Consider the following 72089-nt stretch of genomic DNA (forward strand, 5'->3'; position numbering starts at 1 on the left):
GACCGCAGGCGCGAGCCTGTGGAGCAGCACTACAGCTTCTGCAGTACACGCATCACACGTCTCCCTTCTGTGTGACTGCACACGTCTTTTATTTTAACATGTTACCTCACATTTCACAATCAGTGAGGAAAAATTACGTTTATTATAATGATACATGCGAAATTACTTTTATTTCATTTATTTAATCTACCGTATTTACATGCATTTACAACAATAGCTTGCCAGCGATCGTGGCATTGCCGCCACTAAATAGTTCGCATTTACTTGTAAACGGAGACAGATATGAGTGTCACTGACGGACGGAAATGCGTCCCTACCACATGACAATGCATTTTAAAGTCATGCTGTGGCACGTTACTGTAAGCTGTTGTCTGTGACATCTTTTTGCGATGTTCTTACTTTAATGAATGCAGAATAACATATACACGACATTAACTTGTGTCCATCAATTTGTTATCAGAAATTCGGCTAGTATGACAGTAATGATGCAGTTTCCAGATTATGGGACGAAGTAACCAAGGAGTGTGTTTCAGATAGTACACACAAATATAAATTATTTTCCTTTATAATTTTATTTGTTTTATTTACAGTGAAATGAGATACACAAAAATACAGTAAATAGCTAAGTACTTTCAATTCCAAAATTTATTTTTGAAAGGTTTTTAATTATTTTAAGTTGGATTTTTAACGAAATATTCAACAAAAGTGTTGCTGACAGTTTTCGAACGTAATGTCGAATTTCTGTTGAATGTGGCACCAGCTGTCTGCATATCAGCATTGTTACAAAACTTTTCAGCTTCAACATTGCATCCTTCTCTGTCAATGACAATATTGTGAAGTAGACAAATGCACTTGACTATGTGATCAGTTACATCAATGGATGTTTCAATTTCATTCCTCAGTATTCTCCGTTTATTGGTCATTATACCAAATGCACATTCGACAACTTTTCTTGCTCTGGAATGCATATCATTGTATAGAATCTTCTCGTTGTCCAAATTTCTGCGAGGAAAAGGTCTCATCAAATTCTCTAATAAGGGGTAAGCTTCATCTCCCAAAATGGCGTACGGTAGTTCCTGACACATTCCTTCAAGTCTTGTTGATGGCGGTAATAACAGCTCCCCATTTGTAAGTTTCTTATATAACATACTTTCTTTAAACACGCCTGCATAGGACTGTTTACCGTAGGCACCAACATCTACAGCTATAAATTTGTAATTTGCATCAGCAACTGCTTGGAGTACAATCGAATAATACTGTTTGTAATTGTAAAACATGCTGCCAGAAAGTTTAGGACATTGGACACGTATGTGCTTCCCGTCTATACATCCAACACAGTTTGGAAATCCCCATCTCGTATGCATTTCACTGGCAAATTTCTTTAAATCGAGAAACAGTTGGCGTTGGTAAATGAATGGGATCAAGTGACTCCCATATGGCCATACAAACGTCTTTCACCACCACTGATACGGTGGACACTCCTAATCGGAATGACGATGCTAGTGCATGAAAGGAGATGCCAGTGGACATATACCTGAGAAAAAAATCGTAAAATGTGTTACTCAAGTGTGGTGTTGGGCGAGGGTTTTACAGTTTTGTTTGCACAGTAGATATTTACTTAGTCCATGTCATTTCACAGCTATACAACAATCAATAATTAAAGAGACATTTTCTTGCACCCTTCTATATTCTTTCAATTAAAATAGTGAAATTGAAATGCAAAGGCCGGCCGGAGTGGCCGAGCGGTTAAAGGCGCTACAGTCTGGAACCGCACGACCGCTACGGTCGCAGGTTCGAATCCTGCCTCGGGTATGGCTGTGTGTGATGTCCATAGGTTAGTTAGGTTTAAGTAGTTCTACGTTCTAGGGGACTTATGACCACAGCAGTTGAGTCCCATAGTGCTCAGAGCCATTTTTGAAATGCAAAGACCAGAGAGACAGTTACAGAGAATAACTTGTATAACTTGGCAAAATAAGGTCATGTGATCCAGGGAACAGTATATTAAAATGCAATTCCACTCGGGATGTGTTCTGTCATATGATTTTCCTAAGTTCCAAGAGCTATGCACAGTTCCTTATCAGTGGAAATAGAACCACTGAGTCAAAGGGCATTATCTCAAAACTCTTCGCCTATCAATCTGTCTGTCTTACAAGGTAATGAAAAGAATTCTGTGAGGTCATCAGTGGCTCCACATGATGAACCATCACCACTGCCATGCGCTGCATCATGAAGAAAAAAGTAGAAGAAAGTTGGAAAATTCTGAAGGAGTATTCCTGCGATTCTTCGTTGAAGGCACAGCAAGACATTACCCAAAATGACGAGCTAATTACTTACTAATGATTCTCAGGACTCCCATAAACTCTCTTCCCCTCAGAGGTAAGCGTTTGTGAAATTTAAAATACAAAAGCATGACTACAATTAATTGGAGGTAGTGAATGCTGCACAAAGTTTTACTGCAAACCAAAAAGTGTGTACTAAAGAATCTTACCTTATCGTTATACACAATTTTTCTTCTGCTGTTGTACTTCCGCGAAAATTTGTGTTCTGTTTCTAAATTTTGTCTTGAATGTTCTGCAGCACATACTGAAATGTATTGTGATTCATTCTGTAATATGAATAAAATTTTTCAGGATAGTTTTTAAGTTCTTCATGTAAAGAAAAAAACTCTCCTAAATGTCTGTCGCTATTTATAGGATGAATCCATAACCTCCTAGTTCTTCTGTACTTCAAACCTCGACGAGTTACTGCAGAGTCAAAACAATACCAATAAAAGAGTGAAGACATTGTTCTACACGACAGCACAGACTAGCTAAAGGCGAGCAGCTGTTGACTGCAGCTGTGTTTTCTACTGACTTGCTTGTCAGCTGTCAAAGGGAGCGGATTTTTTTAAATTTATTTATTTGGCCTCAGGCAACTAACAGCCATTTAGCCAAAGAGTGGGGATTACCTTGACAGTGCAGCGCAGCCCGCCAAGGAAGAAAAAAAACAATGAAGAACAATGAAACGCACATCTGTGTCGATCTGCAGTAGTTTCGTTAACTCTCCATTATTTTTTCTGTCAAAGTAGATAACGAGACTACACAATTGCGCTTCAGTTTCTGCAGTAAACGTATCACAAATCTCCAGTTTGTTTTTGTGATTAGTTTTACACCAAATTTTATCAGACCTAAGTCATTGACACTTCTACCTGTACATGTACTAAACCAAGCTGTAACCGCGCGAATTCCGTGGCTTGCGGACGCGGCACTGATGCCACTGAATAGCTCGCATTATTTGTGACCAGAGACAGATATCAGTATCATTATCATTTCAAAAACTTTTTGGTACTTTTAGCTACATTTCATTCCCAACAATGTATGGTCTAAAACGGATCTAACAGTAAGCTACCCGCTACATAACTTTTTCACTACAAGATTCGTAAATCAAGTGCACAACGTTTACAAATAGCATCATTTCACAATGACTGTTAAGAAATATGGAAAGATAAATGATTCAATACGAAGCTAAGATGTTACACTACCACGTGTACAAAAATCAGATTTTTTAGCAGCATACTTTCTTCAAAATCGGTTGGGTAGCGTTACGAAACTAAGAAATCACGCGAAACGAAAAGGAGACTTGTGCACGTCATACCGGCCCGGCCCGGCCGGCAGTGTGAACGCAGCCGCGTTCACACTGCCGGCCGGGCCGGGCCGGGCTGACGCGTACTGGCTCGGCTCGTGCCTAGCCAGCTCAGGCCGACGTGTAGTGCATTCACACTGCGCGCCGCGCCGAGCCGGGTCGGCGAAATGGGGGAAAATCCACTTCTCCGATTTTCATGTTCTAAAAATTCTTAGAGGTATATAAGACTGCGCCACATCGTTTTATGAACTCATTTTTTCCTTAAAAGCGTTACTTACGTCGTGAAAAAAGAAGAAGTCTACTTTTCGTTTCGCGTGATTTCTTAGTTTCGTAACGCTTCCCAACCGATTTTGAAGAAAGTATGCGGCTAAAAAATCTTATTTTTGTACACGTGCTAGTGTAACATCTTAGCTTTGTATTGAATCATTTATCTTTTCATATTTCTTAACAGTCATTGTGAAATGATGCTATTTGTCAACGTTGTGCACTTGATTTACAAATCTTGTAGTGAAAAAGTTATGTAGCGGGTAGCTTACTGTTAGATCCGTTTTAGACCATACATTGTTGCGAATGAAATGTAGCTAAAAGTACCAAAAAGTTTTTGAAATGATAATGACACTGATATCTGTCTCTGGTCACAAGTAATGCGAGATATTCAGTGGCGTCAGTGCCGCGTCCGCAAGCCACGGAGTTCGAGCGGTTACAGCTTGGTTTAATGTAGTCATATTATGCAGGACAGAAAAAAATTAATTACTAGTGATCAGTGGTGTAAAACTAATCACAAAAACAAACTGGAGATTTGTGATACGTTTACTGCAGAAACTGAAGCGCAATTCTGTAGTCTCGTTGTCTACTTTAACAGAAAAAATAATGGAGAGTTAATGAAACTACTGTACATCGACACAGATGTGCGTTTCATTGTTTTTCATTGTTTTTTTTTTTCTTCCTTGGCGGGCTGCGCTGCACTGTCAAGGTAATCCCCACTCTTTGGCTAAATGGATGTCAGCTGCCGGAGGCCAAATAAATAAATTTTAAAAAATCCCCACCCTTCGACAGCTGACAAGCAAGTCAGTAGAAAACGCAGCTGCAGCCAACAGCTGCTCGCCTTTAGCTAGTTTGTGCTGTCGTGTAGAACAATGTCTTCACTCTTTTATTCGTATTGTTTTGAATCTGCTGTAACTCGTCGAGTTTTGAAGTACAGAAGAACTAGGAGGTTATGGATTCATCCCATAAATAGCGACAGACATTTAGGAGAGTTTTTTTCTTCATATGAAGAACTTAAAAACTATCCTGAAAAATTTTATTCTAATTACAGAATGAATCATAATACATTTCAGTATGTGCTGCAGAACATTCAAGACAAAATTTCTAAACAGAACACAAATTTTCGCAGAAGTATAACAGCAGAAGAAAAATTGTGTATAATGATAAGGTAAGATTCGTTAGTACAAAATTTTTGGTTTGCAGTAGAACTTTGTACAGCATTCGCTACCTCCAGTTAATTGTAGTCATGCTTTTGTATTTTAAATTTCACAAACGCTAACCTCTGAGGGGAAGAGAGTTTATGGGACTCCTGAGAATCATTAGGAAGTAATTAGCTTCGTCATTTTGGGTAATGTCTTGCTGTGCCTTCAACGAAGAATCGCAGAAATACTCCTTCAGAATTTTCCAACTTGTTTCTTCTTTTTTCTTCATGATGCAGCGCTTGGCAGTGGTGATGGTTCATCATGTGGAGCCACTGATGACCTCACAGAATTCTTTTCATTACCTTGTAAGATAGACAGATTGATAGGCGAAGAGTTTTGAGATAATGCCCTTTGACTCAGTGGTTCTATTTCCACTGATAAGGAACTGCCACAGCATGACTTTACAATGCATTATCATCTGGTAGGGACACATTTCCGTCCCTCAGTGACACTCATATCTGTCTCCGTTTACAAGTAACTGCGAACTATTCAGTGGCGGCAATGCCGCGATCGCTGGCAAGCTATTGTTGTAAATGCATGTAAATACGGTAGATTAAATAAATGAAATAAAAGTAATTTCGCATGTATCATCATAATAAACGTAATTTTTCCTCACTGATTGTGAAATGTGAGGTAACATCTTAATATAAAAGACGTGTGCAGTCACACTTGTGAAGAAAGCAGAAGGGAGACGTGTGATGCGTGTACTGCAGAAGCTGTAGTGCTGCTCCACAGGCTCGCGCCTGCGGTCGGCTCGCGCCGGCAATATTAAACACTCGGAATGTCGTCGGCTCGGCTCCGGGAGGCTCACGCCGTGTCGGCGCAGCCCGGCCGCCAGTGTGAACATCGCAATTCAAAACCATGTGTTTGATATCGAAGCGGGCGGCGGCCCGGCCAGGCTCGGCTCGGCCCGGCCGGCAGTGTGAACACAGCCTAATGGGAGGGGCTGGCTGGCCAGTGCATCACGGAGACTGTGCACCAGCTACCGAGCCTCCGCCAGTTCGGCTCGGAGCACCGCCCTCTCTTCCGCCATTTGAGGGCAGCAATTTCTACGTCAGCGGCGGCGCGGACCCTGTCACACGCCTCGCTGACTGCGTCCGGTTGAACAGCCGCGTCATCGACGACCGCCGGGGGCGGGGAGTGGCAAGGATGCAACGGCCGCCGTTGTGTCCGCCTTCTTGGCGGTCTTGCATCTCCGTCTTGTCTTCTCACCACGACTCCAGTTCTTGATATAACTGCAGCCTCGGTAATTCGCTGCTTGAGCACCGCCACAGTTGGCGCAGCAGCGTGTGGCGTCCTTCTTAGTACAGTGGCGCGAATCGCGTGCTTGCGCACAGCGAAGGCACGCCACTGGGTTCCGGCAGTACCTGGCCACGTGGCCAAGTTTTTGGCATCCGAAGCACTGCTCCTTCCGTTCCGTCGTCTTCTTCTTCTTATTCTTGCGTTACCGATGCTCTGATGTACCGAGCACGAGGCCCAGCAACTGCAGCAGGGCGGCGCTTTGCCTCACTTTCCACGTCGTCCAGGTATGCTGGAGAGCGACAACGTGGGTAGCATGCGAGCGCTTAGTGTGCAGTGATCCGCTCGTCCCCGACAGGTTCGCTGACGCTGAAAAGACGAGCCTATCCTTGGCTCGAGGTGGTGCAATTTAGACAAAATTTGTTATTCCTGCGGTTCCTGTAAAAGAGACAAAGATATATTACCACTCTTATTGATTGGTCCTAGCTGGTGTAACCTGAAAAAGAGAAAGACACACTCTGTTGAGGGATTAGTAAAACTTAATCCCTCAGCAGGTCAGGCCAGTGCGTGGTTGGCCTGTGATGAGATTGTTGGCCCAGTCCACGGATGAGCCGGTTGCGGGAGCGTCCGGTCTTCTCGTAGAACTTCCTGTCTCGGAGAGGCAGGATCTCGGTGTCCTCGTGGAGTTGGCGCGTCGAGAAGCGCCTCGGAAGATGCATAGCAGTCTTCAGGGCGCGGTTCTGTATCCGCTGCAGAGTCACAATGTGAGCAATGCGGCTTTCCCCCAGACCATGGCCTCATGCTCTAACAGTGGGCGAACCAATGTTAGGTAAAGCGTGATGCCGTGTTGCGGTGGCAATGACGACTGCGGGTTTAGCAGCGCATACAGGGCGCGAAGGCGTCCTATTGCTCTCCCTTTCACATCACGGATGTGATGCTTCCAGGTGAGCCTGCGGTCTAGGGTAACCCCTAGGTATTTCGCCGTCCCACTCCATGGAACAGGTTCTCCCAGAATTTCGACCGGCGTAAGCCCTGGCGGCAGAAGTCATCTTCGGGCGAATTTCAGCCGCCACTTTGTTGCCCATGAGCCCAAGGCGTCGCACTCGCATTGTAGGCGGTTTCTCAGCATTTGGGCGTTCATGCTGCGAGTCAACAGGGCTGTATCATCAGCGTACATACGGCGCCAGTTCGACTCCTGCCACTTTCGGCGCGTCAGCAGTGTACAAGGAGCACAGCGAGGGGCCGAGAACCGACCCCTGCGGTACACCTGCACGTATCTGCCGGTCTGTGGACGTACCGTCGTCAGCCCTCACGTGGAAGGTTCGTTCGGACAGGTACGACCGCAGCAGCGTCATGTGGGACGTCGGTATCCCTTGTTCAAAAAGTTTGAACTCGAGACCGTCGGGCCACACCGAGTCAAACGCTCGGGGGACGTCGAGTAACACTGTCCCAAAGAATTCCCTTGTTTCCAGTGCCCTCATCGCCGGTTCTACCGCCCGCAAGAGCTGGTGGGAAGTGGCATGTTCTTCTCGGAACCCGAACTGCTCGTCCGGGATGATGCCCTCCTGGGTGACGTGTCGCATCAGTCTTCTCGCGTACACCCTCTCGAAAACTTTCGAACGGGAGCAGGCTGATGGGTCGGTAGCTCGATGCCTGGCGTGGGTCCTTGCCGGATTTCAGAATGGCCACGACCTCCACGTGTTTCCACGCAGAGGGGTAGCCCGACGGCTTCACGCCTCGGCGCCGGTCGGGCCAATCAGGCGTGAGCGGAATCAGCACGGCGGCGCGGGGTGCGGGGAGCCGCGGCCGCCGCGTCCTGGCGTCTCGGCTCGGTGCGGCCTGTTTATTCCATCCGCCGCCAGCGACCTGCCTCCATCGGTGCGCTCTCGTCTGATTCTTGACAATTTTGTGTTCCACGCAGTGCTGAGTGGGAAGCCAGTATCCCGATTGAGCAGGTTATCACTGACCCGTATCTCCACTGCCTCTTTTATTATATACAATCCCAGAAACCTTTCGCTCCACACAGTCTCTTGGTTTCTTCAAATTGAAACGTGTGTTCTTCACTGAGACTGTGCTCCGCTACCGCGGATTTTTCTTTTTGTCCAAGGCGAACGCTTCTCACATGTTCAGAGATGCGTTGTGTTATGCAACGCTGCGTCTGTCCAATATATTGTTACCCACATTCGCAGGAAATGCTGTAGACACCAGGTGTTCTTGTATCCAAGTTGTCCTTCATTGAGACCAGCATATTTCTGATTTCATTGCAGGATGGAAGATGGTTTTTATCTTGTTCTTCTCCAGTATCCTGGCAATGTTCCCAGTAGGCGGCCCTGCGTACGGGAGGAACGCCAGACCTTTGTTGTTCTCTTCTTCCTGAAGGTCCTCCTCCTTCTTCTTCTTGCTCATCTTGAGAGCGCGTCTAAACTGCGTTTCGGTGTATCCATTCTTCTGGAAGGTTTTCTTCAAGTGCTGAATCTCAGTAGATAAACTGTCCTTCCCGCATTGGCCCGACCGGCGCCGATGATGCAGAGAAGCCCGTGGTCCAGCGGCTATAAAGATCCGGACGAGGCATGAACCCGACACTTCGCCTGAAGATGGCAAGTAAGAAACTTGCTGAAACGTTGCTAGAGAACAACGGTTTGACTCGGCTGTCCACACGACAAGATTTTAACATATGGCGAAGATTGTTTATCACATACTAGAGTTTCTGGCTGGTTCAGGCGTTTCAAAGATGGCCGAGAAGAAGTTGAATATTACTCACTCCCGGGCCGCCCTTCATGATGGAAAACGGATGAAAACATCGAAAAAGTAGGAATGGACAAAGAATGCGCAAACTTTTACGCAACCAATTTAACGTGAGAAAAGTGTGTGCGAAACTGATGCCGTAAATTCTCACGATCGAACAAAAAGAAGCTCGCGAAAATGTCTGTACTGAAGCTTTGAATATCATCGAAAATGACCATAATTTTTTGGAAAGAGTGGTAACATGTGACGACTAATGGTTTTTCATTAATGATACAGAAACTAAGCGCCAATCCATGACCTGGAAGGGCCCAGCTTCGCCGAGGGCGAAAAAAGCTACGATGAGCAAATCAAGATTCAAAGGGGTGATGATTGCTTATTCGATATTCATGGAATTTTATATGTTCACTCAGTTCCTGAAGGTCAAACTATTAATCAACATTTCCACGTTGAGTTTCTTACTCAATTCCGCCAGAAAATGAGAAAAAAAGACCCGAATTGTTTAAGAACAAGTCATGGTTCTGCATCAAGGCAATGCACCGGCTTAAACCGCAGTGTCTGTTAAGACGTTTCTAACGAAGTACAGGATCCTCGTATTAGACCAGCCACCTTATCCGCCTGACTTAGCACCGTGTGACTTTTACCTATTCACCAAGGTCATATCTACATTAAAATAACAAGATTTCAGGCCGTGAAGCACTGAAAGGGAAAGGGCACGCGTCGTCAAGGAACTCACAGAGTATGACTTCCAGCACTATTTACATCAATGGAAAATTCTTATGGAGCGTTGCAGCGATAGAAAAGGGTATCAGTAACAAAATATCTATGTTTTCTTAAATACATTGTTTTACAGCAATAGTCCCGTCATTTTATAGCTACACCTCGTATGTGTAGCAACATAACTGGTAATCATGAGATAAACACGTTAGAAGTACCGAGTGATTAGAGACAGGTATTTGCAATAAAGTTGAAAAGGAAGACAATAATAAATATCACCGGAACCTTTAAAGTAAACTGTGACCCATATTTAATAACAGAATGGATACGAGAGTATAAGCAGTTCGTAAGGAGTATAATGGAAAAGTACATGAGATGCACAGGACTGTAACGGAAGCGGCTAGTAGTCACCGGGATGGAAACATAGATGATGCTAGCATATGATAACAAGCTTACGTGGTGTACCGCGAGTATGTGAACAAACAAGTCCAGGTGCTGATCCCGTCTCCCATAAAAGAACAGCCAATAGACAAGGCAAATTAGAAAGATTAGGTGGAAAACAATAAATACATAAATGAATCGGTTGCAATTGTTGAGTACATCGCAAATAATGAAATAACGGGTAGAGAGAGATGCGTGATGTACAGTCCGATCATGAGGACGTATTACAGCAGGATAGTGAAAAGCCGTTAAGCGTGAATGACGTATAAACTCTTTCAACACAAATTAAAGTACAGTGTAGTCGCCGTAATAATCAAATGAAACCACAAAGTGATCAACTGGTTAGCACTGCAGTAGTCTTGTTAATCAGATTAACGCACAAGTAAGTATCATTGATAATTGACTCATGACACGGGTAAGTTTGTAACGACAACTGTACATATAATAATTTTTTTCTTTATGAATTAAGATAAATTAATGTAATCAATGTTTTGAACTTCTTTTTCGGTTAGTATCGTTATGTTAAAGAAACTGTGAGTAACTTTTGAAATGAATATTATTATTTATGTTAGATTTCAAATAATGTGGTAATCAAAGGGAAGTGTATTTAATGTTAAAACTATTGTAAGATGTGAAAATTGTAATTTATACACTTGGTCCATACGTAGGTAATCCAGTAGGATATGTGTAGTAGAAAACCTGTGGTGAATACCCTACCTGTAGGGGAGCGGGAAAAGGTGGAGGCAGGCGAGGCGGGAAAACGCACACTGGCGCGGTTCGGCACAACAGGCTCAGTATTACAGTCGGAGGCGAGCAACGGTCGGCGTTGGGTGTCGGTCAGAGGAACATGTACTGTACCGAGGAGGCTACCCAGGAAAAGTGGATTCCATTGAGCCTCGGATGAACCGATTCCGACGACTACTTGGCATGGCTATATTCTGAGGCACAAAATTGGAAAGATTACGACGCTAAGAAGATTTAGCCGTGCTTGTATGTGTGCCGTGCAGCCCGCTATCTCGCTGCCCGCCAACCGCCGCACCGACTTGCACAGGTCAAACATTTATTTCATCTTTAGAAGTGTATCTGTGTGGACCAGTGTCGAAACTGTTTCTAACTGTTCAATAATAACGTGACTTTTACCAGAATTGCCTTAGCCATTACTGATCCTGATCACTGACCTAGACAGGATCCTTACCTCGTATTGTGCAACCCGAGTATCCTGAACTGAAAGTTTAATGTTAGTGTTAACGAAAATTATCAGCAGATTAATCTATGCAATAAAGAAGTCTAAAGTTTTGTGTGTTATTGCAAATGTTGGTAAAGAACAAAAGTATGACTAAATTGGAAGAGAGTTTTTTTGAATTGAGTTAGCGATGTTATTTAATTAATTTGAGACAGAAATAATGACAGTTAAATTATTCAGAAGTAAGACAAAAGAGTAGTTATCCATAGATTGATAATTTTGAGTGTTAATTTGCCTTCAGTACTTACCAGTTTCAGTATAACGACCATAACAGTTTCAGGGTCCCCCCCTTTTTTCTTGTCTGTTCTTTCAAACCTTGATGTGTACTGATCAGATTTGACCAGTAAAGCTAAGTTCTACATTATACCTAAGTGTATTAGTGTTTTTCCATCTTTAATAGTGACAATGTATATGTGCTTTCAAAACTGCTAATTATAGGGTAATCTATGCCCGATTTCAGTCCGATCAATATACAAAATGCAGTTCGTAGTAATCATTGCTGTGTGGCGTTGTGTAAATTTAGTTCGTCCAAATTAGTACAAAAAGAGAAAACTTTAGTTCAGTGGATTTTTCTGGTTCCAAACTTTGCCATATAACGCATCATTACTACGTGTTACTATGCTTGTACATGCACCCACTTGTACAAGGAAAAACTCACTCATTGCCTAAGTAGGCTGGCGACCGAATTATTAATTATAGGTAGCATCTACTGTGTGTACTTCTTGTCCATGCGAAAGAGTGATTATACTTTGCTTTTGCTTGATGCATCACTGTAGTTATTGACTGAGTACAAGTCCGATCTTGCTTCTATTAGGTACACGCGGTCAATTTATGTACTAAAATCCTTGTTTATAAGGTGAAGCCCGTGAACTTATTACAGTACAGGCTTTATAGAGCTAACGTACGTCCGAGAGCGGGCGGTAGCGTTACAAGTTGTATGAGTAGTCTTGATAATCAGCTGAAAATACAGGATGTTAAAATTAGTCAACAAAGTCAGAAAGTAGGCAAAAATTATGTAATATTTCTGGCTTACTGCAATCATATTCAGCTACAAGAAGAACTTCTTAGAACAACTGAGAAGGCCGAAGTGGGAAGATGACGTAATGAGATGTGAGGTACTTGTGAGGTATGGTTTATTGGGTATGCGTATTGGGAGAAAGACCGCCGAACTTAGGGTTCTTCTCTGTGATTGGCTGCGGTGCTTGAAAGTAGGGCGCCAAAATGACTAACAGCTGTTATTAATATTAGTAGAAAAACTAAACAGTGAGTTTATTTGCATTTCATATAAATGCATTTCTCAATAGAAGGCTATCATTCAATTATCTCAAAAGTGTTAACTATCAGCTGAGTAATAATCAATCGCTAAACGAAAAGACAGACGAAGCACTTCGGAGAATTCGGGTCGTGCCTAACCTGGATGGCAATCGAGGTGTTTCGGCTGTAAGGCAGAGTCCGATCGGCAGTCTCTATTAACAAACACGTAGTCTGCTACGGTCGGTATCTGTTAAGAACTTAATTAGCAATCTCTGTTCTTTTGGACATGTAACTGAGTACTAGTTTCATAGTAATCACGCAAACACGCAGCTCATTATTTTGTTTATCTTATTGTGAAAGTGTGAAGAATGGAAATTATCTATGATTCATAAAGTGTAGTATAACTTTGCAATTTCTCGTATTCTGATAACAAAACACAAGCGAGTGCCATCCGGTTTAAACAAACCAATTAAGAATTGAATTATTTATACAACACCAACTCCTCTCTAACAAAAAAATGTTCAAATGGCTCTGAGCACTATGGGACTTAACATCTGAGGTCATCAGTCCCCTAGAACTTAGAACTACTTAAACCTAACTAACCTAAGGACATCACACACATCCATGCCCGAGGCAGGATTCGAACCTGCGACAGTAGCAGTCGCGCGGTTCCGGACTGTAGCGCCTAGACCCGCGTGGCCACCGCGGTCGGCCCTCTCTAACAGTTTATTACAGCCTCAAGATAACAGAATCACGACGTACAGGCTATTTCCTGCGCATAGGACAACAACTATAGAGGACCGCAAGTTGGTGAACATTATTCAGAAATTATGCATTCCTGTCAGGGCAGTGGAAGCATCTAGGAACCTCGAGTATACTGCAGTCTTAGTACAAATGAAATCAGTGACGCCATCAGTGGTAACACAGAGGAGGGGAAGCATCTTTAAATTCGAAGTGCTTTGGGATTATGAAGCTATATTTTGTTAGCGAGAACTATGAACTCTAACAGACAAGCGAACTCTATAAGGACTGTGATAGGCGCGAGCTGTAAATGACCAGAGGACTACATAAAAATTGTGATAAGTGCAATTTGATTTGTGTTTGAACTGTTGTTGGACTTTAGTTGAACTATAATAACCGATGCCGAAGAATTATTTTTTTTTTTCCCTACCGTGAAAGTAATATCGGTATAAAGCAGAAATAGGAAATGCTGAAGTGCTACGAGAATAAACGTTAACATTGTGTGTGCAGTCCATGGGATTGCGTTAAAAATCATCACCAGAAGATTCTTAATGATAGGAGATGGTGCAGCGTGCACAGCAACGCGAGGCAGCCACGGACCATCGTTGCGGCGGCAGCGAGCAGCTACCGGGACAGTTAGCAGTACAGGACACATCTAAGGTGTCAGCATCAACATATCATGACAGCGGAATTGCAGCTAGCGGCGCACCCCACAGCTACGAGAAGCAGCGACAGCACGTCGAAGAAGAAAATTAGTGTAAGTGTTATGCTTGCATATAGCAGTTTAACATTTGTTTCTAGAACAGTGAAGGCGGGTCATGAGTCAAATTGTGTTCTACAGTGCTTCAAGTATGAAGGCTTTTTCCATAAAATTTGTTTAAATTTTCTCAGTATTAGTAAAACGTCAGGGAAAAAGGGAGTGAGATACGTTCTCAGAAGCAGAGACAGAGTCCAGTCTCACAGTAGTAATGACGGCCCTGTGGATCAGACACAAATAAACCGTAGAGAAGTCACATATGGCTCTAATGATGTATCAGATTTAGTAGTAAATAACTCAAATGAAAACGTAGATTCCAACTTCGGTGATGAGTCTAATATTGTAAATTCAGTTATCAATCATACTGAGAATTCTGAAGTAGCCATGAATGATTTCGCAAACAATGATAATAGTGAAAATGTAAATTTAGAGACAACCAATGGAAACGTAAACCCAGAAAATGTATTACCTAGTCAGAATGAACTTACTGATTGGAAGGACGATGCCAAAGAAAATGACTCTGACGTCTACATTACCAGTGAGCCAACAGACGAGTTAAGTACATTAAATCATGGTGCAGCATCAGCCGACACTTTGCCAGTTCAAGATAATGGTCAAGATATAAGACCTGTACTAAAATTAACTTGGCAAGAACAAAAAGTAGAAAGAAAAAAATTCGGAGAAACTAAAAGAAGTTGTAGGAATACCTCAACACTACATTCAGTGAATTGTAAAAAAATGTTACAAACTTTGAAGTTAGAACTGAGGGATATTACAAGAAAACAGATTATGAAACAAATGTATAGAGTAAAAAATTAGAAGTTAATAAGATAGGAATAAATGATATCAAGAAGTTAAATAGGGAATTGCAGGATCAAAATAGTGTAATACAAACAGCAATAAATGATGTTAGTAATGTAAGACAAGAACAAAGAGAAGCTATCGAAGCATGTCTTAATAAACATAAGACACAATGGTGTAAGTTGCAGGGTATCAAAAATGACCATGAAATCCTTACTCGTAATGTTTTTACATACAAAATCCTCTTGTAAAAGTAACGTAAGTCCGTTTCATGGTAAACTGAGAGAAATAGAGCAAAAGGTACGCCCTGAAACATAAGACGAAATAGAAAATGAAGTTCAGCAAAAAATCGAAATCTGGTGTGAATAGGAAGGAAAGAAAGGTATTGTACTTCCAACATGCTACTCCAGGCAGGTGTAAAATGAATGTACACAACGGAAAATACTGAATGCTCAAAACTGGCTCAAATGGCTCAGAGCACTATGGGACTTAACATCTATGGTCATCAGTCCCCTAGAACTTAGAACTACTTAAACCTAACTAACCTAAGGACAGCACACAACACCCAGCCATCACGAGGCAGAGAAAATCCCTGACCCCGCCGGGAATCGAACCCGGGAACCCGGGCGTGGGAAGCGAGAACGCTACCGTACGACCACGAGATGCGGGCTACTGAATGCAGAAATGAGGATTTGGCCCTATCTGACTACCTCCTGAAGCAGATCTTAGGATCTCTTAATGGTGATAGTATTTCCACCTTCTTGCTCTTTAACATATAAATTAAAACATAAACATGAATGAATAATTAAGGGAAGTAATAGTTACTAAATGATAAATGTTGTCTCTGCTTATACATTTATTGTAGATTAAAACGCCTTTATATATTACAAATGTTTATATATCAATATCCAATGGACATAAAGAGATACAAATGAATTTCCTAACTAATGCGATTGATCAATTGCCCAAATCTGCCAATTTTTATAGTTATGCGATCTAATATAAATAATGCGAAATGACTGGCATTATCTACGTACCAAACACTAGAAGACACTACTTTCAAAGATGATCTACAGTGTTGTGGAATCTCAGTGGAAATAAAACTTTAGCTTTACAGCCCTAATAATCCGAAGCAATTAGCAATATCACCATATGTACTGCACCCGGTACATCGAAGAGATGGTTCGCGTACACGTCTGCGATATTGGAGGTACTCCACCCACAAAATAAAAAACTCTTTCAAACACTAGGACGGCAGAAGGTGGTCCTCTGACTACTATAATGTAATACTGTCTTCTCCTCTCTGTATACTACACACAAGAAACGCGTACTCCCAGCCACAAGGACGGAATTCAGATAACGTCTCAACAGAAGAAGTGCTCTCAATCACTGAACACTGCGTACTCAATGGCGACTCCCTACCCAGAGGTGAAGTCCAGATTCGTATAAGTTCTCATAGTACAGTGCCTAACTGTTCTAACTATAAAATCTCCTGAGAGCGAAGGCAGCAAGTATGTCTGTACTAACAAAAGCTGATGCTTAGCGACCGTCAAACACGGGCGCTCAAAACGGAAGACCTCATTCTGTCCACTGCTGGCTTCTCAACAAAGCTTGGCTCCCCTCCGTCGTAACTGCAGAAGGCGAATCATATTCTCGAAACCACGGAATATTCTCCCTCTCTACAGATTCTTCCGAACGCCAACCAACCATATTTTAGTCTTTTGTCGTCCAGCGCTGAAAGTTTGCGAGCAAATACCTGTCCTCGTTAATTAGGAATACATACTATGGTACACATCACAGAGTAAAAATCCTCGAAAATAACCCAGCCTGCGTCGTTTCCGAGGTAACTCTTCCTCGTTCCTCGCTGCTGCATACAAGATTTTCAGAGTTTCCGAAGTATTATCTGGTTATCATTCCGGCCGCACTACAATAACTGCCGGCTGCCGCTGTATTGTGCTTCAGCGCTCAGTTGCCCCCACCCACCCATCTTGGCCACTTCCTGTGTCAAGCAGGACCAACATACCTCTACGGGCTTTTCCACCCAAGACTTGATTACGACTGTCGTTTCATCTCCACCGGCGTTCCAACCTCAGCTAGTATCGGAAATCATTCATTACTCCGTTTTTATAACAAAGACACTCCGTCACCTTTCATTTAATAAACGTTAAGAACTATTTACAAGGTGTACATGACAATGTCAGTCTTCTTAAAATATTCATATATACGATGTACAACCTATCAAATGCTACCTAATTCCGGTTGTAAATCACGGCAAAGTATGTAGATGAGTGCTTGTTAGGTGCGAAATTATAGCCACCTTATATACACTCCTGGAAATGGAAAAAAGAACACATTGACACCGGTGTGTCAGACCCACCATACTTGCTCCGGACACTGCGAGAGGGCTGTACAAGCAATGATCACACGCACGGCACAGCGGACACACCAGGAACCGCGGTGTTGGCCGTCGAATGGCGCTAGCTGCGCAGCATTTGTGCACCGCCGCCGTCAGTGTCAGCCAGTTTGCCGTGGCATAAGGAGCTCCATCGCAGTCTTTAACACTGGTAGCATGCCGCGACAGCGTGGACGTGAACCGTAAGTGCAGTTGACGGACTTTGAGCGAGGGCGTATAGTGGGCATGCGGGAGGCCGGGTGGACGTACCGCCGAATTGCTCAACACGTGGGGCGTGAGGTCTCCACAGTACATCGATGTTGTCGCCAGTGGTCGGCGGAAGGTGCACGTGCCCGTCGACCTGGGACCGGACCGCAGCGACGCACGGATGCACGCCAAGACCGTAGGATCCTACGCAGTGCCATAGGGGACCGCACCGCCACTTCCCAGCAAATTAGGGACACTGTTGCTCCTGGGGTATCGGCGAGGACCATTCGCAACCGTCTCCATGAAGCTGGGCTACGGTCCCGCACACCGTTAGGCCGTCTTCCGCTCACGCCCCAACATCGTGCAGCCCGCCACCAGTGGTGTCGCGACAGGCGTGAATGGAGGGACGAATGGAGACATGTCGTCTTCAGCGATGAGAGTCGCTTCTGCCTTGGTGCCAATGATGGTCGTATGCGTGTTTGGCGCCGTGCAGGTGAGCGCCACAATCAGGACTGCATACGACCGAGGCACACAGGGCCAACACCCGGCATCATGGTGCGGGGAGCGATCTCCTACACTGGCCGTACACCACTGGTGATCGTCGAGGGGACACTGAATAGTGCACGGTACATCCAAACCGTCATCGAACCCATCGTTCTACCATTCCTAGACCGGCAAGGGAACTTGCTGTTCCAACAGGACAATGCACGTCCGCATGTATCCCGTGCCACCCAACGTGCTCTAGAAGGTGTAAGTCAACTACCCTGGCCACCAAGATCTCCGGATCTGTCCCCCATTGAGCATGTTTGGGACTGGATGAAGCGTCGTCTCACGCGGTCTGCACGTCCAGCACGAACGCTGGTCCAACTGAGGCGCCAGGTGGAAATGGCATGGCAAGCCGTTCCACAGGACTACATCCAGCATCTCTACGATCGTCTCCATGGGAGAATAGCAGCCTGCATTGCTGCGAAAGGTGGATATACACTGTACTAGTGCCGACATTGTGCAAGCTCTGTTGCCTGTGTCTATGTGCCTGTGGTTCTGTCAGTGTGATCATGTGATGTATCTAACCCCAGGAATGTGTCAATAAAGTTTCCTCTTCCTGGGACAATGAATTCACGGTGTTCTTATTTCAACTTCCAGGAGTGTAGTAAATCATGGTAATGAGGATAAACTCCATCATTTCTCTAATAAGGGAACTACACACCGAGTATCCTTCATTAGACAGTTTTAGGACATCATTTCTGAAAATATGACGGAACAACAAAAAATTAAATTCGTGGTCAGCAGGTCGGGAGGATATGCAGTATCACGGGGAAAGAAAGTCATCAACAAATACAAAACACACTATGAGTTCCTACCGCTCTTCTTAAGTCGATAATGGTTTTGCAGCACACGAAACAGAACGAATAGTGAAGTACTTATGGACAGAATGGTGAAAAAGTCATCATACCGCAAATGGTTAGGAGTGTACTAGAAGGCCCCATACCGGTGTTCAATCGCGTTAAGATATTAATAAACTGAGACTTGACAGCCAGTTTCTGTCAAATGCCGCTGGCAAAAGATGGTCTAATGGATACTTCATTCGCTTATGAGAGACAAAGCTATCAGTTCACTTAGAGGAAGCATTTTATGGGGGGTGGATTACGTGGTTGAATTTGAGAAAGTTGTGACTGAAGTGCCTCATCCTAACCACGGAAATACGGCCACAACAATTATTAGATGAAATGTCAATCAATGACATAAAAAAAAATATTTTGACAACGGAATCTCAGGGTGCAAAAATGTCCTTTCTACTGCTAGATAATTGACAATTACCAGGTGTCCGAGTTAACCTACAGCATACTTCATTTCCTTTTCCTGCTGTTAGTACTTCCCCTTCTTTTATTCAGAACTATACCTGACTTCTTTAACATTCTTCACTATCAAGGTTAATATGAGAAAATTTCCTGACACTGAATGTGACAACAAAGAAACAAGCTGTGACAGAAACAAAGCAATCCAGCAGAATAATCATCTGCATAGCACGGGGGAAAAACCGACATCTGATGGAATATATGTGGACAGGTTCAAATGGTTCAAATGGCTCTGAGCACTATGGGACTTAACTTCTAAGGTCATCAGTCCCCTAGAACTAAGAACTACTTAAACCTAACTAAACTATGAATATCATACACATCCATGCCCGTGGCAGGATTCAAACCTGCAACCGTAGCGGTCGTGCGGTTCCACACTGTAGCGCCTAGAACCGCTCGGCCACCCCGGCCGGCGGACAGGTCAGAATACACGATGCATACGATGACAGACACACCAGCAAGAGAACACATTATATACTTAAAACAAGACACCAGTACCATATTAATGCACATAACAGAAACATATTATAAAGTATATAGTGGAACAATTTTTACGTATTTACAACAACGTTAAACAAACCTTTATGTTTGAAAATATTTTAAAAATAGCAAGTAATAAGAAGGCTATTATGTATAACACACATGAAATAACGCATAAGATTAAGCTGAGGGCAACAGAAGAAGACCACTCTAAGCAAGGTAAGTGAATATGGGGATGTACAAAAGAAGAAATTCTGATAGAAAAAATAATAGAAATCACTAAATGTTGTCTTCTGAAGGTGTATAGATTGTGTCAAAATAGACATGGTTACTTTTTAGTATGAATTGAAATGGCGAAGTGGTTTCTGCTGTAATGAATTGTAATACACTGATAGCCTAGGAATAGTCCTATCAAAGACGTTAGGGGTGAATAGAAAGTTGTGGTTACTAGGCGACAGACAAGTCGGCCAATTATTTACGAAGAGAGAAGAGAGGTAAATGGAGAGTTCTACATTAGATGGCAGAAAAGTCGTCCTAAAATTTACATAGAGAGAGAAAGGAGAGGATGGTTACTAGGCGACAGGAAAGTCGGCCAATCATTTAGGAAGAGTAAGGGAGGAAAGGAAAAATGCGACATGTAAGTCGGCCATTAAGCAGTATTTATAGGCGAAATAATTTCCGCCAACTATTTTATGAAGTACAAGGGAGTGCATGTATTGTTGACATAACACAAAACACTGACATGGAATTCTCATAAAAGACATAAACGTAATAAATAAGGTTTAAATAGAAGGTCACGTAATATTAAGTATAGAGTGTAATGAAAGACACTGGTTTTAAATATGGAAAGAAAGTGGAATAAAGGTCTAGCTAAGAATAAGATAATTAGCCCCTACATCTACATCTACATCTACATCTATACTCCGCGAGCCACCTTACGGTGTGTGGCGGAGGGTACTTATTGTACCACTATCTGATCCCCCCTTCCCTGTTCCATTCACGAATTGTGCGTGGGAAGAACGACTGCTTGTAAGTCTCCGTATTTGCTCTAATTTCTCGGATCTTTTCGTAGTGATCATTACGCGAGATATATGTGGGCGGTAGTAATATGTTGCCCATCTCTTCCCGGAATGTGCTCTCTCGTAATTTCGATAATAAACCTCTCCGTATTGCGTAACGCCTTTCTTGAAGTGTCCGCCACTGGAGCTTGTTCAGCATCTCCGTAACGCTCTCGCGCTGACTAAATGTCCCCATGACGAATCGCGCTGCTTTTCGCTGGATCATGTCTATCTCTTCTATTAATCCACATACCACAAAGTCACATAACGCTAGTATATCAAAGTCAGTACAAAATACATAGTCATTACACGAATATAGTTACGCTACTACGGTTTTTAGCAACAATGGCACTCAACTATGGAAGGAATGATATCTTGTACTGTGGAATGGAGCAACAATTTGGTAAATGAGTCTGTCTACGTTATGCTTGAAGCAAGAGTCTAAAAGGTCCTCTCAACGTATCTGTGAACGCAGTTACAAGCCTCCGTATGTACGGTTTAAAGAGCAATACATGAGACGCCCAGTAGCGGCGTGTGTCATTACCGAAGTGCATGAGTAGTAATAGATGGTGCGAGCAAGTACCGAAGTCTTAATAATACGAAGGGCAATGCCCCAGCTGTATATAAACAGTGGATACAGCTGTGATCATGACAATAAAATGAAAAACCACTAACGTGGTAGGATGTAAACAGTGCCATTTTTTATAAACAGCTAAAATCAAAACAAAACATTACGTATTATGTATTTACGAGGTATGTCCACGAAGTAAGTTCCGTTGGATATATGAAACAAATGTGTATAGGTACAGAAAAAATATTTATTGTACAAAAGTCTACAACAATTAAACTATTTTTCTACATATCTTCCGAAATTATGTAGGTACTTGTCATAGCGTAGCACAAGTTTCTGTATTCCTTCTTCACAGAAGGTTGCCGCCTGTGTTTTCAACCACGTGGTAACATGTTCTTTCTGCTTGTCATCATCACTGAAGTGTGGACCACCAATGACAGATTTTAGGTGTGAGAAGAGATGAAAGTTGCTAGGAGCGAGGTCCAGGCTGTACGGAGGATGATCAAACGCGTCCCAGTCCAATTCCTGCAAGAGTTGTTTGGTCACATTCGCCGTATGAGGTCGGGCACTACCGTGGGAAAGAACAACACCTTTTGACAGTAATCCTAGGCGCTTGTTCTGTGTTGCACGGCGCAATTTCTTAACGGTCTCGCAGTAACCATACCTTTTCTGTCCCAAGAAACGGTGCACATGACTTTTCGGGGTGTCAAGGTTTGCTTAGGCTTAACCTTCGTTGGGGATGAAGTGTGCCTCCATTCCATTGATTGTCGTCTTGTTTCAGGGGTGTCGTACGATACCCAAGTTTCATCCACCGTGACTATCCGAGAAAGAGAACCATCGCCTTCATCATTGTAGCGTGTCAAGAACTGAAGTGCACTGCCCATCTGTTGTTTTTTGTGTTGTTCAGTAAGAATTTTTGGTATCCAACGTGAGCAAAGTTTTCGAAATTTCAGTTTTTCACTAACAATTTCATGAATTTCATGAATTAGTGATCCTGATATACGCGGAACTTCCATAGCAAGGGCACCAAGTGTAAACTTACGGTTGTGCTTAATTTTCTATTCAATTGTGTAAACCAGTTCATCAGTAACCACAGACGGGTGTCTACTTCGTTCTTCAGCGTGCGCTTAATCACGTCCTTCACTGAACAGTTTGACCCAACTTCTAACCATTGAATCGCTCATAGCATTTTGTCCGTAAACCTCGCAGATTTACCGATGAATATCCTTTCGTATAATTTTCTTTGCATTTAGAAAACGAATCACAGGTCGGATTTCACACTCGGTGGCATTTTAAATTACGGCTGACATTATAAAGAAGCACTACAGAGCTCACGTCAGCTGCAGCGATATGAAAATGGCGTACATGTTTTCTTCTCTTTGAGTCAGAATAACTGTCGCGCATGCTCGGAATTGCAATCGTAGCGCTGCCGCGGATAGAAAAAGAAATGGAACTTACTTTGTGGACGACCATCGTATATTGCAGTAGTGAATGAAAATTATTTTTATTAGGAAACTAATTTAAGGCATTTTGTATTGTTATATGGAATTGTACAAAAGTTATACGTTGAGGCTGGAGATTGGGGAATGGACTAACGTTTGTTGAACTCAACACCAGTTCGAAAAGTCCCAAGTTTCACAATCAAGGCCATATCATGGACAACAGGATGATCAATAAGGGTATGTTCTGGTAAACGGTGTGAGTGTAATGACGATCTTTCTCCAGATATTTGTGAAATGCACAGGAGCTGTATTTGCATTCTTTGTAACCATGTGCATTGGACGTCTTATGATATATTCAGATATGAATAAGTGCAGAATGGCATGGTGCAGGCATAATAGTGAGTAAAAGTATAAGGTATAACGTGATGAAGGCATCTGATGGTGCAAAAGTTTCATCGAATTGATAGGGCGGCAATGCGCCGACAGTAGTTGTGTAGCAGTGTAACTTCTTGTGACAAGTACCTCATCAATTTAAAGAGCGCCAATGCGCCAAAAGTGAACAGCAATGTTAATTCTTCATGCAAACATATCTTTTTAAATCTAAGTGGAGGCAATGCGACAATAGTAGCGGTATAGCAATTTAACTTCTCATGAGAAATATTCAGTTGAATTTAATAGACAGCTACAGGGTGTTTCAAAAATGACCGGTATATTTGAAACGGCAATAAAAACTAAACGAGCAGCGATAGAAATACACCGTTTGTTGTAATATGCTTGGGACAACAGTACATTTTCAGGCGGACAAACTTTCGAAATTACAGTAGTTACAATTTTCAACAACAGATGGCGCTGCAAGTGATGTGAAAGATATAGAAGACAACGCATTCTGTGGGTGCGCCATTCTGTACGTCGTCTTTCTGCTGTAAGCGTGTGCTGTTCTCAACGTGCAAGTGTGCTGTGGACAACATGGTTTATTCCTTAGAACAGAGGATTTTTTTGGTGTTGGAATTCCACCGCCTAGAACACAGTGTTGTTGCAACAAGACGAAGTTTTCAACAGAGGTTTAATGTAACCAAAGGACCGAAAAGCGATACAATAAAGGATCTGTTTGAAAAATTTCAACGGACTGGGAACGTGACGGATGAACGTGCTGGAAAAGTAGGGCGACCGCGTACGGCAACCACAGAGGGCAACGCGCAGCTAGTGCAGCAGGTGATCCAACAGCGGCCTCGGGTTTCCGTTTGCCGTGTTGCAGCTGCGGTCCAAATGACGCCAACGTCCACGTATCGTCTCATGCACCAGAGTTTACACCTCTATACATACAAAATTCTAACGCGGCAACCCCTCAGCGCCACTACCATTGCTGCACGAGAGACATTCGCTAAGGATATAGTGCACAGGATTGATGACGGCGATATGCGTGTGGGCACCATTTGGTTTACTGACGAAGCTTATTTTTACCTGGACGGCTTCGTCAATAAACAGAACTGGCGCATATGGGGAACCGAAAAGCCCCATGTTGCAGTCCCATCGTCCCTGCATCCTCAAAAAGTACTGGTCTGGGCCGCCATTTCTTCCAAAGGAATCATTGGCCCATTTTTCAGATCAGAAACGATTACTGCATCTCGTTATCTGGACATTCTTCGTGAATTTGTGGCGGTACAACCTGCCTTAGACGACACTGCGAACACCTCGTGGTTTATGCAAGATGGTGCCCGGCCACATCGCACGGCCGACGTCTTTAATTTTCTGAATGAATATTTCGATGATCATGTGATTGCATTGGGCTATCCGAAACATACAGGAGGCGGCGTGGATTGGCCTCCCTATTCACCAGACATGAACCCCTGTGACTTCTTTCTGTGGGAACACGTGAAAGATCAGGTGTACCGCCAGAATCCAGAAACAATTGAACAGCTGAAGCAGTACATCTCATCTGCATGTGAAGCCATTCCCCAGACACGTTGTCAAAGGTTTCGGGTAATTTCATTCAGAGACTACGCCATATTATTGCTACGCATGGTGGATGTGTGGAAAATATCGTACTATACAGTTTCCCAGACCGCAGCGCCATCTGTTGTTGACAATTGTAACTAGTGTAATTTCGAAAGTTTGTCTGCCTGAAAATGTACTGTTGTCCGAAGCATATTGCAACAAACGGTGTATTTCTATCGCTGCTCGTTTAGTTTGTATTGCCGTTTCAAATATACCGGTCATTTTTGAAACACTCTGTATGTGCCAATAGTAGCTCAACTGCAGTATAAACTTGTGTGATTGAAACTTGGCTAGTAGATAGTGGACTGATATAGAGTGTTCTAAGAGAAATTACATATTTTCAGTTAATAAATGCCTACCAGCAACATAAAGGTGCAGAATAATGCTATACTGAAAATATTTACTATTAAAATAATAATGTATATAATGAAAAAATATAAATAAGATTCAAGTTTTGAAAAATAATAACGGATCACAACTATAGTGGAATGGTATGGCTCTTGAGATATTATAAATTAAAAATTTATAAAATTTGAGTAAGAATTTGTTTATTTCCAAAATTGATTGTTATTTGTGAGAGCATCCCAATTTTTGGAAATCTCGGAAGGAAGTGGATGCGTTACATTTCTGACTTACATCCATCATATTCAGCTACACTAACCTCTTCTTATAACAGTTGAGAAGGCAGCAATGGGAAGATGTAACGTGGCGTAAGGTACCGGTCAGAGATGGATTGTTCGGTATGTGTAACTGGAGAAATGAAGCCTAAATTATGGTCCTTCTTCGTGATTAGCTGCTGCGTTTGGCACTAGGGCGCCAAAATGACAAAATCCTGTTATTAATATTAGAAAAACTAAAAATGAATTTACTTGCATCTCATGTAAATACATCTCTCAATAGGATGCTATCATACCTTTTTTCAAAAGTGTTAATTACTAGCAGAATACGGAACAAATGCTAAATGAAATTGCAGACGAAATACTTCGGAGATCTTCGGACAGCACCTAACTTGTATGGCGGGCGAGTTGTTTTGGCTGTGAGATGTAGCCCGATCAGCAGTCTGGATGAACAGACGTGTATTCTGCAGCGGTTTGCGTCGGTTAAGAACTTAATTAGCAGTCTCTGTTTATTTGGCCTGTAATTGAGATAGTTTCATAGTAATTATGCAAACAGCAAGTTCATTATTTTTTTAATTTTTCTGTGAAATAGTGAAAAATGGTTCAAATGGCTCTGAGAACTATGGGACCTAACTTCTGAGGTCATCAGTCCCCTAGAACGTAGAACTGCTTAAACCTAACTGACCTAAGAACATCACACACATCCATATCCGAGGCAGGAGTCGAACCTGCGACGGTAGCGGTCGCGCGGTTCCAGACTGTAGCGCCTAGAACCGCACGGCCACTGCGGCCGACGTGAAATAGTGAAGACTCAAAAGAATTTGTGATTCATGAAGTGGACCATAATTGTGCCGATTCTCGTATACTGCCAATAAAAACAAGCGAGTGGAATCCAGTTTAAACAAACCAATTCAAAATTTAATCATTTATACAATATCACTTCCACTCTGTTTATTACAGCCTCAAGATAACAGAGTCACCCCCTACGTGCTGTTTCCTGCGCAAGGGACAACTACTGAAGACTGTAGGTTGGTTAACATTATTCGGAACTTATGCATTCCACTCAGGGCGAGAGAAGCAACTAGACACCTTGCTGGTACTGCAGTCTTAGTACAAATGAGATCAGTGATACGTCATGTGTGGTAACACAGAGGAGATATGAAGAAAGGAAATTTTCGAGGGAAAGGATTTATGATATACACATAACTCCCTCTCGCAATATACCTATCTCAGTCTTTTTTCACTTCCCGTAAGGTAGGCATTTCGAATAACAATTTTGAGGAGACGAAAGTGGAAATAAATAACAAGAACACCAATGTCGCCAGCATGCAAGGTTAGATTAATGGTATTAATTCGAAAATCGATTTAGAAATCGAAACGATCTAGAAAGGTGTGGAACCTGTAGAAAAGACGAAAGTACATGAATATGTTTGCGGTTTGCAAACAAATTTTTGATGAACTTGAGATAGAAATTTCACATTTGGGAAAAATTTTGTTTGATTCAGAAAAGGAAATGTCTAAACAAATAAATATTTGGGAACAGAAGTGTGATCAAAACACTTTTCACATCACAGGCAAAATTTGCGACCTTTAATAGAAAATTAGATAACAAATTTTTAGATGGTGCAGATAGATTTGATCCGGCCATCGGGTTAATGACTGGCATTCATTGGATTTCTGGAAAAACTGAGAAATAATTTTTGCTAAAGACTTCACAGCCCACGAAAAAATTAACGTAGAAATCATTGCATTAGTACGGTATTTCAAAACATGGGGACTGAATTTAGTGCTGGCGAGATGACTCCTAGTGATTTCAACCAAAAACTTACTGAGCACTACTGGTCAGAAGTGAAACAAGATTGTGGATTGAATTCATAGTGACCATAACGTATGAAAATAGGGGCAGGAATGGTATGAAGGGTTTCAGAGAATCCCGGGACAAAAAATTAACTCATTTAAGAAGCAGGCGTCCGAATCCGAGAACATTTTGGAGCTATGAAAAAGTTCCCAGACGATTCAAAAAGTCATGCAATGAGTTATCACAACTGGTTTTCGACAGTTTTAGTAAGACTAGAGGACATACACCATTGGAAGGAAAATTGTGATTACCGCTAGAGTAATAATAACAACCGGAATAATCATAACGGTAAAGAGAATGACAAGGAAAGTTATCGCATCAATATGATGCGCATAGGAAGAGCTGGAGGGCAAATTAGTTCAGCTAGTCGTGGTAGAGGTTTTGCGCCACGACGTTATAATGACAGCAATGACGCGAAAAACTAAGGACCGCGTATGTTGCGGGCCAGACTAACGCAGAAAGATTTTCATGGGCTAAACATAGGAAACAGCTTCAGATTAGATATTCTGAATTCAGTGTGCAAGATAGGGACTGCGAAGCGTTTTGAGGCACTGCTGGTCAGTGGCGGATCCAGAATTTTGGTTTCGAAAGGGCTTGACACAGCTGAGGGCAGGCTTTATTAAGCTAAATATTTAAAAAAGCACATAAAATTTTATTTTGCTCATTTAACGCTTAGTGAATCTGCTCAGGTAACTTTTTCAAATTCTTCAATGACTTCTACAGATTGTAGGCTGTCAGATATGGGACGGGCAATATACTTGGCAACCAAACAGTTCAACCTGTCTTCCGTCATTTTCAAACGCAGGTACGATTTCGTTTGTTTATGTGAAGAGAAGCTACGCTCCACACCAGAAGTGGATATTGCGAATGTGCCGAGAATTTTTAAAGTTATTTTTATATATGGGAAAACCCATTTGTCTCTTGCTGCGTCTCTGTTGCTGGTTTGGGGAAGATGTTCCCTGTCTCTCCAGGCTCCTACTTAACACTCATTTCTCTCGGTAATGGGAGAGAATGAGGCAAGTCGCTGCTGTAAATACGCTGCCACTAACGAATTAAGATTTTCTGATTTTACAGTGACCCTTGGTATAAGGGTGAACAGATCGACAATGGAAAAGTGGTCTCCTCTCGAAAAGCGACTCCTCGGATGTCCCAATACAAAATCTATGAAAAGAAGGAATACCGTCAATCTGTAACAAAACACGACTGGAAATCATTCTCGAGCTCCACAACAGAAAATAAAGAAAAACTGCATCAGTCAAAAAGCTTGATTGTGTATTAAAGGTTTATTTTACCTGCAGTACTCCTTAGTACTAGATACTTGTGTATTTGGTCGATGAGTTGAACGTTTGACGGTTCTGGATGTTTGCACTGGGATGTTCAAAGGTTCTACAGTACGACACGCCTCTCGGAAAATTTCTTCATTTTTGGTTTCTCCGTACCTTTGCTGTGTTCTTATTACACAGTCTACCATCTCATAGCACAGGTTAAGATCTAATACAGCTGTCGAAAACTACCGTGAAAGTGAAAGAGTAATTTCAAATGCAGTTGCAGTTACCGTCAAAGGTAAGACAACTTCGATTCGTGAATTGATGCCAGAAGACTTGCACTTTCCGATGACGGAAGAGTTCAGTCTATTTCTTCAAGGAGCTGTACGATAGGATCAAGAGGTCTTCGAATTGAAGAAGTGCGTCATGCCTTTCAGGCCATCGTATATCACTACGGCTTTGTAACTTAAATCTTTTCGCCTCTGAGGGTTTTTCAATCATATCTCGCTTGATAAGTTGCTGACTCACGCATGTGGTAACACTATTTACAATTCCGATCATACTGCGAAGACTAGGCAAGATTCAGGCCTTCACGATAGCTAGATTTAGTTTTTTTGCTGCACAGTGCATATAAGACGCTATTGGTTGAAGCTGTTTTATTCGGGATTGCACACTATGAAACTTTCCAGACATGCTGGCACCTTCGTCATAGGCTTGATCTTCAAATTCTTGTGTTGAAGACCGACTTGATATAATTCTTGAACTATTTGATCGTTCAATGCAGCATCAGTCAAATCAGTTGCAGACAGAAAGCGTATGAACTTTTCGTGCATTGTGCTCTTTTGTGTATCCAAATGCCTGATACGTATTGTGATTTGTTCTGTATCCCCTACCATCGGTTGTTTCGTCACCTATGACAGCATAACATTTAGTCGAGCATCTTTTTTTATTATGATGTAATGACAACAGTCTATCAATTGATTCTGAGTTGTTTAGCTCAAATATATAGCATTTTTCGGCTCTGTCTAAATGTTTTAGGAGAGATGAAACACGTGAGTCAACGTGGAATTTTAAAAGTGCTCGAAATTTTCCTTGGTCCATTTAACGACTCAGTGTACCATGATCTCAGCGGCCTCGTAATGGTATATTTTCTGGACTACATAGTACTATCTTCTGTACTGTAGAGATCAAATTTTCTCTATTTGATTTCATCGTTTTCAGTTTGTCGGTTTAGATTAAAGTACTGACAGCCTATTCACGCTTTTCATATGAGGTTTTGAAATGTGCGCATTTTAACACCGCCATTATTATTTTTGAAATGAGTACATTTTAACCCCACCATTTTGTAATAATCGGCAGCGGAATGGTTTCTGAAGATTTCTAGTGCTTCTTTATATTTCCAAAGGGAATCAGAGACTAAAGATCCTAGAGCCACAAAAAGCTTGTCCTCATTATGTGGGCCACAAAGTAATACACAAGGCAAACAACATGTATCATTCTAAATGATGACTAACTGAAACTCTCAGCTGCCGACAGGTGTTTTTGATATACCTCGATGTGGTCAGCTGAAAATGTGTGCCCCGACCGGGATTCGAACCCGGGATCTCCTGCTTACATGGCAGACGCTCTATCCATTTTTTTTTTTTTTTCGTTATTGATCGTTGTGTTTGGTCGTTGCGCACGTCGCAAGACATCCTGTTAAAGTTCGGTGGTTGATCCTTCCACTCAGTTTTTTTTTATTACAGAGGCCAACAGGCTCTCTGACCGAACACGCTGAGCTACGGTGCCGGCGACCATCTGAGCCACCGAGAACACAGATGAATGGTGCGACTGCAGGGACTTATCCCTTGCACGCTTCCCGTGAGACTCAGATTCCCAACTGTCCACAATTCTACATATGTAATGTACTTTACAGACATTTGCCCATTCACTCACTACTCGCGCACGCTTTGGCGATTCCCGTAAGAGTTTGGGCAACCTGTGCGTATTCGCACAGACGAAGGTCAATGGCTGGGTAGCCTTTAACTATATATATGAAGACTGTAACTGTTCTCGAAAGAACAGAGTACTGTTGATGACCGTGCAGCTTTTCCTTGGAATAAATGATGACTAACTGAAGCCCTCAGCTGTCGACAGGTGTTGTTGATATACCTCGATGTGGACAGCTGAAAATGTGTGCCCCGACCGGGAAAAGCTGCACGGTCATCAACAGTATTCTGTTCTTTCGAGAACAGTTACTGTCTTCATATATATAGTTAAAGGCTACCCAGCCATTGACCTTCATCTGTGCGAATGCGCACAGGTTGCCCAAACTCTTACGGGAATCGCCAAAGCCTGCGCGAGTAATGAGTGAATGGGCAAATGTCTATAAGGAACATCACATCCAGGGTAAAGCTGCACGGTCATCAACAGTATTCTGTTCTTTCGAGAACAGTTACTGTCTTCATATATGTATCATTCTGTTGTTGGCCTTAGACTAGCCTAGAGTATTTGTTTAGCCAATCGGATCGAAACATTTCTTGTCCACCCTCTCTCTGCTCTGGATATTCATAAATACGAAGTGGTTCTGGATACTCTGTGAAATTTTTATGCTGCTCTTCACTACGGAGTACTTTTTCTATTACATAAGAAATACCAAAATGATTTTCAACGCAAGCAGTGGATATACTAGGCACTCCCACTGGCACAGATTCTCGCTCTGTAACAACAGCAAACAATAACTTGTACCCGAAGTAGAGAATCATACAGAATCAAATCAACAACTTACCAGCAGATAAATGAACGCTTCACGACTACTCTACAGGCTTGTTTAAATATGGTCAATAACACTCTTAAGGGCTAGAAAAATTCTCGTCAATTAATATGAGCAGCTTTCCTTTTATTATGGCACCAACCTCGAAATTGCGAAACGAAAAGTCAGCTATTCCCTAGAAAACCTACTAACCTACTCAACCAAAATGTATGAAACAGTTGATTTTATTCGTACTTTGGAAGTTGGTCCCATAATAAAAGTTGTACTTTAACACCTTTAAAGGTTATTGGCCAATTTTTTAGTATATAATGAGGTACAAAACTACGAAATTCACATCGGCGGGAGCGGAAATATAGCTACTTTAAAAATAATTCAAAACCGAACAAACCCTATGGTTGATATTATTCACGTTAAATATTATTTCACGCTGTGCGTTGTAGAGAAGGGAGAGAGCATCAAGCGCCCTTTGTCTAGTCTGCAGCAGCCCACACCAAAACGACCGAAAGATCAACGAACTCAGCCGAATAAAGAGTCATAAACTCGATTAACTGAGTTCACATAATTTCATTTAAATGCATGCAATATAATCAGAAGGATGTATGTGATGGACTCTGAGTCGACAAAGATAGGCCAGTGATATTTTTTCCAGGTAATATTGGCTAATTGTCGCTCGATTCGCTTTCTTATTTCATTATTTTTGGTAAAAAGAAAAAAACGAACAAAGGTCTCCTTGCTTATGTTTCGATGTCATTTTTTCAAAATTTGACAGAAACATACAAAAGCACGCAGCGATAACAATTAAACATCACCTGAATGGCGCATCCTATTCTATTCGAGAAACCGCGCATCGCATTAGTGTACAGCAGCGCGGCACACGCTCTCGCGAACTTCATAACCGTATCTCGGGTACCATGCACGACTGCGGCGTGGGTGTGCGGGTGGGGGTGATTGCACGGTGTGGATGTGGCTGTGGCTCAATTTCGAATCAGTGGCGCGCAGATTAAAAACTTGTCATACGAAAGACTTCTTACAGACATTTAAAATTCGATAACATATTGTAGCTATTGCGAATTGATTAAGTAAGGATAAGCTATGAAAACAGTGCTGTGTATAGTATAGTACTAAGAAAGTAGGATTATATCAAGTTTCTCTGTTGATCCATTGTGGACGTGGAATAGCGGCTGGTCAAATATTTACCAAGGTAAATCGCCAAACAGCCGTACGTTCTTAGAAGTTATTTTATTTTTTGGCATTTCAATATGTCGTATTCAGGTCCCATATCGACTTCATCTACAGACAGCCTAATTATCGATATTAGCATACTGGATTCATCTGTATCTGGATACTGTGAATTCGTTCTTCGAGTGCTTCCTTCGAAGACCTGATAACAACTTGCTGTCAAATCTTTGAAGGAATCACTCGAGTAACGCATTTACAGTATCCAGATACTGATGGATCCGGTATGCTGCTATCGTACATCTGATTGTCTGCATATGAAGTGAACATGTGGCATGAAGATGGTATACTGAAATGTCGAAACTGGTTGTAGACAGAATATAAAATAACTTCTCAAAATGTAAGGCTGTTGGGCCATTTTCCTTGGTAAATATCAAGCTTAGTTTGAGATTTGTCGGGGGTGAACCCATATGCTTGGGAGGGGGAGGGGGGATATGGAAGTAGGGAGGCCCTTGAGCCCTTAGGCCACCCTCCCGCTGCCCCCGCTCTAGATCCGCTGCTGCTGCTGGGATAACAACAAATGTGCACAAAGATGGATCATGGCAGTTAGGCAATAAAATGAATTTGAGCTTACAGGCTGAGCTCCCGCTGGTAACGCTCAGCTATCCGTGTGAACGCAGTAGCTCCAGCAGCAAGCAGAGTAGTGACATCACAGCAGAGAGCAATAAGCTCGCTTCGACAACTAATGAGACAGTAACAAATAAGGATGTGAATATACACTCCTGGAAATGGAAAAAAGAACACATTGACACCGGTGTGTCAGACCCACCATACTTGCTCCGGACACTGCGAGAGGGCTGTACAAGCAATGATCACACGCACGGCACAGCGGACACACCAGGAACCGCGGTGTTGGCCGTCGAATGGCGCTAGCTGCGCAGCATTTGTGCACCGCCGCCGTCAGTGTCAGCTACTTTGCCGTGGCATACGGAGCTCCATCGCATTCTTTAACACTGGTAGCATGCCGCGACAGTGTGAACGTGAACCGTATGTGCAGTTGACGGACTTTGAGCGAGGGCGTATAGTGGGCATGCGGGAGGCCGGGTGGACGTACCGCCGAATTGCTCAACACGTGGGGCGTGAGGTCTCCACAGTACATCGATGTTGTCGCCAGTGGTCGGCGGAAGGTGCACGTGCCCGTCGACCTGGGACCGGACCGCAGCGACGCACGGATGCACGCCAAGACTGTAGGATCCTACGCAGTGCCATAGGGGACCGCACCGCCACTTCCCAGCAAATTAGGGACACTGTTGCTCCTGGGGTATCGGCGAGGACCATTCGCAGCCGTCTCCATGAAGCTGGGCTTCGGTCCCGCATACCGTTAGGCCATCTTCCGCTCACGCCCCTACATCGTGCAGCCCGCCTCCAGTGGTGTCGCGACAGGCGTGAATGGAGGGACGAATGGAGACATGTCGTCTTCAGCGATGAGAGTCGCTTCTGCCTTGGTGCCAATGATGGTCGTATGCGTGTTTGGCGCCGTGCAGGTGAGCGCCACAATCAGGACTGCATACGACCGAGGCACACAGGGCCAACACCCGGCATCATGGTGTGGGGAGCGATCTCCTACACTGGCCGTACACCACTGGTGATCGTCGAGGGGACACTGAATAGTGCACGGTACATCCAAACCGTCATCGAACCCATCGTTCTACCATTCCTAGACCGGCAAGGGAACTTGCTGTTCCAACAGGACAATGCACGTCCGCATGTATCCCGTGCCACCCAACGTGCTCTAGAAGGTGTAAGTCAACTACCCTGGCCACCAAGATCTCCGGATCTGTCCCCCATTGAGCATGTTTGGGACTGGATGAAGCGTCGTCTCACGCGGTCTGCACGTCCAGCACGAACGCTGGTCCAACTGAGGCGCCAGGTGGAAATGGCATGGCAAGCCGCTCCACAGGACTACATCCAGCATCTCTACGATCGTCTCCATGGGAGAATAGCAGCCTGCATTGCTGCGAAAGGTGGATATACACTGTACTAGTGCCGACATTGTGCATGCTCTGTTGCCTGTGTCTATGTGCCTGTGGTTCTGTCAGTATGATCATGTGATGTATCTGACCCCAGGAATGTGTCAATAAAGTTTCCCCTCCCTGGGACAATGAATTCACGGTGTTCTTATTTCAATTTCCAGGAGTGTATATACAGGCAAAGAGGAAGATGCCATCCACAGTCTGAATATCAGGAAAGTAGAAAATACTAGTGGCAGTGAATTTTCCGAAATATCTACCTAGTGTGAATAGCTCGACGGTCAGTATAAGGACCTAAATAACACGAATGGAAAGATTTCAGAACGGATTATGTGATATAATGTTAAACAGAGGTATATGGAGAAAGTAGGGGATCTATAGTAAGACGACACCAAATAAAAAGAAGAAGGTTGAAGCAATGTATAGCACTGTACAGAGTTCACGCGTCGCAAATGTAGAAGAGGAAATAGATAGGGATGTAAGATACGCTGCTCCAAATATGCGAGCTGATAGTGAAATTAAAGATTTTGATAGGAAAACGAGTATGGTCATTGATACGTGGAGAATCGAAGAAGAAGAAAAATTAGCACTGCTGATGAAGCGTTCTTCAATATTGAAAATCTAATGGACCAAACTATCAGTAATAAGTAAGACGAAGTAAATACAGACGATTGATTATGAATTACATTGAAGTAGAGGATGACTTCAAGAAATATGAAGCAAAATTAGACGTCATTAGAGCCGATGAAGATGAAAAGTATGCAGTGATAGTGACGGAATTATTAACTTTAGGAGAAAACCGTGGCCCTAAATGTTTAAATTATGGTGAAACGTCAGATAATGAATTTAGCACACTATGGAAATAAAGCATTTAAGTTAGAACCATACCGTGGCCCAGAGTGGTCAAATTCAGAAGATAGTTCTCATGAAGAATATGGTGGAGCAATTGGATTAGATGAATTCTTGGCTAAATATTGCTGTACACCAAAGTAAGAGATACCTCCTGTGCAAACACCAGAAATACAGTTATTACAGATCAAAAAAAGGAACAATGGGTTCAGGTCGCAAAAGACTTCGAGTTCCTAAAACCAAAGAAGCCCGCAGATACAGATAAAATGCATGTAGATCACATTCCTTGGGATGAAATTAAACCTGTTTTAGACCTTCTGTGGGAAGATCAGGAAAATGAAATTATACTGGTATCACATACTGCCACCATAATTAGAGGGTGTGGAGCAGATCTGCTACAAAATTTAAATATATCTATCACAATCCGTTCATAGTATAGACAACTTCTCACACTGATGCATATCATCTGTTATACCCGAAATCCAAGAAAACATTAGTTGTCCGCAATATTGTGAACTTGAAACCTTATGTCCATGGAACAGAATATGAAATATTGCTCTTTGAGAACATGACCAGAATATTGTGTATCCTTGTAAATATTGTTATTTTAACTCTGATTTTATTCTAACATGAAGTCGTTCTTCCCGCGAACCATACGCGACTGGAACAGGAAAGGGAGGTAATGACAGTGGCACGTAAAGTGCCCTCCGCCACACACCGTTGGGTGGCTTGCGGAGTATAAATGTAGATGTAGATGTAGATTCAAATTGTAGTGCTACTAACTGAAGGGTGTAAGTTTCAGTTCTGAATGATTTCACTTTGAATGTAATAAAAGAAAATTCTTCAAAATGGAAAAAGGTAAGACAGTCTAAAGACTGTGCTGCACAGCGATTTGTAGTCTAATGATGGAAGTGGCTAAACCAATAAAAGGTGAAAAATGGACTGGCGAAATTACAGTGGGCAGAAAATGGTTTTATTTCCTGTGAATTCAGTAAGCGAGTGGTTATTATGTGCCGCCTAAATTAGTAAGAGGCAGCAAAAGTTTCATATATACTGGAAATGGTGTGAATAATAATGTTTTCTTTCAATGGGCTGCTTATAGTAATTAGCAGACATGATATCTTTCAGATGGAAGTAATCTCTTGACTTAAGTATCTCCCATAACCGTAAATAAAATATTTTAGTATTTGCCTGAAATGTAAAGAATTGCAAGAGTAACTGTTTGCCACAGTGCAAAATAAATGAACTTGTTAAACTTGGAAGCAAAATGTAACATCAAAAAAGGAATTCAGCAATCAATTGCGAATGCAGCTGCATTTTTATTGCAGACCTAGATATCATCTATTGAATAACTATCTTTAGTACTAAGAAATACAAGAAAATATATAAGAATCGGTACTTAAAACATGCAAATTAAAACCACATTGTACAACTGTAGTGATAAAGTTACGTAATGTACCGTTGAAATCTAGGCATACTGAAACGTAACAGCTAGCAGATTGTTGCCCACTTTAAATTAAAAGTACACGTTGAGTTTTTTATGATAAATCCAAATTGAGAAGTGTAATCAATAGCTCAGCTAAAAATATTGTATTTGTGAAACATTGCACATGCATATTTCGTGAATTTACTGTGAAGAAGACTATTTCAAGCTTAAGTTAACTTGCTACATGGCGGCACTATATTGTGCGATTGACACTGTCAAAATGAAATACATTCGTTAATTTTTGTGTTAAAAACAAAAATGAATGACATTATTGCAGAAATGTATATACAGATCCTACGAGATCACGGACTTCGCCAGTTTGTCGGGAGATTTCAAAGTGGCACTGTGCCAACGAGTTGAGTAAAAATGAGACGACGTTTTTCTTTCGAGGCATATCTTTGGAGGTGGCAGTGTATGTTTTTGGTCTTTATTTTTGTGTGGAGGAATAATGGTAGCACAATGGCATATTGGCTTTTCTTTTTTCTGTTGTAATAACCTTAAGATGTGGATAAAATATTTTGGAAAGTATAAAAACAGTATGTGTAGCAGAAATTAATAGCATATATTTAACTGCCTGGCCAGTGATCGTATCATCAGGAAATTTCAATTATCTTTTATACAGCAGTGAAAGCAAGTCAGTCTACAGCGCCAATGATTCAGAAAGTAGAGAGGAACTTTTCATCAAGTGAAGGTGTATTTCAACAAACCACCAAAAAAATACATCACGATTGGTGTTAAACTTGTGCAAAAGAAGATTGTAAACAAAGACGAACAACTGTCTTTGGACAAATTCGACTCAGAATTCCGACCGTGAGTACAGCAACTTTCATCATCTTACAACTGAGCAACAGCAGCATCACCACCTATGACAAGATGCCTAAACAATTTTTTTTCTTGTGTGCAAAGTGCTAGTGAAGTTAGGTCGTGTGAAAGAACTTGTGGTTAAGATGACGTCGTTATTTTATGTTCGGTGATTAGTTATACGTCTTTTTTGTTGTTTTGAAAAAAAAATGAAACATGTAAATGGGGAAAATGTGGTCCAGAATAGAGAAGACGAGGAGGTGGAGGCATTAGAGATACAACAAGTAATTAATGGTGACAATAGTATTCATGACAAGCATGTTAGCGACAGTGAATTAGGAGGAGAAGCTGAAGAAGACAAAAATGGTAGCACTTGTGCATCATTTCGAGGGCTGGATGAACGGGAGGCAATATATGGTACAGATGAAAACATATTAGATAGACTTGCAAATTTAATCAAACTCACTTCAAAACAATAAAACAGAAGAACAAGTGAAGTGGATAAAAAACTTCATAAACGAGGGTAAAACCTAGATCAATTATAAAAGTATGTACAGGAGAAAGGGAAAGCCCTAAAGCTTCTTCATAAAGATGTTGACCAAAGTCAGATCACTGTCGACAGTACTGTCGAGAAAACCAAAATTAGAGTAAATGAGGTTACTAATTTGAAAGCGGATTATAACGCGTCAAATATGAGATTGGATAAAGCTGAAAATAGAAATGCAGACACTGAAATTAGCATACTAGATGAGTTTGATAAAAATGGAAAAATGCTCTGCATACCACGATTAAAAATGAGGGCTATACTTTAAACCAAAGGGTAGATGAAGTGACTAATATAGTTAACAAAAAATATTCAGAAGTTAAAAGTGCTGTGGAATGCATGCTTCAGTGATATTTTCAATGTAAGTTCAAAGGTTTCTGAAACAGAAGAAAATTTAATCAATCACTAAGAATTTTTGCAGAGGTGGTAGTAGTGTTTGAAGTAACACAAATGTTAAAAATTTTCCAGGAGACAACAAAATCCATCCAGTAGAGTTAATTTCCCAATTTAAAGACAATTGTAGGGTCCTATACCAGAATGAACCAACTACAAATTTTGACATTTTAGGTTAGCTATTGATAATGGTGCAGAAAATTATAAAGATTGATATGGCAAAACGAACCAGGACTCTTGAGGGACACTGAGCGATTTTTTTTTATGTTGGCACTTCTGGAGTGTCTCAGATCTACATTTATCTCTGGTGCCAGAGTGAACTAAATCCAGTAACAAGATGGCAGACGAAGTTGCATACAGGAGTTCAGAAGAGTCAAATGACAGTAATGTTGACACTGAGTGTGGTTCCAGCGATGAATATGTGCCATCCTCACGTCAATCAAGTAGTGAAGGTATATTTTATACTTAAAACTGCATAAATTTGCCTAAGAATGGTGTACAACATTACTTCGTTGCATGCGATTATTGAAAGCTACTGTTATATGCAAAAGTGAACTAACTACATGATGATGTGCTGTGCTACCGTCTAGGGAGTACACTGTGAACTGCGTAGTGGAATACTCACAACTACCGATAGGGACATGTTCCTGATCGATTATTACAGTCGCTGAACATCGAGAATGCCGTCAGCGTTAGGAACGTAGTTGGTACACTTTGGCAAACGAAATATACGAAAACGCATCGGTTTGACTGCACATCTATTGTCAACTTTTTATTTAACTATTTTACTTGCTAAATTGTATTCGTAATGATGTAAGTGGAGAACATGTACGCCATAGTTTTACATTAAGAAACATTTTTATTTTTTGCAGAATCCAAAGAACCAATTAGGGTGAAGCGCAAGAAAAGCAATCCAGGTAACTGGAAAAATAATGTTCGGAAGACTCGCAAAAACAGCGGAAACGCATTTACATCATCGACGGGACAAACAGTAATGGGATAAACGTTAAAGGACTACCGCTGTACATGTCGTCGCAAATGTTATGAAAAAGTCTCACTGCAGGATCGACAGTTATTTTTTGATATGTATTACAGTGATGGACGGTATGAAACACAAACAGCTTTGATTAGATGGTCTGTAAAGTCCTTCATTGTGAAGGACAGAAGATCAAATGCTGAAGATCCCCTAAGAACTTTTACTCGACATTACTTTATTCCTACCACATCAGGTGATGTGAAGGTTTGCAAAAATATGTTCCTAAACACACACTGTGTTAACAGTGCAAAGATTCACAGAGCTCTTCTGAAAGTGAAGTCTGGTCAACTACAAGACAGAAGAGGAAAACATGAGCCGCATAATAAATTTCCTGAAGAAAAAATTCGTCGCATCAGAGATCATATTAATTCATTTCCATGCTATACGAGCCACTATTGTCAGAAGGATAGTCCCGATAGGAAGTATCTCTCCTGTCACCTCAATTTGAGCTTGATGCACAGACTGTATAAAGAGCAACTGATAGCAGAAAATGCAGTCTGACATTGTGTTACAATCGTTGTACGAAAAAGTTTTCAAAACTAAGTTCAACCTCCCATTTAAATTGCCACACAAAGACACATGCAAGAAATGTGATATCTTTCAAATTAAAACCAACTCTCTAAAAGCACTAGAGAACACTTCTGACAATGTGAAAGCTCTTGAAGATGTAAACATGGAAAGAGAGCTACATCATCGACAGGTTGACCTTGCAAGGGCAACACTACGTAAAGACAAAGAGAAAGCAATAAATGGTGAATGCACAGTCCTTGCGTTTGATCTGCAAAAGACAATTTCGCTCCCAAAAGTTCCCACTGGTGTTGTGTATTACAAACGTCCACTTTCTTGCTTCAATTTGGGTATCCATGATATGGGTAAATCCAAAGGAACTATGCACATTTGGCATGAGGGAACAGCAGGTCGAGGACCGGATGAAATACGATCGTGTCTTATGAAACACCTAAATGCTAATCCTACGAAAGAAACTGTTGCATTTCGTCAGACTCATGTGGTGTCCAAAATAGAAATTTCAAACTGGTAACAATACTAATGTGTATCGTTCAAGATCCTGCTCAGCATGTCAAAGAAATCATTCAAAAATTTTTAATCCCAGGCCACAGCTATCTGCCCAATGACACCGATTTCAGTCATATTGAGAACAAGATGAGATGCAACCAAAACATTTACCATATGCATGAAATCCAGAACATAATGAAAACATGCAGAGTCAAGAAACAAGAGTTCGGTGTGGTGGAAATGAAACGTGATGATTTCTTCAGCTCTGACAGCTTAACATTAGTTTTAAGAAACAGGAAAAAAGTTGATGGACTAACTGTAGCTTGGATGAAAAGAAGATGCATCAGAATAAGCAATGAGAAACCCAACGTAACGCAGTTCAAGTACACACAATGATGATGTGGAATACTATGAAGATTCTTTCTCTAAACGAGCTAGAGGTCGGACACCCAATCTTCACCACATGCACCACATAGCACTGAATCTCAAGTATCCCGGAGGAAGACCACTTACGAGTGCAAAGAAGAAAGATCTTGAGTCAATGCTGTGCTTAATTCCCCCTATCTACCACTATTTTTACAAGAACTTGCGAAGTGCTGCAGAGATAGCTGGAAATTCCAGTGAAGATGGGTTATCAGAAGATGAGTGAGATTCCCGAAAATTCTCTATAAAATGTACCAGGCACAGTTTCCTTATAGTATATGACGTTTTCTGTTGAAGAATGAAACAAGACTGCTATAAACATAACATGTGTGACGAAACAAAAGCGCTTTAATAGTTACATTTGTGCTGAGGCAATGTACTTATTCAAACTTTATTTCACTTCCTTATAATCACCATCATTTTTTCAGACCTGTAATAGGTGTATTTTGGTTGAAAAGCCAATAAACAAGATTCAGTATATGTTAGCAATCTGTTGAAGATCATTTACTGCCCTCAGTATCCCATCAGATTTCTTTTTTCTGTAGTTGAACTTTAGAGTTGAATAGCTCGAAACATGTAATTTGTAGTTGGTTCACTTTGGCATAGGACCCTCCAATTTTACAGTCAATATGTCAGAAAACTTAAAGATTATATTGGTGAAAAAGTTTTCAGATGGTGAGGCCTTCCCTGGCCAAATCGGATCGTACATTCTGAAATGAATTTTAGAGTTTGAGAAACATTTCATAAGTAAGCTTTGATAAAGTATTAAACAATCATGAATAAAATCAGAATTTTTAAGCGACCCGTGACTTATGGATTGTAGTGGTCGTACGAAAACCTTTTTTGAATAACAAATTAAAACATTCAGGCACCTTGACGAGATATTAGGCGAAATGACCCACATAAATGCCTTTAAGAAAGGTTTACTGCATAAAGTCCGATGGGATTAATCTATGGACCAGACAATTCGACAGAGAAATTTTTAAGATACATATTATGAATTTGATACATATATGAATATTACCGAAATGGCAATTTTTCTAATATTACCGTGAAAACAGAGATAGGAAAAGAAATAGTAGAAACCATTATCAGGATAATAATGTTAATTGAAGAGATAATTACTGCGATGCTAGGCATTGAGATGATGACTGAAGACGTAACAATGGAAACGATAGGCGTAAAGAAAATGACAGACGCCATAGGCGAAGGAAAGAAAAAGAGAGAGGTCATAGGTGAAGGAATAGTCACTATAGCAATAATTAAGACTGGAATTTAGCTCTGAAAATACGAGGTATCACACAGAAAATTAAGATTTGCCTCAAGGGGTACCTGTCGACTTGAGGCATGGAGAAATAACTGTTAGAATCAGGTTAACAGCAACTACGTAAGAGGGAGAGATATTTTTAGTAGAACATGTTGGAATGGAGATATCAGTAAACAACATACAAGGAATAAAACAGAATTCGGTGGAGAAATTTAAGAAGTTATACTGAGTAAAATGTAAGAAGAAGAGCTTAGTAGTGATATTTTGACAAATTTGTTTGCTGACTCTAATAATAGTAATGAAGTGCCATGAAATGATGCTAATGATGTCAGTTTTGATGAGTTTGGTTTAGTGAGATCAATGGATAAATCTGATGTAGGTGCGCTAGGTGAACATGTTGGTACTGAAGCTGCACCTCTGGAGTCGAAGAATCATGTAAATAGGAGGGGACAAGAGAGTGATGATGATGATATTAACGATGATTCTATTAGTACTATTAAAGTATCTGATGACGATTTAGATGTTAATGATGATATTTGTGCTTAGGATTTATGTGATTATGATGCTAATGACGATTTTTCTGATGTTGATAATATACTACTGTGTGACGAATTAGATGAAATGATTTATGTGGAGATTAAAAGTGAAAGTTTCATGGAAAATGATTATAGGAGTTCAGATATGGGTTTGGATGATGGTATTATTTTAGGTGGGGAAGTACATGATAGCCTGCTCTTGCCAGTGGAAGTCAGTTTGATTGTCTCCACTTGCTTTAATAAAAGTAAGAGCAAGAACGTACGTACTGATGAAATATTGAATGTAGCTATTGATCTCTGTGATAATGTTATCAGTGATAGTCAAATGCAAAAAGTCTTAATTGTAGATTTTTGATAATTAGCACTCAAGCAATTAAGTGAATGTTGCTTCTATTAAAAAGCCATCTAGATGTAATTTACAGGGTGATTATAATTAAAGTTAAACTTTCAGACCGCTGTAGAAATAACACCACTGGCCAGAATGACGTCAAATTGCAACAGAATATTATCGGAGAAGGGGGAAAACGTATGGCAGAAGAAAAATAAAACGTTACAAAATGTAGCAATTGATGGCGCCGTAAGCATCATAATTTAATAGTGGTCGACTAAAAATGTCAAATGAATCATACAACAATGCCTAAGGTGTACGTTTTACTTTAAACAAACTCTACTACTCAGTGTGCATGGGTGTACAGGCGTGATACTGTTAGCTACGTAAGTCCATCCACCATGGCAAGGTCATATCACATCGGATGGAAAATTTGGGTTTTTAATTGTCCTGAAGCCAAAAACCGCAAACAGAGCATCAATCGCATCGGTTTTTAATTGTCTTGGGCCAAAAACCGAATAAAAAGCATCAATAAATGTCAATTCGGATTGTTAATTTCCGTGTGACTGACGCAAAACATTTTCAATTGCCGTCCACCGTTTTCTGCAAAAAGTTGAAATTGAGAAACAGCATGTTCCACAATTGATCGAAGTGTTATCTGGGTCACGTTCAGAATGTTTTGTGCAATGGGTGCCTTCAGTGCAGCTAAGTTTGCAGTCGGAACACTGAACACAACTTTTTTCAGATAGCCCGACAGCCAGAAGTCACACAGATTGAGATTAGGTCATCGGGACGGAAGAACTGTCGGAAATGGTGGCTGATAATTCTAGTACATCCAAAATGGTGGTTCAGCAGCTGCTTAATGGGATTTGCAATGTGCGGAGGTGCACCATCTTGCATAAAAATGATCCCATCCACACATCCACGCTGTTGGAGAGCTGGAATGACGTGGTTACGCAAAAGACACTCATAGCGCTTACCATTGACGGTACTGGTAAACAGGACCGGAAGCACATGTCTCTTCGAAAAGTATGACCCTATGATAAATAATGCCGCATACCTGCACCACACAGTGACCTTTCTAGAATGAAGTGGTACTGGTTGATTTGCGTGTGGATTTTCCGTTGCCCATATTCGACAATTCTGTGTATTGACATATCCTTTCAGATGGAAGTGGGTTTGGTCTGTTCACAAAATCTTCCATGGCCAATCACTGTCCACTTTCATGCGAGCAAGAAATTCTAAAAGAAAGGTCTCTCTTGCTGGCAGGTCAACAGGAAGCATCTAATGCACATTGGTACTTTTGAATGGATAGCAAAGAAGGACGTTACGTAGGATTTTATGCACCGTGCTCGTGGGTATGTACAATGTTTGGGCAATTCTCCGTGCACTACACCTCTGCACACCACCACTCGTCTCCTCCTGCATTGCTGTGGCCACTGCTTCCACTGGTGTCGAATCAAATCGTTTCCTCCCTCTACCAGGTTGCACACCACACACGGCAGTTATCGGGCCAACGCCTTTTTTTTTCAAACCCTTCAGTGTCCGGAACTTCTGCAGAGCGATCAGTGCACAGTCATCATTCCTGTAATACAGCTTTATAAGCAGAGCGCGATCCTGCATTGAGGCAGTCATGACGAACGTCGCAGACACGAAAAGAGGAAAAGCCCTTCAAAAATGGTTCAAATGGCTCTGAGCACTATGGGACTTAACATCTGAGGTCATCAGTCCCCTAGAACTTAGAACTATTTGAACCTAACTAACCTAAGGACATCACACACATCCATGCCCGAGGCAGGATTCGAAAGTGCGACCGTAGCAGTCGCGCGGTTCCTGACTGAAGCGCCTAGAACCACTCGGCCACCAGGACCGGCGGAAAACCAGTCTACCCGGCGTATTTATACCAACTTCAATGGGTCGTGCGAGTGACAGGTGTTTTCATTTACGTATTCTGACACATACAGCGCCATCTATTGATCAATTTTGACACTATTATTTTCCTTTTGCCATACGTTTCTCCCTTCTCCGATAACATTACGTTGCAGTTTGACGTCATTCTGACAAGTGGTATTATTTCTACAGCGTTTTGAATGTTTAACTTTAATTATAATCATCCCATACGTTCGGAATGTTTGCAGTAAAAAGTAATAAAGTTTCATATAAAGTGAAAGGAATCAGTTTTGTGGAAACTAAGGAAGATATTTTATATGAGAATGAAAAAGAGGAAAAATGGGATGAACTGGGTAGCCCTTGTATTACTGTACAGATTGATAATTGGAGTGGTAACTGGGAGTCTCACAACTGCCATGTCGAAAACATTCAGAGACAGAACAAAGAAAAGTGATAACGTTGCTAAATTTTCCGTGACAGGTGTTAGAAGAAAAGGAGTCACTGTGTAATCTCCCCACGGAAAATTACCCTCTACCACGCAATAATTAATAATGGTCAATCAAATCATCCACATTTATTCGCTTTTGAAAAGCATCCGATCGGATTTTCTAGTAATATATGCGCCGACAGCTCGTCGACGCCAAGGTATTTTCCAGTACGTTTATTCTTTGGAATAACAGAGCGACATGTATGTATTCTCCATGGTTATTATGGACGGATAACTAGGACAGCTTCGGAAGTATCTGTTGGAAGATTGTCGGGTTTCTAAAAGAGACATATTTGCTCTTCTTCTTGCTAAAGCGAGCTATTAACGTTTGTGCCACTAGCGGGTTATTCGAAGAGAGAGAAAAACTGTAAATGCAAATTAAGTAAGACTTGGAATCAACAGAAAACGGAATATGTAATGGAGATGGATTGAATATACAATTTTCCTCAGAAATAAGGTTTGTGACCCTTTTATTCTAGAGTGAATGACGAATGAGTTCTTTGTCTGAATCATTGATGATTGTCTTGGCCCTGTAATTAGTGGGGAAGTTTCAGCTGTGACGAAGAGAGCCTGCAATCGACAAGTCTTTATAAAATCGTCCAAAAAGGCTTCGGACACATCTGAAATTCAAAATCTGTCGTAAAAGGAACGAATTGTTCAAACGATCGATTTTCCCAACTGAATGCAGCGCTTAACAATAATAATAGATATAAAGACCTTTTACAGCAAGCCAGCCGCTGAATGTTAAGACGAAGGGATCCACCAGACATTCTATTGGGCTGATTTCACGTAATGAAATATTATATTTAAAATCGTACATAGAAAAGAGAGAGAGAGAGAGAGAGAGAGAGAGAATGAAATTAGAGAAAATACTCAGAATCCTCCATTAGTATAATTGTTTGCCTGTCTTATCACGGATCAGCCTAAAGACAAAACAGGAGGCCCTTACTTTAAGGTACAGAATTATGTGTGAGAGTGAAGGAATCATAAAGGCAACAAATACACGTCTTTACAGACAAAACATTACACCAAGTTAGCGGCAAGCTGCATTCCCAATAACATCATATAATTCATTATAATGGCCAATCCGTGACAGGACACGTTTTTGCACGTTGTTAAAATAATTTTGTTCTTGTTTCATGTGAACTACGACGAGCCAACTTAACTGACGCTTGGAAAAGAGAAGATATACTCGCAGTCAAATTAAGTGGATCTACAAATAAGAACATAAAACAACACGCTGGGCGTAGAGAAAAGGCCAGATCTATAATTTTATTATGAAAGCTTGCTAGTATAGATGAAGTATACGCTTTTCTATTTAGTATTATTGGATATTTGAACATTGATTAATTGTGTTCATGCTAGGTGTAGTTTGATTGACCTGCCCCAGTTGCATTTAACTCTATAAGTACAGTAAGAAACTAGCCACAGAAGTACTCTTGTGTGAACGGAGTTACATATAGTGACAGTAGAAGGAATATATATATATTGACGGTAGAAAATTTATATGGTTTTAACTAGGGCAATGTTTAATATGAGTCTAGCAGAGCAGAGCAGCATGCAACAGCCTTCAGCTGTTAACACTGATAATAATGATGCAGTAAGAAGTGTTGTAGAACCGATGGCTACAAAAAGCGCAATAGAACGCCCTGTAGATACGGAGGGACATGTAACGGCAAGTACGCAACATGGATTAGATCCATTAGTCATTATCATGAGACAGATGCAGATGATAACCGAGAGCATGAATAATATGAATACAAAATTAGCCTCAGTTACTGAAGGGCAGGAAAATTTGAAAACCGACTTGAACGCGAAATTAGCCTCAGTTACTGAGGGGCAAAATGATTTGAACGCGAAATTAGCCTCAGTTACTGAAGGGCAAAATGATTTGAATACAAAATTAGCCTCAGTTACTGAAGGGCAAAATGATTTGAACACGAAATTAGTCTCAGTTACGGAAGGACAGGAAAATTTGAAAACTGAGATTAAGCAGCAGTTACAAGACAGTTTTTCCGAATTAGAGCAGCGGATAGAGGCGAAGACCAAGGAACTTAAAGATCAGGCCGAAGAGACGGAACGAAAATTAACTGCACAAATAGAATTGGTGAAAGCTCAATGTGAGGAATCTGCTCACCGCGTACGTGTAGAAATGAAGGAATATGTGGCTATGTGGCTATTAAGATAGATACTGTACGGGAACAGGTGGAAATGGTTCCGCAATTAGTACAAAAGCAAGATGCCATGTCATGTGCAATTGCGCAACTTCCTGAATTGGCACGTACGCAGACTAACCTAAAAGAAAGTGTTGAACATCTGACAGAGCGTCAAGACGTTATAGACCACCAAATTAATGTATTAACGGGTAAATTATCCGAAATCACATTAGAAAATAAAAGGCTAACGTGTGAAAACGTTGAGCAAAATGTTAAGGCAGCATTCCAGAGTCTATCTGGCAAACAGGAAGAGAATTTGTTTGCGAAAGGACTTGAGGAAGTGCGACAGCAGTTAGGTGCTGATTTAGAGCATTGGAAACAAACGATAGAAGAGTCGATGCGCGTTTCACAACAAGGCTCAGAACAAATGAATACAGGCCAGCAGCAGAAGTTGGCAGCGACTGTAGAGCCAGTTACTGCACATTCGCACACGATACCGACTGGTGTAAGTAACTCAAACATTAAATTGCCACGAGCTAGTTGTTCGCGTGAATTTTTATCTAACGGAGATTACGAAAGCCTTTGCCATGCCGAAGAAAAAATGATAAAGCATCGGCAATTCCAGATTTTTAACACTGACAAAAGGGGGGTCCATCCAATTGTTTTTATTCGAAGTTTCAGAGGAGTGCTACCCAGAAATTGGTCGGAGTGGCAGAAGATCAGTTTCGTTACAGGATATATACGAGGTTCGGGGGTGATCTGGGCTTCGGACATGACTTCTGTTTGCTCGACATATGACGATTTTGAGAAGGCGTTTTTAGCAAAGTTCTGGTCAGAAGGGGTACAGGAACGCCTGAGGCAGGAGGTGCTCTACCCAGAGCCTTTCTCCTTTTCAAAAGGAAGCCTTAGGAAGTATTTTGAAAAATATATAAATAAAACAAGATACTGGGACAGACCTATGCCCTTGCCAAATATAATAAACATACTTAAGGCAAGACTACCAACCAGCATCCGGAATCAATTGATTTACGGCAACGATAAAGACTTGGAGTCGTTCCTCACGACGTTAGACCATATAGATATTATCGAAGAGAACAACCAGAAAGCCCGTAATAACAGATTCCAATATAGGAGATAGAACCTCCGCCAAATGGTAGGCAAGGTAATGCACAGAGATCGTTAAATAGTGGAGAAACCCCTCAAAATCTCAATAGTAATACCGGCAATAGTCTTGCGAGGGGCTATCCAAGGAACAACAGGAATGGGAAAAGATACAATCCCGTGTGGGGGAACGAAAGGAATTTCAGACCTCAAGCCTGGAATAATAGCAGTAATAGAAAGTGGAATCAACCGGGGGGAATGAATTCAAATAATCAATATCAGTGGGGACGGACATCTACGAATCAACCGGTAATTACCGAAGTGACGGACGATGTCAACCAGCAGGCAAATCAAAATCCAACAAACTTGTAAGGACCCACTCGTGCCCCGGAGGAGCGGTCAACAATTGGTTGAGGGGCAACAGGATATGTGTGCCCATGCTAACGTATAATGATGGACGATTACTGGCAGATGAACTGACCTAGGACTTAGAACCACAGGATGAGGATAAGGAACAGGTGGCAGTAGCCGAAGACCAAGTCATTTTGGAGACTGTACCTATAGTGGCGGTTTTAGACACAGCTGCAACCACAATTGTTATTTCGGAGGCTCTATTCAACAAGATCAGAAATATAAGACGAGTACCAATTTTTCCATTTCAAAATTGCAGAATAATAGGCGCCGTTGGGGCTCGATCGGCTAATGTAAAAGTGCAGTCACTACTTAGTGTAGAAGTCGGAAATGTAGCAATATTAAGCACATTCCTTGTTGTGAAAAATTTGGTGGTAGATTGCATTATCGGAGTCGACAGCCTACGTCAATACGGATGCAGAATAGATTTTAAAACAGGAAAAATTTGGTTAAATGTAAATAAACAAGAAATTGAGTTGGACTTGTTGAAAAAAGAAAGCCTTACCAGAAAATATAACAGTGGGATCAGTGTGCAAGTAATCAGGACGGCACAAAATTCTAAACAGCACGTAATTAATGAGTTCCAAGTCAAAGGAGATTTCGGTCAATTAGTGTATGAGAAGTTAAATGAATCCAACCGCATTATTGAAGATCAGAAGAAGCAGCTCAAAGAATTATTATTAGCGTATGAAAACGTGTTTGATGAAAGGCCAGGAGTTATTAAGGGATACATATGCCATCTCTACGTTAAGCCGCACGAAACGTATTGTAGAACTTTCTGTCCTGTTCCCTGGAGGTTAAAGGCTCAAGTTCAAAAGGAAATAGATCGCATGTTGAAATGGGGTTTGATCGAACCCTCTACAAGCCCATACTGCTCCCCATTGTTGGTCGTGCCAAAAGCAAATGGGACTGTGAGACTGGTACTCGACGCCAGAGAAATAAGTAAAATCATAATTCCAGTGAGAACACATCCGGAAAACATAGACGAACTTATACAACGGTTCCAGGATGTCCAATATTTGACGAGAATTGATTTGCGGAGTTCTTATTGGCAAGTCAAGCTGGATGAGTTATCAAGGAAATATACGGCTTTCATTTATTCCGGAAGAAGTTACCAATTTACTGTAGTTCCTTTCGGACTCAAAATTAGTGCTGGAATCTTTATAGCAGCTCTAGATTATGCACTAAGCCCAGAACTCAGAAGCAGGATAACAGTGTTTGTTGATGATTTGCTTATTGCATCGAAGACTTGGGAGGAGCATATTACCTTACTGAGTCGCGTGTTGGACGTGTTCAAAACCATGGGAATAACTGCTAACCTACAGAAATCCCATTTTGCAGTAAACAGAATCAAGTTCCTGGGACATATAATTGACGCAAAGGGAATTTTACCAACCAAGGAGAAGCTAATTGCGATTAGTAAGTTTCCAACACCCAGAAATAGGAGGCAATTAAAAGGGTTTATGGGTCTTGCCTCATTTTTTAAAAGATTTATAACAAATCAGGCCATGAACGCAGCAGCTCTAAATAGTCTGTTGAAGAAGGATGTGCCTTGGCTCTGGACATTAGAGTGTCAAGAAGCATTCGAAGATATAAAGAAGCAATTAGTAAATGCACCGCTTTTGTACCATCTGGACATGCAAGAAGAATTTTACTTGTCAACAGATTCATCTAATGTGGGTCTTGGAGCGTGCCTTTTCCAAGTACGCAAGATAAATGGACAACTTACCTTCTGTCCTATTGAGTTTGCTAGTCGTGTTTTGTCCAACTGTGAACGAACTTACACGACGACAGAATTAGAGGCTCTTGCGGTAGTCGGGGGGTTTAAAAAATTTCATTATTATCTATATGGGTCAAAGACTATCGTATATTGCGATCATCAATCATTAACGTTTTTACAAACGTGTAAACTGTTACACCCCAGACTGGCTAGATAGACTCTCGCTCTGCAACAATACCAGTTTAAGTTCGTGCATGTCTCAGGACAGCAAAACATTATTGCTGACGCTCTATCAAGGTCACCGCAGGGTTTGACTAAAGAGATTGAAGTAAATAATAACTCAGAATTCCCTGTATTGCTGCTGCAGGAAAATCCATTTAAGACGTACTACGTCAATTTGTGTGCGCATATGGCCCAGTTACAGAAAGAGATGCTCAATGGGGAAGTGTCGTTCAAAGGTTACAACAGCAACCTTCGGATCAGATGACAAATTATTACAAGCTGGTAAATGGCCTATTATTTTTCCGCTGTGGAAGGCCAAACAAAGTCCGTTGGTGTGTTTGTATACCTGAGGCGCAAATAGAGAAACTTGTATGGTTCACTCATTTAACCTGGGGACATTTCGGGGCGACAAAATGTGCAGACAAGATAAGTGGGTACTGTTATTTTCCCAACATAAGGCGCAGAGTGCTGGAGGTCTTAAAGAGATGCATAATCTGTCAAAAAACAAAGCCGGATTCAAAAGGGACTAAGCACCCATTATGCTCTATATTAGTCCAAGAACCAAAAGAATTAATTTCGTGCGATCTGTGTGGACCGTTACCTACTTCAAGAGGTGGTGTTAAATATGTGTTGGCATTTCTCGATGTGTGCACGAAATACGTAAAGCTATACCCGATAAAGGCAGCTACAGCTAGAGTAATTGTACTAAGATTGATAGGGTATTATCTTCCACATGTTGGTACACCTAAAGCGATCCTAACAGACAATGCTAAGATATTCACGGGACTCCGATGGAAACAGGCTTTGTCTCAAGTCGGTGTGAAACACATACTAACATCATTTTACCACCCACAAGGCAATTTGGTTCAGAGAGAATTTTTAGAGAGTTCAATCGATTTATGAGGACGTATTGCCATAATAAGCAGACTGCGTGGGCAAATTATGTGGAAGAGTTTGAGCAGATATACAATAACATGCCCCACTCCTCAACTGGATATACACCTCATGAATTGATGTTCGAAGCAAAAGAGGAAAACTTCTGGACTGAACATATGCCCAAAACTCAGGAAACTGAGATGCCTTGGGAAGAAAAAATAAGACAAGCCATCATAAATATGACGAAAAAAGCTGATCAGAGAAAACAACAATTTGACAAATTAATCAAGAAGGTACAGACATACCGTGTAGGAGAAAAGGTACTAGTCAAAAGACATACCAAATCATCCTTAATAAAGAAGAGTATAAAGAAATGGGAGTTATTATATACTGGCCCATACATTATCTTACAAATTCCGAATCCTGGGGCTTATCTGTTAGCATACCCGGGATCGAACAAAATAAAAGGATTATTTTCCCATAACGACTTGAAAAAATTTAATGAAGATTAGAAGATAGGGAGGAATGGTGTTGGGAGTGACAGAGATGAACGCTCGTAAAAACATAACAATAAACTGTGTGTGTAGTGTTAGAAAACTTTAAACTGAAATAATTAATCAGTGACGTAGATTATAGAAATAGTGACTAACAATTACTATCGAGTGCTACAAAGAAGATAGTGGAGATAGGCTTCACCTGTGGTTTGGGTGAACATGGAACTTTAGCATTGCTAATGTCATCAAGATTTATAAAGGATCTAACTAACCTTCAAGAAGAATGAAATGTTTCTCGCAAATGACGCTGAATAATCAAAAGAGGTTCCGAGTGAATGCTCACATATAGTTTCAAGTGCATGCTGAGATGTGTAAACGTGTGAAGGGATGTGTTGTGGCAGTGAATCGTGAGTGACGGTTAACGCCGCAAAGATAGTTTCCCGCTCAAAACAGTTGACGTCGGCGCGAGAGTTAGAATCGATATAGACGACACAGATATGCTTTGTAAGAGACTCGCAACAAACGCGAGGGCAAACTGATTCATGTTGAACTTTAAAAGGAAAAGGTGTTATAATTAGAAGTTAAGAGTTTTTAATTTATTAATGAATGTTGAAAGAAAGTAATATTCATAGAATTAGTAGTTATTTAATGGTTCGTGTTCGTTTTGGAATTGTGTTTGAAAATCCATTTCCATATATGTGCATGTATGAACGCCGTATGGATCAGAGAATAATTGAAAGAAGTGAATCCGCATTCCTCAATGCTAATAACTTTTACATTACAGCAATCAAGCGGAGAAATATATGTATTTAGGATAAAAAGTTTTTGAGTATAGATAAATTATATGACTTTTCAAGGAAATGATGGATTATGTCTTTGTATAAAATGAACTACACTTTCCATTATTCGATTATTTGAATCCAAAATCTATTGTAAGTTGCATGAATCCTTTAAATTACGAAGAACAAATCAGTGATAGAAAATGTGTCAGAATTTTTTGGACTTATAAGCACAAGTGGGGATGCAAAGTCAAAAAGAGTATTCAAACGAGAGTAAATATGAGGATGCTTTTGGCAACATCATTAGTTAATGGCTAAATTCCTTGAAGTACGTCGTAACAAAAAGGATGCATGAAGCCATAAGGATTTTGCTTTCAAAAAGGAGAATCTTGGACGGTACAACATAACCAGTTCTTTTACAGGAAGAGTTTCCCTTTTGGTCATTGCTAATTCTGTTGGAATGAATGTTGCATGTGAAATCGGGTATCTCTGTTCCTTCTACTCTTCCCATTGTGGGCCGCGTAGAAGACCGACTACTAAGTGGGCCCCGTAGAAGACCGACTACAAATGTGGACGTCGGGGACATGCAAGACCCGGGGGAGTTTTAGCACCGCAAGATATTGTCCTAGGAACAAGATTGTAAAACGAAAATTCACGTTATTTATTGTAAAATGTTTTTTTTGCTAGAGGCACAAATCACTCTTCTCCAAATCGTTATATAAATCAATCCCTATCTTTCCTTTAGAGATCTATTTCAAAATTATTTTTTTTTCTTCTATAGGCTTTCCTATCTTCTATGTACCGTAGGCTGGGGGTCTAGGCTTAAGAGGTTTTCCAAGGTTTCCCTGCTTAAGAAAGTTCCCGAATGGGTAGACCCCGATAACAGTTGCATGAAAGATCATCTTCCTTGGTTGTGCACAGCAAACATAACACCTAGATGCACGTAAAAGCAATACAGCCGCGGTACCTGTCTCTTCATTTCTTCTGTTTTCAACATTTCTTTTCTTCGTCTGTCCTAAACACAATATTCTTTTTCAGTCGGAGGACTGACAATTATCACTTCCGGGTTATCCACACTAATAGATAGCTCGCGAAGTGTGTTCGGTAAATCAAAATTGAGCTCACAAACTTCGCTCGCTGCGAGGGGCATTGTAATCTCCCCACGGAAAATTACCCTCTACCACGCAATAATTAATAATGGTCAATCAAATCATCCACATTTATTCGCTTTTGAAAAGCATCTGATCGGATTTTCTAGTAATATATGCGCCGACAGCTCGTCGACGCCAAGGTATTTTCCAGTACGTTTATTCTTTGGAATAACAGAGAGACATGTATGTATTCTCCATGGTTATTATTGACGGATAACTAGGACAGCTTCGGAAGTATCTGTTGGAAGATTGTCGGGTTTCTAAAAGAGACATATTTGCTCTTCTTCTTGCTAAAGCGAGCTATTAACGTTTGTGCCACTAGCGGGTTATTCGAAGAGAGAGAAAAACTGTAAATGCAAATTAAGTAAGACTTGGAATCAACAGAAAACGGAATATGTAATGGAGATGGATTGAATATACAATTTTCCTCAGAAATAAGGTTTGTGACCCTTTAATTCTAGAGTGAATGACGAATGAGTTCTTTGTCTGAATCATTGATGATTGTCTTGGCCCTGTAATTAGTGGGGAAGTTTCAGCTGTGACGAAGAGAGCCTGCAATCGACAAGTCTTTATAAAATCGTCCAAAAAGGCTTCGGACACATCTGAAATTCAAAATCTGTCGTAAAAGGAACGAATTGTTCAAACGATCGATTTTCCCAACTGAATGCAGCGCTTAACAATAATAATAGATATAAAGATCTTTTACAGCAAGCCAGCCGCTGAATGTTAAGACGAAGGGATCCACCAGACATTCTATTGGGCTGATTTCACGTAATGAAATATTATATTTAAAATCGTACATAGAAAAGAGAGAGAGAGAGAGAGAGAGAGAGAGAGAGAGAGAGAGAGAGAGAGAGAGAGAGAGAGTAAATGAAATTAGAGAAAATACTCAGAATCCTCCATTAGTGTAATTGTTTGCCTGTCTTATCACGGATCAGCCTAAAGACAAAACAGGAGGCCCTTACTTTACGGTACAGATTTATGTGTGAGAGTGAAGGAATCATAAAGGCAACAAATACACGTCTTTACAGACAAAACATTACACCAAGTTAGCGGCAAGCTGCATTCCCAATAACATTATATAATTCATTATAACTGATACGAGGAGCAAATTAATCACTAGACAAGATCTACTAGAATTCAAGATCAACAATACTAGCTTTGTTCAAGGATGCTTAGTAACTGAGAAGTTAAATGAAAATTTGATACTCGGGATGAACTGGACAGTAACAGCAAAATTGAGTTGTATTTGGAGCGACTTTAAAATAATTTTTACTGGCCGAAAAAGTGGCCTCCGTGGGAAGCTCGTATTATAATGTTACACAATTGCCTCAGTAATCATATCATGGCGGGGAGGGGGGGTAGAAGAACTTGCAGTTAAAGGTTATTTTGAGGAAGATGAGGAATATAATAATGATGAAATACGATGTCTGTCTAAAAAGTATTCGACCTTTGATTTTATTGCGCAAAATAGAGACGATAGCACGGTGCCACTGTACACAGTAAAGAAAGAGACCTTTATGTGCATGCTTGCACGTCAGTCGCTGTCTGTCGGTCGCTGAGTGAGGTGCTACACAACGTGTTCGTCGCATTACCGATTCTCTCAAGATGACTGAACGTGGTGTGGCAGGTCCCGGCGGAGGTTCGAGCCCTCCCTCGGGCATCGGTGTGTGTGTTTGTCCTTAGGATAATTTAGGTTAAGTAGTGCGTAAACTTAGGGACTGATGACCTTAGCAGTTGAGTCCCATAAGATATCACACACGTTTGAACGTTTGACTGAACGTGTTGAGCAAAGATACTGCATCAATTTTTGTCAAAAGCTTGGTGATTCTCAAAGCGAAAGAATTCGTAAGATTCAGCATGTGTTTGGAGAAGATGCGATGGGTGTATCACAAGTTAAGGAGTGACTCAACCGATTCAAGAATGGCCGCACATCAGCGGAGAGTGACCAGTGTTCTGGCAGGTCCCACACTGCTCGGAGTGCAGCGGTTGTTGAAAGGGTGAAAAATCTGATGATGGCAGATCATTGTTTGACCGTGCAGGAGATTGCCCAAGAGGTTGGAGTGATTTAAGATTCTGCACATGCAAATTTGCGTGATGATTTGAACATGCACTGAGTGGCTGCAAAATTCATGCCCAAGTTGTTGTCGCCAAAACAAAAAGACCTCCGTTTTGACGTTGCACAAGACCTTCTGGACACCACCAGCAACTTGGCTTTCTGAGCACCGTGATAACTGGAGATGAGTCATGGATGTACGGGAACGACCCGGAAACTAAACTACAGTCGTCGCAATGGAAGCATCCAGAGTCTCAAAGGCCGAAGAAAGTGCGGTAGGTGCGAAGCCAAATAACGGTGATGCTGACTGTCTTCTTTGATGTCCATGGAATGGTGCATTACGAATTTACAAACATATCTCCATCCGACTTCTGGTTGCTTCCAAAATTGAAGATTCCACTGAAAGGATATCGTTTTGAGAGGAGAGAAGAGATAATAAGGAACACGACCACAGAGGTGAACACCATTCCAAAAGAAGACTTCCAGAGGTGTCTCCAGCAGTGGAAGGATCGTCAGGCCAAGTGTGTGCAAGCACAAGGGGCCTACCTTGAAGGGGATTACGGTCTCAACCCTGTCAGGTATTCGAAATATTTTTTTCTGGCCAAACGTGGAATACTCTTTAGACAGGCCTCGTAAGTAGCAATTCTCACAGTGAACTAGTAGCTCCAAAAATGAATGAAGTAGAAATTTTAAGCCCATAAAACAGAGAAGAACTAGGAGATTTTCTATGGGTTGATAATGATATTTTTAATGTTAAACCATGAAGAGTTAAAGGCTATCACTACAGACTGTAATTAAAAGCTCATGGGCCATTTTTGTTAAGCCTGATGCCATCCCAATTTGTAAAAGGAAATAAGTAGAAAGGAAGTTGGAAAAAATGGAGAGATGGATAACAGTAGAAAGAAAGAGCAGCCAGTACAATCCATTAGTCGTAGTGTCCAAACGAGACAAGACTTGTACTTGACTGTAGGTATTTAAATAAGTATCTTGAGGGGGAGACTGACCATGCGGAGAACACTGATGAGTTACTTAGTAAGTTTGGAAATGTGAAGTTTATGACTAGTTTAGATCTGATGCATGGGTTTATGATGGAAAAAGCTTTCAATATTGTGTTGCACCATTTGGTTTAAAAACTTCTGTGTCAGAATTCATCAGGAGCTCGGATTGGGTACTAGAAGGGATCTTTTCGAGAAATTAACTATATATGTAGGTGATATCTTATTATCAAGTATAATTTGGGAAGAACGCATTACTGCTGTAAGTGAAATTTGGAGAAAAATGAGATTAGGGGGTATGCCATTAAAACTTGGAAAGGCAAGTTTGTGAGAGAACTGAAATTTATAGGTCACACCATTAGTGAAGAGGGAATTTTATCTGATCGCGAAAAAATTGAAACCATAGCACATTTTCCAAAAACCAAGAAATGAAAAAGAACTTCGGTCCTTCTATGATCTAGTGGGATTCTATAGAAAGTAAATTAGAACACAAACATTGAATGTACCGAGTATGAATATTTTATTAAAGAAAAGCACAGTATGGGAATTGACAAGTGAATGCCGGTTATTAGCCTTTGACGAAATAAAAAAAGCAGTTATTTGATTGCAATACTCTACAGAGACCAGATTTGTATATACCTTTTTACCTCGTGACAGATAGATGTAATACAGGATTCGGAGTGCACCTATTTCAGGAAAAGGAAATTAATGGAAAAACGGAACCTCACTCGATAGCATTTGCAAGCAGAACAGTACAGAAGCACGAAAATAAATACATGACTACAGAAAAAGAATTATTAGCAGTAGTATGGGAGTCCAAACACTTCACAAAATTCTTTATCCGGTCATAAAATAAAGTATACTCAGATCCGAAAGCTTTGTCAATTCTTCGTGAGTGTAAGCTCTATAACGGAAGAATTACCAAGTTGGCAGTTTACCTACAACAATTCGACTATACAGTTCAGTACATTAAGGGAAAGCAGAACGTAATAGCGGATGCTCTATCTAGGTTACCACTGAGGGGGAGGGGGGGTGGTCGAGGGGGGGGGGGGGCACAGATGCAGAATGATATGAGAATGAAAGTTTAGGCACAAATTTCAAAATCAGGTATTTAAGAGGTGTAAAGGATGAAAAAGAAATTATAAGAATTTGCAGTCAGTTGAGACGCAATCAAATCCACGATGACCATCAGAAACTCGTCGAAAGCTATTTGGAGGAGAAGGGATACGATAAAGTACAATGATACTATCAAATCTGTAGTAGTAGTAGCTTTATTCATCAATAGATATCTTTTTACAAGGATACAGGACATGTCAAAGTATTTACAAGTTTAGATCAACTTAAAATAAGCTAATTCGTACACACTTCTAGTTAAAGACAGTGATCAGATTTACTCCAGGTATACAATACGTTTTTTTACAAATAACTTATTAAATAATGAATGCCACACTGTTTACTCATATCTCACTATCAGTCACTGCCCACATTGTTCACACATTGTTTCATAACACTTAACTCATCACACACACACACACACACACACACACACACACACACACACACACACACACACACACGTGATCTCTGGGCCATTTTTTTGTACCACAACTTCCCATTTTCTATCGAAAAAACTAAGTCAGAATCCTTCCATAATGAGTGAGATGTTAAGCTCAGAAAGAGGAAGAGGTGTTATTATTGTGTTATACATAGCTTGTGGGGGGGGGGGGGGGGTGGGTGGTGGTAAGTATTTCTAGAAAGGAAAAAGGAAGGGAAAAAAAGATAAAGTGAAGGTGTTGTGTGGAATGTTGGATGTTTTATAATAATTACTAGTAGTATTTATTTGTATAACATTTTTTATCAAACCCCTACTCTGATTTATCTAAGTAATCCTTCAATGTATAAAATTTATTGCATAACAGGTACCTTTTAGCTGCCTTTTTAAATAAGTATATTTTTTCTATTTCTTTAATCAATTTTGGTAATTTATTGTACAGTTTCATTCCTTGGTAAAAAATGCTGTTTTGAGTTTTATGTTTATTTTTTCTTGGTAAATTGAAGTTGAGTCTATCTCTTGTTGTATGATCATGGACAGAGCTGTTTGTGCAGTAATTACCAATGTTGTTTTTGATGTGTACAACTGACTGGTAAATGTATTCACATGGAGCAGTTAAAGTCCCCAGTGTATTGAACAGATATTTACAATGAGCTCGACTAGTGTTTTTAGTTATTATTCTTATGGCTCTTTTCTGGAGTTTGAAAACTGTGTTCATATTTTGGGCGTTTGTTCCCCAAAAAAGAATGCTATAGATAAGAACTGAGTGTATGGTACATATGCATAATGTTGTTGTGGTCTTGAGTCCTGAGACTGGTTTGATGCAGCTCTCCATGCTACTCTATCCTGTGCAAGTTTTTTCATCTCCCAGTACGTACTGCAACCTACATCCTTCTGAATCTGCTTAGTGTATTCATCTCTTGGTCTCCCTCTACAATTTTTACCCTCCACGCTGCCCTCCAATACTAAATTGGTGATCCCTTGATGCCTCAGAACATGTCCTACCAACCGATCCCTTCTTCTAGTCAAGTTGTGCCACAAACTTCTCTTCTCCCCAATCCTATTCAATACTTCCTCATTAGTTATGTGATCTACCCATCTAATCTTCAGCATTCTTCTGTAGCAACACATTTCGAAAGCTTCTATTCTCTTCTTGTCCAAACTATTTATCGTCCATGTTTCACTCCCATACATGGCTACACTCCATACGAATACTTTCAGAAATGACTTCCTGACACTTAAATCAATACTGGATGTTAACAAATTTCTCTTCTTCAGAAACGCTTTCCTTGCCATTGCCAGCCTACATTTTATATCCTCTCTACTTCGACCATCATCAGTTATTTTGCTCCCCAAATAGCAAAACTCCTTTACTACTTTAAGTGCCTCATTTCCTAATCTAATTCCCTCAGCATCACCCGACTTAATTAGACTACATTCCATTATCCTTGTTTTGCTTTTGTTGATGTTCATCTTATATCCTCCTTTCAAGACACTGTCCATTCCATTCAACTGCTCTTCCAAGTCCTTTGCTGTCTCTGACAGAATTACAATGTCATCGGCGAACCTCAAAGTTTTTATTTCTTCTCCATGAATTTTAATACCTACTCCGAATTTTTCTTTTGTTTCCTTTACTGCTTGCTCAATATACAGATTGAACAACATCGGGGAGAGGCTACAACCCTGTCTTACTCCCTTCCCAACCATTGCTTCCCTTTCATGTCCCTCGACTTTTATGACTGCCACCTGGTTTCTGTACAAATTGTAAATAGCCTTTCGCTCCCTGTATTTTACCCCTGCCACCTTCAGAATTTGAAAGAGAGTATTCCAGTCAACATTGTCAAAAGCTTTCTCTAAGTCTACAAATGCTAGAAACGTAGGTTTGCCTTTTCTTAATCTAGCTTCTAAAATAAGTCGTAGGGTCAATATTGCCTCACATGTTCCCATATTTCTACAGAATCCAAACTGATCTTCCCCGAGGTCGGCTTCTACTAGATTTTCCATTCGTCTGTAAAGAATTCGCGTTAGTATTTTGCAGCCGTGACTTATTAAACTGATAGTTCGGTAATTTTCACATCTGTCAACGCCTGCTTTCTTTGGAATTGGAATTATTATATTCTTCTTGAAGTCTGAGGGTATTTCGCCTGTCTCATACATTTTGCTCACCAGATGGTAGAGTTTTGTCAGGACTGGCTCCCCTAAGGCTGTCAGTAGTTCTAATGGAATGTTGTCTACTCCCGGGGCCTTGTTTCGACTTAGGTCTTTCAGTGCTCTATCAACCTCTTCACGCAGTATGATATCTCCCATTTCATCTTCATCTACATCCTCTTCCATTTCTGCAACATTGCCCTCAAGTACATCGCCCTTGTATAGACCCTCTATATACTCCTTCCACCTTTCAGCTTTCCCTTCTTTGCTTGGAACTGGGTTCCCATCTGAGCTCTTGATATTCATACAAATCGTTCTCTTTTCTCCAAAGGTCTCTTTAATTTTCCTGTAGGCAGTATCTATCTTACCCCTAGTGAGATAAGCCTCTACATCCTTACATATGTCCTCTAGCCATGCCTGCTTAGCCATTTTGCACTTCCTGACGAACTCACTTTTGAGACCGTTGTATTCCTTTTTGCCTGCTTCATTTACTGCATTTTTATATTTTCTCCTTTCGTCAATTAAATTCAATATTTCTTCTGTCACCCAAGGATTTCTACTAGCCCTCGTATTTTTACCTACTTGATCCTCTGCTGCCTTCACTACTTCATCCCTCAAAGCTACCCATTCTTCTTCTACTTTATTTCTTTCCCCCATTCTTGTCAATTGTTCCCTTATGCTCTCCCTGAAACTCTCTACAACCTCTGGTTCTTTCAGTTTATTCAGGTCCCATGTCCTTAAATTCCCACCTTTTTGCAATTTCTTGAGTTTTAATCTACAGTTCATAACCAATATATTGTGGTCAGAGTCCACATCTGCCCCTGGAAATGTCTTACAATTTAAAACCTGGTTCCTAAATCTCTGTCTTACCATTATATAATCTATCTGAAGTCTTTTGGTATCTCCAGGGTTCTTCCATGTATACAACCTTCTTTCATGATTCTTGAACCAAGTGTTAGCTATGATTAAGTTGTGCTCTGTGCAAAATTCTACCAGTCGGCTTCCTCTTTCATTTCTTAGCACCAATCCATATTCACCTACTACGTTTCCTTCTCTTCCTTTTCCTACTGTCGAATTCCAGTCACCCATGATTATTAAATTTTCGTCTCCCTTCACTATCTGAATAATTTCTTTTATGTCATCATACATTTCTTCAATTTCTTCGTCATCTGCAGAGCTAGTAGGCATATAGACTTGTACTACTGTCGTAGGCGTGGGCTTCGTGTCTATCTTGGCAACAACAATGCGTTCACTGTGCTGTTTGTAGTACCTTACCCCTATTCCTATTGCTTTATTCATTATTAAACCTACTCCTGCATTACCCCTACTTGATTTTGTATTTATAACCATGTATTCACCTGACCAAAAGTCTTGTTCCTCCTGCCACTTAACTTCACTAATTCCCACTATATCCAACTCTAACCTATCCATTTCCCTTTTAAATTTTCTATCCTACCTGCACGATTAAGGGATGTGACATTCCACACTCCGATCCGTAGAACACCAGTTTTCTTTCTCCTGATAACGACGTCCTCTTGAGTAGTCCCCGCCCGGAGATTCGAATGGGGGATTATTTTACCTCCGGAATATTTTACCCAAGAGGACGCCATCATCATTTATCCATACAGTAAAGCTGCATGCCCTCGGGAAAAAATTACGGCCGTAGTTTCCCCTTGCTTTCAGCCGTTCGCAGTACCAGCACAGCAAGGCCGTTTTGGTTAATGTTACAAGGCCAGATCAGTCAATCATCCAGACTGTCGCCCCTGCAACTACTGAAAAGGCTGCTGCCCCTCTTCAGGAACCATACGTTTGTCTGGCCTCTCAACAGATACCCCTCCGTTCTGGTTGCACCTACGGTACGACTATCTGTGTCGCTGAGGCACGCGAATAATAATTAACTAAAAGACACTGCATGTTACACACTGATGATAGGATTCTAAGGGCATAACATGCTGATGACATTCTGTTTGCAAGTACCTTTGTGTGTTCACACCACTTCAACTGAGAATCAATATTCATTCCTAGAAGTTTTGCATTTGTTACATAGTCTATAGAGGTGCCATCTACATTTAATTTAACACTGTCATTTTTCCTCTTTAAACTGAAATTCATGGCATTAGTTTTCTTTATGTTCAATGTCACTTAATTGCTAATTGACCAATCACAAATTTCCTTGAGAGTTTCATTTGCTTTCCGGCAAGGAGTTCTCTCGTTTTCTCGGTGACTATTATATTGCTGTCATCAGAAAAGAGAATTTTTTCACCATGAGTAACACTACTCAGAAAGTCATTGATGTATATCAGGAACAGTATTGGTCCTAATATGCTCTCCTGTGGAACTCTATATTAATGTCTTTTGGTTCTGCTAAGCGCTTTACTAAATTTTTAGATGTGTTTGAAGTATGTGTTATCTCTACTCTCTGTACCCTATCTGTTAGGTATGATCGAAACCAGTCATTAGCTACCCCTCATATTCCTAATGTTTCTAATTTATTTAATAGAATCTTGTGGTCGACTGAATCAAAGGCCTTAGAAACATCCAAAAATATGCCTGTGACACACTCATCTTTATCAAGAGCACCAAGTACAACTTTTGTGAATTCTACTATGGCTGACTCCGTATTTTTGCCACTTCGGAAACCAAACTGTGACTCGCTTAAAAGGTTGTATTTATTCAGGTAATTCATTAATCTGTCATTCATAATTGCTTCTATTATTTTTGAGAAGCAAAGGTAGAACTCTTGCCTGCTTTAGCTGCTGTGGAAATGTCCCTAATGTGAAGGATTCATTTATTATATTTGCTAACGAGCTTTGTATAATCCCTATACATTGTTTCAGTATACACATTGGTACTTCATATAAGTCTACTGACTTTTATTTTTCAGTTTTTGAACAGTTTTATTGACTTCATTCTCTGTGGTTGGAAGTAACATCATTGTATTTAGTACAACATTATTTTCAGGTGTTATATTTTGTTTTGGGGAATTTTTGCTGTAACTTCTCTGCATTACTTGAAAAATGACCATTTTCATAGTTTGCTAATTGTTGTGGATCATGTATTACTTTATCCCCCTCCCTTAGCAGGATGTTATTCTGCATTTGTTTGCCTCTCCCAGTTGCCTTTTTCCATAACATCCCAGACTGCTTTGCTTTTATTCTCTGCACTATATATTATTTTGTCATTAAATGACCTTTTTGCAGCAATCAGCACCTTCGTATAGATCTTTTTGTGTCTATGATAGAAACTTAAGAACTCTGGATCATGGCGATTCTCTTTCATGGAACTGAGGTGTTTAAGTGTTTGGGAGGACTTCTTAATACCTGCTGTTATCCATCTGTTTTTGTGAGATGTTTATACAGATATGCATACTTTAGGAAGTGCCTTTTCAAAGTTCAATTTAAACAATGCGTAGAATATAGAGAATTTCATATTCACATTGGTTTCCTTATACACTTGTAGTTTAGGCAATGATTCGATGCCTGATTTTACTGTTGTTATTTGACAGAGATGGTCTGATAGTCCGAGATCTTTTACAGCTACATCACATTTTTCCCTGTCCATATTTATGGCCACATCATCAATTACTGATGCAGTCATTGTAGTAACCCTTGTTGCACTACTGACCAGTAGGGACATGCCAGAACTTTGAAGGATGTTTATGAAGGTGCTGCTGGATTCATTTATGATAATTACTAGTGTTGATGTTAATGTCCCACACAGAATTATGTTGACCTTTGTACTTGAGACTTTATCTGGAACTTCTGTTGATTTATTGAAAAAAGCATCCACAATACCACTGGGAGATCTATACACACACAAAATGACTAACTTCTTGGTGATATCATATATTCAATAAATGATACTTCAAAGTGTTTGTCTTCACTTACTGTACTGAGGTCATGTCTTGATTTGAACTGTGTTCCTTTTCTGATACAAATGCATGATCCTCCACCCCTTGAAGTAGTTGTGCAATAAGAGTTTGCCTTTTCATACAATGATAATACTGCATGTTGGATTTCTGTGTCTCTACACTACTGCTCAGTAATACAAACCACTGTGCAATTCAAAGATTGGAGCTCAACTTCTAATAGTTGCATTTTATTTTTTATTGATTGCATTTTTTGATGAAGGATTGTTAACTCTGTGAAATGCTCGATGTTACTCTTTCCAATGGTTTGTTTTTCTTTGTAACATCTGGTATATGTGATATTTGAAGTGTTAGAATCTGTTTTGTGAGTGATTGTTTCAGTATTTTTTAAATTGCTGGAGATACTCTTTAGGCAGGGAAACCTGTTGTCTGGATTTATCCTAAAACACCTTCTTTTCCTACCTATGACAACGGGTATTGGACCATGTGTGGCCCGAGATCCACCCCCTATAGTTTCATGAATCAGCTGTACCAATCTTCCCATCCCAGTTCTGTTTAGGTGTAGGCGATGCTTAGTGAAACCCCACCTACTGATAGTCTCGATGGGCACCAGAGGAACTTGAGCAAGGTTGGCTGTCCTCAGAGCCATCCCTAACCCCACACTGATTCGCCCCACAGCTCGATCAAGGAGTGGTCGATCATGACACCGCAACAGCTCAACAAAGTGTACGTTGGTGTCATGAGTCAGGAAAGCTATCTTGTCCAGTTCACCACCTGTATCATAAGCCGCATCCCTGCCCAAACTGTTTACCGCTCCACCCACTATCACTACACGGTCCTCTTTTATAAAATCCTTACATAAAGACCCTAGGTCCTCTATCACATGATTTGGCCCTACATTTGGCTTGAAGATACTGGTGGCCTGGTACGCTGCCCCTAAACCTGTAACTGAGGGCCTAAACCTCACCCATGGCTGCTACCTAGCAGCAGCACTTTCTTCTTCCTAACACAACATACATTCCTAGGCTTGTTGGCCTCCGTTGAAGTGTGCTGCACATTTCCTGCTCCTCGTTCTGCCTGTGGCTCTTCTACACTTAACTCTGGCAGTGGTAGATGCTTGTTTTTGTTGTTGCTTTTAGAAAATTTACGTTGTCAGACGTGTTTGGTCAGGTTTTCAAAACGTTTATAATTCGGGAAATTTAGGTCTAGATCGCGTCTATCTAACTAGTAAACAATTCTAAATATATTAGTCAAATACGATTTAGAAACGTTTAATTACACTTTTATTACGACAGTAGACACTGATGAAACTAGAAGCTGTCTTTTTTTACCGAATTTTGAACTACCAAGAAAACTTGAATAGAATTTTTTGTCATATTAACAGAATCTTCCGTCGGTTCTTGGTAGAACAACATTATAATAATAAATGAAAAGCACCAGTTTGCTTTTGTTCTACAATATTACTTTTATTATATCTGAATATGGCCTTGTAAGTCGAAAACCGGTTAGCAATAAAAGTAATTTTGTAGAACAAAAGAATTTTTTGTGTTTATGACGCAAAATTTTGCGTTATGTCACGATTATCGGGACTTCTGCTAAAGAACAAGCTGTTTCAAGGAAAAGCTCGTCTGGGACGTTAATATTCAGTTGAGTGACAAGAACGAACACTACAGGAAGTATAAAAAATAAAGAAAATTTTAATTTGACACTATTTCCTGTTAAATAAGTTCTTTTGGCGGACGAAGAACATACATGTGATCTCACTCGGTGGCCATCTTGGTTTCAATCTGTAAAAACATACTATTTTATAGACATAGCCCTGACAGTGACAGGTGGAAAGCTTGTTGGCCAGGCCTGTATATAGACACATTAATACAATATAACCATAAAGTTTTGGACATTGTGGAATGTTGACTTGTATTCAAAACATTCAGGAAATAATATATTTTCACAACATTTCTGGAAAGGTCAGGCGTTTCCTTGCTATTTGTGACCGATGTCAAATGGTAGAGGTGAGCAACAGAATAAGCAGAGGCTGTATGAAAAGTGTTATCCCAGATAAACAAATGGATTTATTAGGCACTGACGTGTTTGGCCAATTAAAAAAAGCCAAAGGTGGCTTCCGGTATATATTTATGATGGTAGATTTGTTCTCTAAGTATATAGAACATTACCGGTTGAAGATGGCAACCAGCAAGAGAACTACTGAAAAAAATCACAAAAGATCACTTTAATACAGTAGGCCCATCTAAAGCAATCTCGACGAATGATTGAAGTCAGTTTACTTTGAAAACATGGAAGGAGTTCACAAATTACTACAACATAAAACAAAAACTGATTTTAGCATATTCACCAACATGTAACCCCACAGAAGGGAATATGAGAGAAATTGTAAGGACATACTGAAACAAAGATCAAGGCAAATGGATAGGACACATTAGAAGATTTCAAGACATAATTAACAGCCTGCAATATTCGACCAGAGGGTTTTCACCTAATGAGATTCTGTTTGATAAAAAAAAACAGCTTATTTAATTAAAGAACCTGTGAAATTTCCTGCTTGTAAAGATACGTCAGCTTATGAAAGAGAGAAAATTGTCAGAAAACAGTGAAACAGTACTATGTTAAGAGAAAATGGAGACACGATAGAGATGTAAAACATACACAACTCAACGTAGGAGGTATTGTATTAAAAAAAAGCTACACAAAATCCATGTGACGTAAGTTGTGGCTGCTTGTACAGCCCTGTAAACATGACCTTGAGTTAGAATCTGGCAATGCATGTCTTACAGTTGTCAAATAACAAGTGTTGTCAAAAGCTTCACAAGTCTATATGGCTCGATTTAAACGATATGTTACCTAACTTTGTCATTACAATTACACAATTTAGTTTTAAATTAGATGTTTTAAGTACTGAGTCATGTGTATTTTCTTGTATCTTTTTAGCAATTAAGACAATTACTCAATAGATGAACTCTAGAGCTCCAATGAAAATGCCGTTTGGACTAGTGACTGGTTGCTGAATTTCTTTTCCTTTTTTGAAATGCATTACAGAGGCTGTGCATAACAGTTCAAATGGTTGCGCGGTTCCAGACTGTAGCGCCTAGAACCTCTCGGCCACTCCGGCCGGCAAACGTGGAAAAACACTTTAAAATACTGTAAAACATTTTTATAAAAATTGCATCCATAAAAGCCTACAGCAATCAGTCATACTCAACAGGTCTCTTTAATTTTCCTGTAGGCGGTATCTATCTTACCCCTAGTGAGATAGGCCTCTACATCCTTACATTTGTCCTCCAGCCATCCCTGCTTAGCCATTTTGCACTTCCTGTCGATCTCATTTTTGAGACGTTTGTATTCCTTTTTGCCTGCTTCACTTACTGCATTTTTATATTTTCTCCTTTCATCAATTAAATTCAATATTTCTTCTGTTACCCAAGGATTTCTACTAGCCCTCGTCTTTTTACCTACTTTATCCTGTGCTGCCTTCACTACTTCATCCCTCAATGCTACTCATTCTTCTTCTACTGTATTTATTTCCCCCATTCCTGTCAATTGCTCCCTTATGCTCTTCCTGAATCTCTGTACAACCTCTGGTTCTTTCAGTTTATCCAGGTCCCATCTCCTTAAATTCCCACCTTTTTGCAGTTTCTTCAGTTTTAATCTACAGGTCATAACCAATAGATTGTGGTCAGAGTCCACATCTGCCCCTGGAAATGTCTTACAATTTAAAACCTGGTTCCTAAATCTCTGTCTTACCATTATATAATCTATCTGATACCTGAATTGCTAACTTTGTGAAGTACTACTATTAGGTTTTGCAAATAGCCTTTGGAGCGAAGAGTTAGAAATGGCGCTTAATGTTCTTAACTTCAATCGACAGTAACATCATACTCAATTACAATTTCATTCTAAAGTGTAACTTTTAAAGATACATCACATTCATTTCCAGGAACATAAAATTTATTAGAGAACAGTGATAACAAAAACAAAGTCAAGGCCAATAATTGGTTTGTAAAATGTGGTTTTGTGTGTATATTTTCCGTTTGTGTGGTATTATTATTGTTTATTACTGAAAGGGTGATCAGGAACTGTGTTATTAAACAGAACAGTTTCAGGTTCCCACCCTATGTTAGAGTCAGTATATCAGCTATTCACAGTGAATGTTTCTTGAAAAACTTAATTGATTATTATTGAACTACTTGTGCTATTAACATCAAGATTTGAATTATCTTAATTAAAGTGTAACAGATTCTGGAACCCTTATAAAACTGATGTTATATGCAGTGAAAAACTTAGACACATTCTATGAAAATGAACAGTGTTCATGTTAGAAGTATAGCTTGTCAACTTCAATATCCTTCAAAAGAATTTTGTGGACACAATAAATTCGGGAAAAAATTCTTTACAAGAAAATTTCATTGAAAGAATTAAATTACCAAATCATTCTAATGCGTACTTTATTTTCTTACAATTATTATACAGTTCTAATCTTTGCATCAGATGAAAAAATTTTCAGGCTCAAATGTATTTTGTTAAAACGAAACAGAAGAAAAACGATAATGTAGTCTTAACTCATGATGCTCTTGGGTTTATACTTAGTTGCATAGCCCTTTGTGTACATTACTGTAGGATACCTATATGGCACAGAATCGGCAAGTTTGGCCAGTAGCGCCTTGATGTAACTTATTCTGTCGCTTACACAATTCTTTGCAGAAAGCCTCCTTGTTGGTGCAGGTTCATTGGCGAACACGTTGTCCAGCTCGCCCCAAAGATTTTCTATGCGGTTTAAGTCTGGCGTTTGGCTTGGACATTCAAATACCTTTACTTTGTGTTGCTTCAGGGCTGTCTTTAAATGGCCAGAAGTGAGCTTCGGATCATTGTCACGCTGGAATTGCCCATTACGAGGCATATTTCGTGTTCAGTGAGGTGTCATATGGTCTGTTAACATTATACCATACTTCAGACTGTCAGTTATCCTTATCCCATAAATTTCGACGAAAAGACCTACACCATTTCGTGATAAACAGCCCCGCACCATGGTACTTCGTCCTCCGTGCTCCATGAGGGACTTGATACTTTCTGTCACTCCTTCTGTTTTTCGGCCATCAAACGTACAGTATCCTGCCTGAGGAGAAGATATTAAACTCGTTTTCATCACTCCATAGAACGTTTGACCACTCTTCAGTGGTTCTTTACGTGCACTTCTAAGCAAACTGTAATCTGGCCTTTCCTTTTTCGCAAATATCATGGGTTTTCGAGAAGGTCCCTTGCCATCCAGAGCTATAGCTGCGAAGCGACGCTTAACTGTTGAAACACGTACCTTCGCCCCATTGCGTTTTCCCGGACCTATTTTTTTTGTTTTTTATCAGCCATCGATTGCCGTCGGATGGTCCCATTTTCTTTCTGGGTGGTTTTTTTTCGGGACCGACAGCTTAGCGCATTTATCCCTATCGTCTCTTCTTTTTCTAAAGCCGGGTCCAGACACTCACAAGGTGTCGGGAGATTCCAGACGCCTTTACAACGAAGGACTGAGTTTACACTTTATTACAGTGCTGCTACGACAGCTTGTCTGAAGTCTACTGAGTGTTCATTAGTTTTAGGCATTACTGTAAGTCAATAAAAGTATTAGAATTAGATTTGTTTTATTTACTTAGGTTTGTTACAGTCTTTCCATTCTACAAAATATTTATGAGCCCCTTGGAAACTCTGTTTACGACTAAAGGTCATACTTACCTGCGCACAGCATTCAATACATGTAACCGCGGCTAATTCAAGCAATCATCTGTCTGAACAACCGTTTGTTTTGATTCCACTTATAGACAAATATGCATACCAACCTACTAGTTCAGTTGCAAAACACTCTTGAACGATACTGGCCAGCCGGGGTGACCAGCGGTTCTAGGCGTTACAGTCTGGAACGGTGCGACAGCCACGGTCGCAGATTGGAATCCTGCCTCGGGCATGGATGTGTGTTATGTCCTTTGGTTAGTTAGGTTTAAGTAGTTCTAAGTTCTAGGGGACTGATGACCTCAGAAGTTAAGTCCCATAGTGCTCAGAGCCATTTTTTTGAACGATACTGAGTACCAAAACTACTGTCCTCCAGTAGTGAAGTTTCAGAAACACCTCATATCCAAATTATCTGTATTTCTCTCCTGTTGAGTGGTGCATTGTAATTAGCATTATTCTTTACATTAACGTATGCAGTATACGTTCGTGTAGTCTGTTGCCTGCACTTAAACAGATAGCGCCTTTACTCACGGCTGGTTACTCTGCTAATACATACTAATGTTTGCTAGTGTATTTCGTATCCAATTTTCAAACAAATTTCTCACTAAAATGAAGTTTTTTTTTAATAGGCATTTACGTAAAATATTTTTGTGTGATTAGACTAGCGACCGCATTCATATGCATGACCTCAGCCTTTACATTTCAAACAGCTTATCGTACGTTCTATTCCCGCTAGAATAACACTGTATCCTTGCAATACGTAACGTTTCAGGTGATGAACTATAGTTCAATTTCTTTTCATTGGCGTACATGGTCGCGGCCAAACTTAAATTCTGTCAAAAGGGTATTCAGGGTGTATTTGCTATAGTTATAAATTTACTTTGCGATAATTTTTCAGGCACACTTGCTGATTTATGACAATGTTCTCATGCTGCTTGGCGTAAAAGGCAATGTTTGCCGTTATGTGTTACATAGCATTTAACACAAGTATACGGAACTCGGGAACTTGCTGGAAAATCGGAAGAGCGCATTGTGTAATATTTACGCCGCCATCT

This window comes from Schistocerca piceifrons, chromosome X, assembly GCF_021461385.2.
Source record: "Schistocerca piceifrons isolate TAMUIC-IGC-003096 chromosome X, iqSchPice1.1, whole genome shotgun sequence".
In the NCBI taxonomy this organism is placed as follows: domain Eukaryota; kingdom Metazoa; phylum Arthropoda; class Insecta; order Orthoptera; family Acrididae; genus Schistocerca; species Schistocerca piceifrons.